The sequence below is a fragment of the Podarcis raffonei genome, chromosome 1 (genome assembly GCF_027172205.1).
Source record: "Podarcis raffonei isolate rPodRaf1 chromosome 1, rPodRaf1.pri, whole genome shotgun sequence".
NCBI lineage: Eukaryota > Metazoa > Chordata > Lepidosauria > Squamata > Lacertidae > Podarcis > Podarcis raffonei.
Window position 1 is genome coordinate 4,038,909 of NC_070602.1, and position 54,084 is coordinate 4,092,992.

The 54,084-nt window shown below is 45.4% G+C and overlaps 1 protein-coding gene across 6 annotated transcripts; it reads left to right on the forward strand.

Annotated features, from left to right (window-relative positions):
• The first annotated feature begins 4,761 nt into the window (after window positions 1–4,761).
• Window positions 4,762–43,591, forward strand: DDHD1 (DDHD domain containing 1). Of its 6 annotated transcripts, none has more exons than XR_008327557.1 (13): window positions 4,764–5,817; window positions 11,752–11,925; window positions 21,684–21,785; window positions 24,137–24,265; window positions 27,745–27,892; window positions 29,689–29,795; window positions 30,331–30,437; window positions 33,976–34,238; window positions 35,247–35,322; window positions 37,736–37,885; window positions 39,612–39,851; window positions 41,731–41,925; window positions 42,571–42,680. XR_008327557.1 is itself a non-coding variant. In XM_053365455.1 (13 exons), exons 1-13 carry the CDS (start codon window positions 4,812–4,814, stop codon window positions 42,765–42,767), a joined length of 2,907 nt encoding a protein of 968 aa, XP_053221430.1. In that variant the 5' UTR covers window positions 4,766–4,811; the 3' UTR covers window positions 42,768–43,591. The 6 variants fall into 6 exon arrangements, 4 of the variants coding, with proteins under 4 accessions (XP_053221466.1, XP_053221449.1, XP_053221430.1 ...); XM_053365455.1 differs by having other exon boundaries at window positions 4,766–5,817; window positions 39,612–39,864; window positions 42,571–43,591; XR_008327558.1 differs by lacking the exon at window positions 39,612–39,851 and having other exon boundaries at window positions 4,763–5,817.
• The last annotated feature ends 10,493 nt before the right edge of the window (window positions 43,592–54,084 follow it).

Here is a 54,084-nt window from a genome sequence, read left to right on the forward strand (position 1 = left end):
GGAAGACAGGAGGGCCTGGCGTGCTCTGGTCCAGGGGGTCACGAAGAGTCGGACACGACTAAACGACTAAACAACAACAAATGTTCAATGCCAAGCGGCCAGATTACGACTCCTTCATCCGCTACTACCTCTGATATCCTGGAGATGGCAGTCAAGGATCAGGGGCTCCTGTTTTTGTCAGAGGAAAGAATTCTCTTGGAAATGTATGCGAAGTATGTATATTACCCTCATTACTAATTTGAAGCATCCAAATTTGAAGCATCCTTGTTATTAATTTGAAGCAGTTGCATACATTCGGGATGCCCTGTGGAACAAATCTGCAACAGAAACCGAAATTAGTATAGGAAAAATCCTCCCAGCTCAGGGAAATGATCCCAGCGAGCGAAGGGAAGCAGCTATGGTCACATCTGCACAATATATTCACAGCAGTGCCAAATCACTTTAAACAGTCAGAATCCGATTCCATTATCATCATCGTACTATTTATACCCCACCCATCTTACTGGGCTTCCCTAGCCACTCTGGGTAGCTTCCAATATACCTCGGTTTAAGAACAGTCCGGTTTAAGAACAATTTAGTTTACAAACTCCGCAAAACCGGAAATAGTGTCCCGGTTTGAGAACTTAACCTCGGTCTAAGAACGGAATCCGAATGGTGGAAGGAAGGCCTCATGAGGGAAAGCGCGCCTTGGTTTAAGAACGGTTTTGGTTTAAGAACGGACTTCCGGAACGGATTAAGTTTGTAAACCGAGGTACCGCTGTATATAAAAACAGAACAAAACATTAAACATTAAAAAAACTGTGCAAGACTGCCTTCAGATGGCTCAAGGGCCAGATTACTCCGTACCCCCAATATTTCTCCGGTGAAAATAGTGACGTCCTAAGGAAAAGCGGGACATTCCGGGATCAAAACGGAAACCAGGGTGGCTTCTGTAAATCTGCCATTTTCCCAGGAAAATAGGGACACTGGGAGGGTCTGTTGAGGCTTCCCAAGCTGTTGCCATTGACTACGGACTGCCTGTGATGTCACAAAAGCACTTGGCAGCAGAGCGGTTATAAACAAGGGCAGGGATGCCAACCTGAATAAAATATGGGGAGGGGGAGAGAGAGCAGGTAAGCCCTGCCCCACATAATTGATCACAAGATGCAGTGCATGCACCATCAACTGGGGGCGGGGCTCAATTATTTCATTGGGGAGCTGAAGACCCCTTAGGCCAAAGCAGAACATAGCTGGCAACAGCTGTGACCTTCAGCATTGCCTGGGGTTTTCTTCCACTTGGAGGCGGAGAACTGGCGAATGCAAGGCGGCGATCGTCAGGTGGTGGGATGCTATGGAGTGATACTATGCCAAGTTTGCGACCTTGAAGCCTGCTGATATATCCCAGCTGGCTGGTGTTTAGCGATGGACCTAGCGGAAGCTGGCAGATGTTGGTGGTGGAAGCCGGTGGAGTTCACATTCGGAAATCTCAGGGCTGAAGCAGGCTGATGTTTGTGGATAGAAGCTGGTTGAAATTTAGCTTCGTAAGCTGGTCCAAAGAAGCCGGGGGCTATTTGTGGATTGAAGCACAAAGGAATGGAGAGGGAGTGATAAGCAAATGTGCCTATTGTATTCATATTCATAGATGATGGCCGGTGTACATTTGCGTGAGCGACTGGCATGTTTCGACACGATCCAGGTATGAATGTGCTCAGATGTAACATTTGAAAGGAAACTGATCCATGAAAGGTGAATTGGTTTATGAATGTGATGTTGGATATTCATAAATAGATTAAACCTGTGGGAACTGGCTGGATGAAGTCAGCGGATGAAGTCACCAGGCTGAAGTGTCTGGGTGATGTTGCCAGATACAGTGGTGCCTCGCAAGACGAAATTAATTTGTTCCGCGAGTTTTTTCGTCTTGCGATTTTTTCGTCTTGCGAAGCACGGTTTCAGAAAAGTTTTGGAAAAGCTTCAAAAATCACAAAAGTCTTCAAAAACCTCAAAAAAGGCTACCACACCACGTGCTATGAGTTGCTCCTCGAAGTCAAGTCGCAACTGTATTAACGGTTTTAAGAAAAAGGAAACAAACTTGCAAGACGTTTCGTCTTGCGAAGCAAGCCCATAGGGAAAATCGTCTTGCGAAGCAACTCAAAAAACCAAAAACCCTTTCGTCTTGCGAGTTTTCCGTCTTGCGAGGCATTCGTCTTGCGAGGTACCACTGTAGATGCCATTCCACTCACGACCCCTGCATTTTGCTTCCAGGGATGTTCAAAGCTGCTGCGATTCTCTCAAGACGGCAGAGGCACCAGTGGCAGCTGCAGGCGCAGGTGGTAGAGGCTCAGGTGGCAGCGGCAGCAGCGGCACAGGCGCAGGTGGTAGAGGCTAAGACAGCAGAGGCAGCAGTGGCAGCGGCAGATGTGCAGGTAGTAGAGGCTCAGACAGCAGAAGAGGCAGCGGCAGAGGCGCAGGTGTTAGATGCTCAGATGGCAGAGGCGGCAGCGGCAGAGGTGCAGGTGGTAGAGGCTAAGACAGCAGAGGCAGCAATGGCAGCAGCAGATGCGCAGGTAGTAGAGGCTCAGACAGCAGAAGAGGCAGCGGCAGAGGCGCAGGTGTTAGATGCTCAGATGGCAGAGGCGGCAGCGGCAGAGGCGCAGGTGGTAGAGGCTAAGACAGCAGAGGCAGCAATGGCAGCAGCAGATGCGCAGGTAGTAGAGGCTCAGACAGCAGAAGAGGCAGCGGCAGAGGCGCAGGTGTTAGATGCTCAGATGGCAGAGGCGGCAGCGGCAGAGGTGCAGGTGGTAGAGGCTAAGACAGCAGAGGCAGCAATGGCAGCAGCAGATGCGCAGGTAGTAGAGGCTCAGACAGCAGAAGAGGCAGCGGCAGAGGCACAGGTGGTAGAGGCTCAGACAGCAGAAGAGGCAGCGGCAGAGGCGGAGGTGGTAGAGGCTCAGACGGCAGAGGTGGCAGCGGCAGAGGCACAGGTAGTAGAGGCTCAGACAGCAGAGGCAGCAGTGGCAGATGCGCAGGTAGACAGCAGAAGATGCGCAGGCTCAGACAGCAGAAGAGGCAGCGGCAGAGGTGCAGGTGGTAGAGGCTCAGACGGCAGTCCAACTCTGTGTTACAAAGATGTCTGCAAATGTGACATGAAGGCTGGATTTCAACCCTGCTGTGTGGAAATCCCATGCAGATGACCTCAGTGCCTAGAGAAGACAGCCAGTTCGTGCATCCGCAGCAGTGACCAGAGGAGGAATGACTGCTGGGAGAAGAAGAAGAAGAAGAAGAGTTTGGATTTGATATCCCGCCTTTCACTCCCTTTAAGAAGTCTCAAAGCGGCTAACATTCTCCTTTCCCTTCCTCCCCCACAACAAACACTCTGTGAGGTGAGTGGGGCTGAGAGACTTCAAAGAAGTGTGACTAGCCCAAGGTCACCCAGCAGCTGCATGTGGAAGAGCGGAGACGCGAACCCGGTTCCCCAGATTACAAGACTACCGCTCTTAACCACTACACCACACTGGCTCTCTCTCTCACACTGGGAGGAGCAGAGAGAGAAGAAATGCCATGATGCATCTGCAGCAGCCCAGCAGGACACCTTCCTCTGCTCCAGCTGCAACAAAACATGCCTCTCCCGTATCATTCTCCGCAGCCACAGCAGTTGCTGTAACCAGGCCCTCCCAGTGTCCCTATTTTCCAGGGACAGTCCCAGATTTACAGGCGCCGTCCCGGTTTCTGGTTTTATCCCAGAATGTCCCACATTTCCTTAGGATGTCTATTTTCACAGGAGAAATATTGGAGGGTGTGGAGTTATGCCCAGCCCCACCCAAGCCAAGGAGATAAGTAACTACACCTTTAGAAGACATCCAAAGGCAGCCCTATATAGGTGAAGTTTTAAAAAAATGTTTCACGTTTTATTATGTTTTTATGTAAGTTGGAAGCTCAGGTGGGCACGGTATGAACAATAAAATATCACGGAATAAGCCGTCCCTGTTTTCATCGAAGAAACGTTGGAGGGTATGTGTAACTCTCCAGTGGTTTGACTTTGCCCCAAAAGCCGCTCCTCCACTGACAGATGCCCGCATGTACCTATGTGCGTTTTGTTATGTACTGAAGTTCTCACCCTGGGCCAGCGGTGGGATACTGTAGCTAGTTTTCACTCAGGTCCACATATGCAAATAAGGGATTGAAACTGACGTTCAGTGATTGGATAGTTACAGAAAGTGGTTACTGTTGCGTTGTAGTGGAGCTCTATATAAGCAGGCTGGCTGAACCCTTCAGTTCAGTTCTGTTCTGGTCTGTGAATAAACAAGAGCTGTCTGAAGAATCGCTGCGTAGTCTGATATGTTCACCCACAACTTAATACGTTTCATGAATACACGTGTCCACCTCACGGGCAGGCTGGAGCCACGTTCAGCTGAGACGCCTGCGTTTCCAAGGGCTTGAACTGGACGACCCTTGGTGGGGTGTGTGTTTTGCGTGTGTCTGTAACACTTATTCTGGCGTGGGCGCCCTCATCCCCTCACAGCCTTTCCCGTCCCCTCAGCCCCGCCAAGCCGCCCTTCTTCGCGCGCAGGCCCAACCCCAACCCCCTCGACGCAGCGACGGTTGCCGCCGACTCCGGGAGCCGATTGGGCGGCCTGCCGGCTCCTCCAGCCCTGATTGGCGCGCGCCTCTTTCCATCCTAACCCTCCTCGGCCCGCCTCCTCCCCTTTGCGGGCGGGCGGGCGCGCGCGCTCGGCCGGCGCTGCTGCTTGTGCTGCTGCTCCTTCTTTCCGGGCGGCCTTTCGCCTGGTGTGGCGCGCGGGGAGCCCCGAGGCGCCGTCCCGCCTCCTCCCGGCATGGAGGAGAATTCCGCCTCGAGCCCCCGCGCGGGAAGCCGGCCGGGCGGCTCCCACAAGCGCTCGGCGGCGGCGGCGCGGGCTGCGTCGGACGAGGAGCCGCTGCTCGACTCTGAGGCGGCGGCCGAGGACGAAGACGGGCCGCCGCCTCTGCCTCAGCCGCCGCCTCTCCCTCGTCCGCGGGAATCCCCTCAGCCGCCGCCCGCCGAGCCGCTGTCGTCGTCGTCTGAGGAGGCGGCGGCAGCGGCGGCGGCCGGAGCGGCTCCCGAGGGGCCTCCTCCGCGTCACCGGCGCCCGCCGCACCACCACCACTCGCCGGGACACAGGCGGCGGCGGCGGCGCGGCGGCGGCGGCAACCGCCTCCTGCTGCTGGGGCCCCTCATGGACGGAGGCGGCGGCGGCGGCGCGGGCGGGCTGCTGTACCCGCCCCTGGGCCGCGACGACGAGGACGACGACGACGAGGAGGGCGACGACGAGGAGGACGACGAGGCTCTGGACGAGGAGGACGGGCCGGGCCGCGGCGGAGCGGGGCCGCTGGCCAGCAGCGAGAGCGCCGGCAGCAGCGGGCTGTCGTTGTCGGGCGGCGGCGGCGCCCCGGAGCCTCGCAAGCGAGCGCGGGGCTCGGGCGGTCCGGCCAGCCGCGCCGCCTCCGCCACGTCTTCGGTGGGCGGCGGCTCCTGCCGGGGCTACGAGGTGGTCCGCGAGCTGGGCCCCGAGGAGGTGCGCTGGTTCTACCGCGAGGAGCGCAAGAGCTGGAAGCCCTTCATCGGCTACGACTCGCTGCGCATCGAGCTGGCCTACCGGGCCTGGGGGCTCCTCGAGAGGAAGGCCGCGCCCGCCGACCAAGCCGAGGGGGTCGCCGCCGCCGCCGCCGCCGGCAGCAGCAGCCCCGAGGCCTTCGAGCCCGGCTCGCCCGGCATCCCTCCGTCCGAGCCCGTGTGCGTCCGCGGAGGCCTCTACGAGGTGGATGTGGCCAACTCCGAGTCCTACCCGGTCTATTGGAACCGTAAGTCGCCGCCGATGCCTTCCCCCCTCCCCATAGCAGCCAAATCCCGGGGGCGAGACCCATTCGGCCCCCGCAATGAAATCTCTTAGGGGGCCGGCCCCCACCCCCACATCGTGGGCATTGCCATTCAAATGGGCTGTGCGTGTGCCGTGTCATGAGATGGATTAGGTGGGGTGGGGCTTGCCTTGTTTCATTAGCCAGGGGATGCCCGAGGAACTGAAGTCCCGTTAAACCCGGTGGGGTCTGGCTTCAGAGCCAACCTGCCCGGGAGGATCGGGCCGGAACCCTGGTGCTACCGGTTCCTCCCAGGCACGTTGACGTTGGCAGCAGGTTCCATCAGTTTCAGTGATGCTTGATTCTCAAGGCTCTTAATTTATTGTTTAAAGGAGGCTCACAATGTCCTGCCTGGAGGCTTGCAACAGAAAAAACTAGGCACGCCAAAGGGTGGATGCTCAGGGACTTCTGGATCCATGGCCAGCTGTCACCTTCCTTTTGCTCTGCTTTCATGACCATTTTATCCTGAAGTCTTGCTTAACCCTTCCACTTTTCTCCTTTTCCCTCCTAAGCAAGTAATGTTCTAAACCAGGTGTGGGGAACCTTTAGTCCTCCAGATGTTTCTGAAGTGCAGCTCTTGGAAGCATGGCAAATGACCTGGTTTGAAGAAGGTTCTAGTTCTGCAGCATTTGGAGGGCCAAAGGTCCTGCAGCAGTTTTAAGCATTTATTAGCACCCTTCCTTAATACTGCATTTTTATTTTTATTTTGTTCAGCGCCCTTGCCATAAGGTTGCATTGTGCTTCCCATCTCCATAATTTTCCTCCTTAAGCATTCCTTTATCTGCTTCTCACATGGCTTATGCATATACAGACACACACACACAAGTTATATGTGTGGCAGGGATGTCCTGTGCCTGCTCTTTTACAAATCAGCTACTTCCTTCTTACTCAGTTCGTACCTGTTCTCATGTGCCCAGATCACTTATTTAGACAGGAAGCTAAATCATAACATCTGTACTTAACCTCTTACTCCCTTTTCCAAACTACACTCCTGCTGCTCTGTAGAACTATGATTTCTATTCCTGTACACAAATTTCCACTATCATGTGGCACCTCCCTCATCTCTGCCCATTTCAATCCTAAAGAGATGGCTTGCATTTCCTTCAAGCTCCAGCCCTTTTGCACTCCTTCCTGTGAACCAGCGGTTCTCAACCTGTGGGTCCCCAGATGTTGTTGGACTACAACTCCCATCATCCCTGAGCTCTGGCCTTGCTAGCTAGGGGTGATGGGAGTTGTAGTTCAACCCACAGGTTGAGAAAGGCTGCCTGAGTGTGAACAAAAGACAGGTATGGCAGTTTGACTGGCTGTCATTCACTGATCCCAAAGCCTGCATGTACTCTGTCCCTAAAAATGTTGTTAGAATGCTGTGCCAACGTAAGATAAACTCTGCAGTAAGAAACTGATTTGTATTTGCATTCTTTTTACTCTGCACAGTCTTGTTTGCAATGTGTATTCTTTTGCATAATTGTCTCTCTTCCTGGTGCCACAAGTAGTGGCATGAAATTTTAGAGCAAAGTCTCTCTTAACTTGTGAGATTACACTGGGGAGGCATTGCCCATACACTTTGCAGCTATAAGGGCAAAGGGTTGCCCTTTGCTTTTATGGGAAAACAGATGTGTGATCTGTATTGCATTCTGAGACTTCTGTGGAAACACAGTCTGGATTACTCCCTTTGTCTGTTCTGCTCTACTTTCAACTGCAGCTTCTTTTCTTTCTCTCCTTTCTCTGGAAGTATATATTATTTTAGGCAGATTTAATTAAGAGTGTGGTTTTCAGAACAACAAACAAATGAAAATTACAAGTTCTTAAGAAACAATACATTAAAGATGAAGCATTACATCATTGCTTAATAACAATATAAGTGGAAAAGTAAAGGGAAGGGAAAGGAACGCCTTTATCACACCCTAGTCTAGCACCATCTTGCTGTCCAGAACCTCCTGCAGGGCAGCATCAGTTTTCTTACCACTTTATGGACCAGGAGTTACCAGAACTTCTTGTTTATGTTGAAAGGTTAATTGTGTGTTTGCATGTCTCTTGTCCTTCATTAAGCTGCTAGTGCTTTGTGAGCCAAACCCAGTAATATAGGCCCTTGTACATCTTTAGTAGGAATTAATTAAGAAATTTGCTTTATCCTGCGGACATGAATGCACACTCTTGAGTTAGGGTTAAAGGCAGCTGAGACTGAATCACTTAGTTTTGTCTCTGCCTGATGGTGGAGCAGGCATGCACAATCCTGTTAGCCTGCAGTATCCTTAAGGTCTATGAATGTCAGTACCATCAATCATTATGTCAAGAGGAGAGGTGGATGATGGCTCATGCAGACTTCACTGGGCAGGGAATGAATGAGACAGCACCTTTCTTTGCTTGTCTTTGCACAATCCAGGCAGAGTGGAGAGGGATCTCTTTATTTTCCCCACTTTGCAGACTGAATATATTCTTGTGTTCTTACCAAAGTCATCTATACTGGATTTTCTCCTTAGGCAAATGCTTTGTTTTGCCTGAAATTATCCATAGGCAGCCATGTTTGTTTGTTCATGTATCTGCCCCATTTGTGTATAAAGTGGGTGTGGGTGTTTGATGTTTACATCATAATGGATATGTCGGTGAGGGCAGCTGAATTCTCTTCTGTCTTAGCTCCCCACAGTGCATTGCGTTAGCCTCTTTTCTCCCAACCCACCATGACTTTGCTGAGAGAAAAGTGCCTTGAGTTAAATGCTGTAAGGTGGTAAGGCAATGGGGGGATTTAGGTGTTCTCGCCCCCCCCCCCAATCTTTTGAAATAAAAATCAAGCCTCTGTCCCACTTTGAGAATGGGGCAGATGTGACATACTTAGTTTGCTGCTGAGATTTCTGTTTGCAACGGTAATGCTACCCCAAAGATCACACAAGTTGTGTCTTGGCTAGCCCAGACATTATTAAACTAGGCTAGCATGTGTTTTCATTCTCATTTTTAATAATTTAATTCTTTGATTACTGGGTTAAAAAAAAGTTGTTTTAGGGTTCTTAAGTTTTGCTTGTGAGTTCTAAATACACTCTTTGTTTCTTGGCCTAAACCTTGCTAGTCTTGCACTGCTAAGTGTCTATAGAATTTAACTGATAATTTTAAAAGCTTGGTCTCTGCATCCAAGGGACAAAAAGAGACCCAGAAACCTTAACTGAAAGTAACTCCATGATTTCCAGTTGCCTCTTGGATTCTTCCACTGAAAACCAGAGCTTGGTGGTTTATAACACTCGTTTGTACATCTTGTTGGATTGAACCGTTTATTCACAAACAATTATCTAGATCTTCATCTACTGTCTTTATCCTAAATTGCCTTCCGGTAGAAGACCAGAACCGTTGTGTGCAACTGTGGTCACCACATAGTTCCACCACCAGCTTGGTTATTACACTGTAGATTGGTCTTCCTTACTTGACACTTTTTTTTTATCTCTTCCTTTGTGGTCAGCAATAATACATAAGAAATATATATATTGTGCATAATTTTGCACTGGGGTCAGATGATTTCTAACCCTGATTTCAGAACCTGTCATCAGAGACCGCCCACATCACAGAAGCCAGATCAGGATCCCTCTGAGCTTCCACTGGTCAGAGACTGGGATTTTATTTACTACTCAATTCTGTATTTGCATCCTTGTTGTTAATGTCACATATGGAAAAAGGGCCCTTATGCACTATCTCCATATGCTCCCGTGTCCTTGTTTAAAATCCCCTTTCGTAAACAGAATAAATGAAGACATAAAGGAGCAGTTGTATGAACATTTGCACAGATTCTGGATGCAGAATGTGGTTTCCCTGGTGCTGAGTGTTTGAGGCAGAGCACATTCAGCCCTGACAGTGCTCTTGCTTTTGCAGCCATTTATCTGCTGGAATGAGAGTGGAGAAAATGGACCTTATTGAGTAATTTGCCAGTGGGTAGTTGACTTTCTTGGCATGGATACAGGAAGATCAATTGCTTTAATTTTTCCTGCTGTAAAGTGTAGGAACAGCAAGAAAACAAAAGCTTGGGAAAGGCAGAGAAACAGTAAACATAAACAAAGTAGAGAGTGAAAATGGTGGCCTGCTGTGTTGCTTTTCATTTTGGAAGTAATTTCTCCTTCTCATTAAATCTGGGTGGCAGATGTTTAAAAAAATAGCATATGCCGTTCACAGAGGGATTTCCAGGCTTTGGGGAGAGAGGTTCCTGGGTGCCGGCATCAAAAGCAGCATTGTGCTCAGAGCGGAAGTAAGCATTTGATCTTGAGAAGATTAAGGGTGTTGACAGAAAGCATCCCAGTAATTTAAAGTAGTAGTGACCTCCTTACCTTGCGTAGCTCTTTGTGTTTACTGAACTAAAATGACAGCTGGTGTAGTAATAAGTGAGGTCTTTTTCCTCTGTAGGAGTCTCTGTAGTTAGTCCCTAGTATCACAGCATAATTGTACTTCGGTGAACCCTGCCCTGCCCTGCCCTGTTGCGGAATCTTCCTTCCTTCATGGGTCTTTCCTCTCAGATAAGCAACTTGAGACTGCTTTTAGCAGGTGACTGCTCAGTGTTACTCATCTGCCGCTTGTCTTACCTGTTCTGCTTCCCAATGACTCTACCTTAGGGTGCCCTTCACCATTGCTGCAAGCTTCAACAAAGCTCCAAGCGCTGGTCTTTACAGTGTGTGAGTCTGAGGATTAGCATTAAGAAAATCCCCCATGCAAGCTCCATTGAAATGAAAGGAGGATGTGCTACAGTGGCATTTTGTGACAGAGGACATAGGACTTCATATAACAATTCACTGTCTGCAGTGATTAGGCCCAGCTATGACCCAGTGCTACCAAGTGATAGCAGTGGGGCCAGCTCAGGATCAAGTTGATCCCAGGCAAGTTGGGCCCCTCCCTGCCCCCCCAATGTCCTGGTTTGGAGCATTCCGTTGGCTACTACTGGTGTAAATCCCACCAGTACTACTTGCACCTGGCTGAGCGTTCAGGGGGCAGAACAGGGAGTTCTGCACTGGCAGGGCAACGCTGATACGGGTCCATGGACAGAGGCCAGGATGGCAAAGGTACAGCTCCACCTGATCAAACCCCTAGCGAAATGCAAAGGAGGGGGGTGGATTCCATCCCAAGTCTTTAAGCCAGGCATAGGCAAACTCCAGCCCTCCAGATGTTTGGGACTACAATTCCCATCATCCCTAGCTAACAAGACCAGTGGTCTGGGATGATGGTTGTCCCAAACATCTGGAGGGCTGGAGTTTGCCTCTGTCTGCTTTAAGCAACATCCATATAAAACTGAAACACAAAATACTGAAAAATTCAGTGCTAATTTTTTTTAATAGTGAACTATACAGATTGTACCAATGGCAGAAAGGGAACGTGGCCTCATCATAACAGCAAGTTGCCAAAAGTTACGTTTCTGTTGTAAAGCTAATGCAAAGTTACAATTTTTAAAGACAGACATTTCCTTTTACATGTGTTTTGTGGGTGGGTAAAGCTGCTGTGTCTGGTGTCTTTAACAGATTTGTGCACAGAAGACACATGTGTAAGATATGTTTGTGTATAACACAAAATGGTTGAAGAAGGTTTACTTAGGGTTTTCAAAGACATTCAGAAAGTGTAGTTGACAATTTAAAGTACTTTAAAATACTGAAACCTAGACTATTTGAAACCTACTTTGCCACTTAGCTGTGTATTTACTTTCTCAAGGCAACAGGGCCCATAATGTTATCGATTCAAGTGGAGCAAATACCTTGGAACTGCAGGGCTGCCAGTCACTGTAAGAATGGGATCATTTAGCCCCCTGCAAGGCAACTGCAGTCACATTCTGACAGATGTGATAGATTTTGCCCAAACATCTTTTTCTCTTGCATTAACTGCTCTGCTATATCTTAAAATATACTGTGTTTGTCACCTTTACAGAATCTGAGAAGATCCCTGTGATGCGTGGGCAGTGGTTTGTTGATGGCACATGGCAGCCACTAGAAGAAGAAGAAAGCAATTTGATAGAACAAGAACATCTCAGCTGTTTCAAGGGGCAGCAGTTGCAAGAAAACTTTGACATGGAAGTATCAAAACCTTTAGACGGAAAAGAGGGTAAGGGATGGCTGGATCCATGGTCCTGCCTCATGTTTCTTTTTATGATAGTCATAACCTTTTGTGTACATGTTTGATGGTGCGTTTTGCATGATTAGCCATTACTTGCTTCAGTCTCTTATTATTGTTAGGAGCATAGGAAACTGCCTTATTCCATCTAGTTCAGTATTACCTACACTGACAAGCAGCAGCAGTCCTGAATTTCAGATTTTCCTGCCCTACCTGACGAAGTCTGGGATTGCACCTGAGTGATGTTTCTTCCCCAAAGCACTTCTCAAAAACAGCATGTTTTATTATGCATTATTTTGTGTTACCATAAATACACCCACCCACCAATAGAGAACTTCCTCGTTTTCAAACCATTTTCTTGCTTCAAGTTGGAAGTCCTCCCAGACGCTTGGGGGTTTTTTTGCCGCTGGAAACTTTTTAACCATTTGAATATTACTATTTTTAAATCCAGCCTATCAACCAGGAGAGACCAAAAGATACATATTTCTTAATTTTGGGTCAGTCCAGGCTTGGTAGAATCATTTCCACTTGTATTCTTTCAGTTGTTTTGTGGTCAAACAAAATACTGTTTAAAATGGCCAGACTGATAAGTCTTGACATCCCTTCCATTAGGTTCTGAATAATCACTTCACAGGAGTAGAGTGATTAGTAGAATCAGCAGGCCATACCAGTCAGTTTACTGGTCAAAAATCAGTTTGACCACAAGTATTCCATGAAGCCAAGAATGCTACTGTCCAGGTGACAGCTTACTTTCTATTGGTTAGCAAGGACGGGTGTGAGAGCCCCTTGCCTCTAGCCCCATTGCAGCCCAGGGCCAAATCAAGTCACACAGCAAAACTGCTTTTAATGACCACCTGCTGTAACAGCAGGTATCACCCAACAATTCTTTTTGTGGGTAATTTGCTATAATTTTCTTAGAGTTAGTATCATTGTTTCACAAAACAGTTAACTAATTTGTTTTTCAAATTGGTATAAGTACCAACAATGCGTTTTTCTAGAAAAATAGGTGCACCACTGTACAGTGGTACCTCGAGTTGCAAACGCTTCAGGTTACAAAGTCCGCTAACTTGGAAGAGTTACCTTGGGTTGAGAACTTTGCCCCAGGATGAGAACTGAAATTGTGTGCCGGCGGCGCAGCAACAGCAAGAGGCCCCATTAGCAAAAGCATGCCTTTAGTTAAGAACAGTTTCATATTAAGAACGAGCCTCTGGAACGAATTAAGTTCGTAACTAGAGGTACCACTGTACTCACCATGAACTTGTAAGTGCCTCACTTTTTAACAACAACAACAAAAAGGTGCAGGTACTGCATACCCTTGGGTACTCCCTGGAAAAACCCACTGAGTATCAAACTTGTTGACAGTTAATGTTTCCTTTTTGTTCTAATAAAGTCATTGCTTTAAAAATACTTGACTTTTTTTTGATAATATTTGACTGGTCAGTTTGACATTGCTGCAATTGAGTTGTTTATCTTGTGCAATAAGACCCAATTGCTTTGGGCAAGACAAACAGCAGAGCTCTCCCCAAGTTTGAGTGCCCTGGACAGTAGTACAGGTTTGGCTGTATGCATTGCCTCACCCTGCTTATTTTAAAAGCCTTTTGAATTATCAGCACAACTATTTATCATTATTTAAGGTCTAAGTCTGTTGCTTTGCCAAGTTGTGGCCTTAGTGATGGGCTGCCGCTAGAAGAAAAGCGGGTGCTGACTATTTGGTTCCTCCTCTAGGGCTGATGCCCAGCAGCAAAGTAAATGGTTTGTTTGTACTTGCCATTTAATTTCCAGTAAACAAAATATTTTGCAGATTTAAGTCTTGGTAAAATAGTTTGACCCCGACTTTTCAAGATTTGCACTAGAAAACAAAGAGTTAAAAGTGGGAGTTTGGGCAGATAGTACAGAATAGAATATTATTTTTATAGTTTTTATGTGTTTTTTCTCCATCTGTTAAGTAATTTCATTTTTTGGGTTGCGGCTTGAGCCCAGCTTCATTGTAGTTACTGAACTCTGTTTGGGGTAGTAGGTTTACACTGATATGTCATCCAGATGGAAAATTTGAACATGCCTCGCTGTTAAGACTGATGTTGGATAAGCATTAACTCTGGTACATCTAGAGTGGGGTGGTATTATGACAGAAAGTTACAAAAATATAAAAATGCAATATTGAGATCAGTTAAACCCATTTTCAGTAGAAGAATAGGGTGGGTCCTAAAAAACGCATCTCAGAGGTACGTCTTCAGACTGCTGTGGAAGCTGTACAGTGATGGTGCTAGACACCTCTCTGAAAAGGATCTGCCTCCAAGCTAATTTCTCTGCATTGGTTGTAATGTTTACTTGGCGTCTCTGTGCAAGATTATATTCAGTATATGGGTGTCAGTTATGTCTGGTGGCTGGGGATGATTACTCCCACCTCTACAGTTAGAACTGAGTTAGACTATTGTCAGGTGGCTATATCTGAAGCAACAGTAGTGGCTGTCAGGACTACATGGGTGGGGCCACATTGCTCCCCAGACTTCTGAGCACATGTGTCGCTGCCACTTACTGATAGTGGGAGCTCAGTGTGGATGCCATGGCAGAAGCCAGCCCAATGTTCCGACTGCTGAGTCTGCACTGTGCTTGCACCATCTCCCAGTTCCTTTTTCTTCTGAATGCTACTAGAAGCCAATGTTTGTGCCCTCCATAACTCTTTAATAGTTGGAAGAAAGTCTCATTAAGCATTTACTGGTAGCTTATACTGGCAGCTCAACCATAAATGAGATGAAAGGAAATTTATACATTCTAATAATAATTTTTGAGACTAGGAGGAATGCAAGTTTTAAATATTTTTCAATTCTGTTGTGTTTGATTTTTAAATAATTTGTTTGGCTTACGTTCTTCTGGAGTATGTAGGTTATAATAAACTTTTTGAGAAGTAAGTATTCTTAGGATACTTAAAAGTCTTAAAAGTGAACTTAAGGCAGAGATTTTAGCAACTTCAGAAGAAGAATATTAGAGCCAAGAAGAATATTAGTTTTGCAGTGTCACAGTGTTCCACATTCCAAGGTACTCTTGGCCTTGGAAGTTGCAAAATTCTAACACTTTCCCAAGAATTCAGCCTTTCCTTTAGAAATCTGATAGTTGCAACAAATTAGGAGTGATCCTCTATGGGGCTGTGCACAGAGCAGCTGGGTCATGCCAAATGGAGCCCTTTTAGAATAGATAAAATCCTGGCAATCAATAGTTTGCTGAGGAAATGGAAGCAGGGAGGATCTAACTTCAATTCCCAAAGAGGTAATTTATGCAGTTTTGGAAATGATCCCTCTGCATAGCACCACTTCTTGTTGTTGTTGTTCATCATTCATCATTTTATTTGTATGCCGCCTTTCCATAGTTAAAACAGTGCTCAAGGCGGCTTGCGACACGACAAGGTTTACATAATTACCAACATAACAAAAGTTATAAACAACAAATAAAACACATCAAAAAGTACACAACCAAATGGAAAGCAATTTCCACATAAATCATAAAATCTAAAACTAAGAATACAGCATTAATACCAATCACAATTACAAATGACATAGAGCCCAAAATAAGTGTGTATTATATATATGATTCTTGTAACAGCTATGTTATATGCAACTTATGTAATCTAGACTGTATATATGTATAATTAATGGAAAACCAATAAAAATTTATATGGGGGGGGGGACCAAATGACATAGATAAAAAATAAAAGGAATTTGAAAACAAAACCGGAGCCCTCTCTGCCCAGCAGCAGCAGCAGCAGCACTCCTTTATGGAGCCTGTCCAGGCCCCGCTCCAAGCCAGGTGGAGAGAAGGAGGGCAGGACCCTTCAGGCTCCCAGCAGGTCAGTCCTGTTGTTGTTGTAAGTTGAATTTATATACCGCCATATACCCGGAGGTCTCGGGGTGGTTCACAGAATAAAATCAAAATATAAAACTACAAAATACATAATCAAAATAAAAAACAACCCAATAACCCCCCCCAAAAAAACCCCCACATTTTAAAAGGGTATAGGAAGTCAGTCAAATCAAGCAAAGGCCTGTTTAAAAAGGAACGTTTTTGCCTGGCACCTAAAGGTGTATAATGATGCCAGGCGAACTTCCCTGGGGAGAGCATTCCACAGAAGGGGAGCCACTGCAGAGAAGGCCCGTTCTTGTGTCGCCACCCTCTGGACCTCTAGAGGAGGAGGCACACAAACAAAGGCCTGGGAAGATGATCTTAGGGTCCGGGTAGGTTCAAATGGAAAGAGGCGGTCCTTGAGGTATTGGGGTCCTATAGGTCAAAACCAGCACTTTGAATTGTACCTGGAAACTAACTGGTAGCCAGTGGAGTCGGACCAGGATCAGTGTAATATGCTCAAACCGTCTTGCTCCGGTGAGCAAACTGGCCGCTGAATTCTGCACCAGCTGAAGTTTCCGAACTGACTTCAGAGGCAGCCCTACATGGAACGCACTGCAGCAATCTAACTTTGAGGTTACCAGAGCATAGACAACAGTATTTAGGCTATCCCTATACAAATAGGGGCGTAGCTGGGCCACCAGCCAAAGCTGATGGAAGGTGCTCCAGGCCACTGAAGCCACCTGAGCCTCAAGCAACAGGAAGGGATCCAGGAGTACCCCCAGGTTGCGAACCTCCTTCGATGAAGTGTAACACCACCAAGAGCAGGCCCACCCATCTGGTACCTCAGTCTTATCTGGATTGAGTTTCAGTTTGTTGGCTCTCATCCAGTCCATTACCAAGGCAAGACACTGGTCCAGCACTTCCATTTCCTCACCTGCAGATATCAAGGAGAAATAGAGCATACTTGTTGGATTGGAGAGAAGGACTGCAAATGGAAGACCTGTTAGCATGCCCATTTCCCACCCTGCTGAGGACCACACATGAAATAGCGCTTCCTCTCAACCCGTGTAAATACTGAATGTAGAGACTTGCACTTATTACCCAAAACCCAGGAAAATGCCATTATTTTGTTAGTTGTCTATACTGGAATCATTTATAGTTTATATTGTTATTTGAACATATTAAATGATAGTCAAGAGGCTGACCAAATTGCCTTGCCATTTATCACAAATGTCTAAGGATACGCCATAGACAGTTGCAATTTTTGTTTGACCTTCATTTAAATAAAGCACAAACAGTAATTCTAAATGGCAATAGCTGGTTGTTAAATAAAGTTACAGGGCTCTAAATGAAGTATGTGAAGCAGGGTCGTGAAGTAAGGAGTCCTTGTGGTGTTGCAGTTGGACTAAGGCAGGAGAGACCCAGGTTCATAGTCCCTCCTCACCATTACGCATAATGGCTGGCCCTGCACCCGTGACAGTCTCTCAGCCTAGCCTACTTCATAGCTGCTTGTGGGACTGGGCTGTGTATGCAGCCCTGCACTCCTTGATTAGAGTGGGATGAAAATGTACGAACTAGATAAACAGAAACTAAAATAAGGAGATAGCACTCGTGCCTTTCCTGTCAGATGATCCTGTTCTACAGTTCAAGGAAACCCATCACTGGGAGAAGGTCATTCGTAGTTCCATGGAACATTTTGCAATATTTGCCCAAGGTCAGTTGACTGCTGTCCTAACCTTAAGTGTTACGCACTTTGAGCTATTTCTGGAGTTATTTCGTTCATTACAAAGAAACAGGGACACACATGACACTCGGCTTTTGCTGAAGTGTTTGAATGACACTCCCCACCCCACCCCACCCCCGCAGCTTTAAGTAGCTTTTCTATATGTAAATAAGGGTGATGGTGTCTCTGGCTAAGTGCTGTTACCTGTGTACACAAGTGGCTTTTATGTCTCTGGCAACTAGTATAATGGTCTTTGGGTCTAAAGCAGTGGTTCCTAAGTGATTTTTTTCCCAATGGACCACTTGAAAATGGCTGCAGGATTTTTAATTGTATTTTTTACAGAAACTGGACCGCCTGAATGACACTTGCAGACCACTAGTGGTTTGCAGACCACAGTTTGGGAACCCCTGATCTCAAGTATGCTTAGATAGAATTCTGTTGTAAATCAAAGAAGGATATTGCTCAGTTAATGTGGTCAGCTCACTTCTGTGGTAGATATTACAGGAATTGTGCTTTGTTCCTCCTAGATGCTCACGGGCAGGTGAATTGTGATTGGAGCGCAGGTGCCTAGTGGGAAACATGATAGCTAGGTCCTCAGACTTGGCCTCAAAGCAGAAACCAGCTCTGTTTACGTCAGTGTTTGCAGCAGGGGAAGCGTGGAATGACTTTTCATTCATGAGCTTCCATTTCTCGACTCTGCTGTGACCAGGAGCAGCACAACATGCTTTGAAATAATTTGCACATTATGCACATTAATAATAAATTATTAAGCACACAAAATCAGCATTCCTCAAGTGCAAGTTATCTATGTGCAATTTTTTATCATAGGTAAATAATGAAATATTTATGAAATTATGAAATAAACATCTCTTTCTGATTTCCTCCCCAGTCTGGGGACTGTCTCATACTGTAGAACAGAGTTTAAGAGTAATTAAGAACAAACTGGGTGGCTGCCTCTATTTTAAAATTGTGAATAAAGGCAGATAAATACATTCATGTTAATCTACAGATTGTTTTGAAATGGCAATATCAGAAGGCACTGGTCTTCTCGCCTAATTATTTGTAGTGGCATTTGTAATACAGCTCTGTCCGCTGTGCAATGGTTTTACGACTGTGTCATGAAAAGGCGTTGATTCCCCATCCAGCTCAAAGCCTGTTATATGGGCAGCATTGTTAACAGAAGAGTCCTCTCAATAGATCTTGGGGCAGGTCAGGAAAGTAGGTGGTCTATATTGTGTCTACAGTCCATGTTGTTGAGCCTCAAATCTTTGAATTATGCCTAGAAAGCCAGTGAAAAAACCTTGAGTTCTGATGTAATGTGTTCCCATGAACCTAGTCTCCTTTAGGTAGGGTTGCCATACACCTGGAATTTCTCACACCCGTCCGGGATTTCAAGTGTAAGATCACTTCCCGGGCGGATTTTTTTAATTAAAAAAAAAAGTTCAGTTTTTTGTTTTTGGCGAGCTGAGGTTACTGGCCGAGCAGCGGTGCTGTCAGAGAAGGAAGGGGCAGCCATGACATTGTTACTTCTGGTGCCGTGTGTATATCTGTCCTCCTCCTCCTCCTCCTCCTCCTCTCGGTGGCCTCCAGGCCCAGGCCAGAGCCCCTGTAGGCCTTGGAGCCACAGAGCCACCAATACTCCTGGCCTGCGCCGCTTCTCCGGAGGCTGGCCGTGGCCTGGGGAAGGCCAGCCTGGCCTTCCAGGAGGAGCACCTGGCCTGTGCCATGAAAAGAGAGCAAGAGGCCGAAGACAACAAAAGGTAAGAGGGATTGGGAGGAGGGGGTGAGGAAGGGGTCAGCGGCAGGCAGGGGTGAATGACAGAGATGCGGGGTGGTGGGGGATGCCCTAAATATGGGGGGCTTCCGGGTTTTTGGTCTTCGGAATATGGCAACCCTACTTTAGGAGTGGGCCCCCCAGAGATCCCTGAGCAGCATAATCATCCCCAAGAAAGAGATTGGGCAGCAGCAGCTTACCTGTTGTGTGATGTGTACTAAAAATTACTTCATTGTATTTGCAGCAGGGCTTAATGGCCTTCAGGGGTTCCATTGGGAGTAACCTAATAATAGTACGGTGGTACCTCGGGTTACATACGCTTCAGGTTACAGACTCCGCTAAGCCAGAAATATTACCTCAGGTTAAGAACTTTGCTTCAGGTTGAGAACAGAAATCGTGCTCCGGCGGCGCGGCGACAGCAGGAGGCCCCATTAGCTAAAGTGGTCTTCAGGTTAAGCACAGTTTCAGGTTAAGAACGGACCTCCGGAACGAATTAAATACTTAACCCGAGGTACCACTGTACAGGTTTGGGCAACATGCTCGGGTTCAGCAGAACACATACCTTGAGCTGGCAAGTTATAACTGCTTCCTAAAGTTCCTAAAGGCTTCCTAAAGTTCTGGTAGTCTAGGACCAAATTGATATGAGGGATACTCTTCTGTAGCCCCAGAAATGCTCTGTGAATCAGAATCAAGTTTGGCTGGCGGAGATTGTTCTTGGGGTAGGGTGGAGGAAGTGGATTCCTCACTTTCTCCTGCTGATTTTTCTTTGCAACTAAACATAACCTCCTCCCATGTGCTTATTAACTCCTTAAATGCATTTTGAGGATTATGCACATTCGGTACTGAAGTGCAGGCTTTTGCTGAGTTAACATTGAAGACACTTTTGCTCATAAGCCCGATAAAGTTAGAGTTTGCCGAAGGAAAAATTATCTCCCCCCCCCCCCCCGGAGGATCCCACTGCTGTGTTACTGTATCAGTTGCTAATCTAGGCATGCCTTCTTGTTGGAAGAAAAGAAGGCCAGAACATAAATTCATGCAGAGACTCATTGAATAGCCTTTTCTGAGCTTTGGGAGTTGTGGTACATCTCCAGAAATAACTTCTCCTTCCCCAACCCCCCATCAAACCTGGTTAGAAGAGGCAGCTGGCTTCACATCAGCCTTTCTGTATATTGCTTAAAGCACACTGGCAATTCTTGTGGCACACAGTTTTGGCATTAGGGAGCTATTGAGTCAGATTGAACAGTATGTCATGAGGGGGTCATCCTGCTGTATACAGAAGAAGTTGTGCCTTCCTCTTGAGGCTTTCTTCGCTGGACTGGTTCTGTCAGTTAGTTGCAGCCGGCATCTGCCTTACTCGTCCTCATCCTCAAAGGCAGCAGAACCAAGAAGCAGAGACAAGTCCTTCTGAGTACCACTATGTCTGGTCTCTCCCCACAAAAAAAAAGACTTGAAAATCTGGTCTTGTGTTAAGTTTAAACAGAGACTTCCAAAGAATGGCTTCATTTTAAAAATGTACGGTGGTGTTCTGTGTTTCAACTCTGGTTCAGTTTGACTCCCTGTTTGAACCCCGACTGACCTTCATGGTGCTTATTGTTCTCCTGTTTCTTAGGTGGGGCACAACAGCTTCCTCTTGATCCCTAACTTCCCACTTGTGAGATACCACAGCATTCATTCACCTTGTGATGTCCCTTCCCACACTGAACAGCACTGGCATCTACCTGTGAGGGTAAGGTAAGTCCATCAAATCACAGCACAGTAATTTCAAGGGGTATCACTTCTTTCAATATCCTCATTGAATAGCCTGGAAGCTATAAAATGAGTATTGAAAACATCACAGTGGACTTGCAGTTACCCCCACAAGGAAACTCCAGTGCTGTTCAGGAATGGAAGGCTTGTTTATAGACAGTGCATGCTGGGATGCATCTCTCTCTCTTTCGTAAAGTCTGAGCAGTAGGCAGCTTCTGCTAATCTAGCCACCAGGGGCCTTTCCGCCTGTTCTAGAGGGGGCACTTGGTGATCACTCCTAGGCTAGCTCACATTTTGAGTCCATTCTTTTGAGTTGTACAGTATTACGGTCCCCCAAAATATTGTGTGCACATGTATCTGCTAACTCAAAAGGTGCTGGATGGGTCTGTCTATCTATCTTGCTGTTGCATGCCTGTCATTCTTCTATGCTTTGAATTGAGTTTTATTTGCACCAGTAAGCATTTCATTAAAAAGTTGAGAAGATAAAACAATGAATAACTAAATTCCCCAGAAAGCAGTATTCTTTTTGCTAAAATTTGTTGCAGTGTTTTTCCTATACATATTGTCTATGTTTGTTGCGTTTATTTAGCTAGTGATGTGCAAAATCCAATGATGCCCCTTTTTTAAATTTCACTTTGAAGCTCGGTGTTTCGGTGTTTTTGCTTTTAGTTATCTACCACCTCCCTCCCTTCTCCCTCCATTCTCTGTTCAAATGGAGAGGATATAAGGAGAATACAGAGGCTGCAGGGCTTAAACGCAAGTGGTCTGAAGGTACAGTAATTGCAGATTTGTATTCTTGTCCTCTCCTTGCCTAGGAAGCTTTCTGTTGTAGTTCATGTCTTTCAGTGTAGTGTTTTAGATAACCACTTGCTTCCCCCTCTGCATGAAGTTGCTACCCTCTTCCAAAAGGAGGAAGAAATTGTGGATCTTAGTGAGTGAATCAGTGCTTTGTTTGTTACAGAGAAAATTAGATGCTGACAACGCTGTCTCTAACAATGTGTACTAACAATTCATTAGGAATTTTAAATCACTTTTAAAGCATTGTTTGCTTCAAAAAAAAAAAAGGATCCCTGCCCCAAAGCATGCACTTCAACTTTCAGAAGCTTGTTAAAATTATCCACAGATCCTGTCCAGTTGTCTGACCACCTATTGATTTCAGCCCCGACTTCAAATCGCTGTTCACCTCAAGCTCATTTAGTGGGCTTTGACAATTCTCTGAATCTCAACCTAATTTCAAGCACTCATCTATATGCACAGTGTTAGAGAAATTTATTTAATATGTTTACATCCTGCCTTGCTGCCTGACAGCAGGTGCCTCCTAGATGGCTGGCAACAAGAAAAAAAATGAAAGCACTTTAAACATAAGTCATTTCTTTTCAAAAGGTGGTTGTGACTGAGAGGGACTCCAGGGGGAGGGGACAGAGTGCTGCCTTGTGCATTTTTTCTTTGACAGTAAGCTATAGAAGTCAATTCATTGTTCTTCTTTGCTCACTTGCATTTTTGCCTGTATTGCCATGAGTCAAAACAATGCTCCCATTCTCCCTGCAATAGAAACTTGATGGAAGGAATAGAATAGCCAAGAGTGATTATTCTCCAACTCTAAGGGGGAAAACGCCTCCTAGCAGCTGTATTTTTCTGCCTTGTTGGTACCCGTAACAGATCCAATAAAATAACTTTTGGGGAATCATCATTACTGCTTGTACTTGTTTTAATAATGTGCAATCTTGCATTTGGCAACTACTGCTTAGCATCCTATCCTGTGAACCTTTTCACTTAAAAAAAAGTCATGACCAGAAAGAACTGTTTTCACATTCACTTTTCTAAGAGGGTTCTTCTGCCTCACTGATGGATTATGCAGAAGCATAATGACCCTCATTATAGTTCTTTTGCCCTCAGGAAAAGACACAGTTTTGTGCTTTTCTGATCAAAGTGCAATCACAAGTGTTCATAGTGTTCTCAGCATTGCGACAGACAAGTAAAGGCCAAATCTTTCTTACGGTACATAAACATTTGGAAACGGCAAGTAACTTAGGGGCAGGTGGGATTTGAAATGGAGAAGCAATGGGTAGGGAACAGGTTAAGCACACCCTGCCATTTCAGGTCACCTCCTCCCAAATATTGGTTGTTGTTCAGAAGAAAAAAGTCATCTAAGGTTGTTAGACACATTTGTGCATAATATCTAGTTCATCATTGTAGTTCATCTTTTTATCAAGCATTATCTGGTTGTTTAACATTTACTAGCATGTGTCCAAGACTTGCTAGGGCATGCTTACCCTTTTACTCTGCTTTTCCTTTAGTTTGGTTCCATGTAAGTCTTTTGTATCTGCAGTGCATATGAGTCATCCTGTTTCTTTCTGCTCCACCAAGGGAAAATGCACTAGGCATCAATATTTCAAACTCCTAGGTAATGCCAGCAGATTTTTAGAAATGCAGACACCTCTCTGTGATTTCTCCAATTCTGCACAAAGGAGCCCCCAAACCGTTAGCTTCCTTTCCTTTCCTTTCCCTACTCTCCAAGTATCTGAATAGCCACTTGCCTATTCTGAATTAGTCAATCTGTGCAATGGAAGGGGTTAAGTAGCCTCATGTAAACTGCATAAAGCTAGTATTCAGTTGCACCCAGGTTGTGTGTTCTCTGCAAGCTCTCCCCATTCCCCCGGCTATGAACAAATTGTACAGCAAGCAAATGTGCAGTGTGGATTCAGAATAAATTCTGAACATTAAAATTAGTATACATTTTAATGTGCGATACTTAATGGTGGTGCTGAATGGTGGAAGGAAGCCTGGGCAACAAAGCAAAAAGGAAATGTACTAGGGATCTACTACCACAGCATGTTTTGCCCACGAGTCTGGTTTCTGAATGCTTAACAAAGACAGATCAGTGTTATCAGACTTGTGTGTTGCTGGAACTTCATTGACTACAATTCTGGATCCTTAAATTTGTTTAAAATGTTCTCAGCATTCCAGATTGATGTGCTTGGGGACAGCACACAGGTGCATGGAATACACACAGTCCTGTGCTTGCTTTTGTGTGTCCATTTCCTTCTTTTTGCTCTGCCTGGCTTTGCAAGAGGTTCTGACTCTCCTTACGTGAGCTAAAGGCAGTTCTTTCTTTGCTCCAGCTGTTCATAGTTTGAAGCTTAGTCGCACCCATGTGGACTGGCACAGTGTGGATGAAGTGTATCTTTACAGTGATGCAACAACGTCAAAAATCGCAAGAACTGTCACACAGAAGCTGGGTTTTTCCAAAGGTAAGGTTATTTGTTTATAGTATGCACTGACTGAATAAATTGTTTCACCTCATATTCTGTGAAGAGACCTTCAGTTCTTGCTGATTTTGAAGACTGAAATCTTCAGTCTTGTGTAAGGTAAAGGTAAAGGTACCCCTGCCCATACGGGCCAGTCTTGACAGACTCTAGGGTTGTGCACTCATCTCACTCTAGAGGCCGGGAGCCAGCGCTGTCCGCAGACACTTCCGGGTCATGTGGCCAGCGTGATGAAGCTGCTCTGGCGAACCGGCACCAGAGCAGCACATGGAAACGCCGTTTACCTTCCCGCTATAAAGCAGTACCTATTTATCTACTTGCACTTAAGGGTGCTTTCGAACTGCTAGGTGGGCAGGAGCTGGGACCGAACGACGGGAGTTCACCCCGCCGCGGGGATTCGAACTGCCGACCATGTGATTGGCAAGTCCTAGGCGCTGAGGTTTTACCCACAGCACCACCCACGTCAGTCTTGTGTAGGTCTGTGCTATAAATCAATGTATTGTCTGATACTGGGTTTTAGATCAGATCGTGATAACTGTTTTTTTACAAAATGATGTTCCAATTTATTGTGTGTCACGTGTGTGGTATTAAAAAAATCACAATATTGGAAAAACAGGAAGCCGGTGCTTCTTCCTGTGTGTGCAGCCCTAGCTAACTCCACCTCAGTCAGTTCTTCCCTGCCTCCTGCAGCAAAAAGAAATAGCTACAAATTAGTACAGCAGGCTGACTCAAATATTGCCCAGCTGATACTGCCAAACAGAGCTTTGAGACTGTTAGCTTTCCGTCGCCCTGGCTATCTAGCCAGCAAGCAAGGACTTCTTCCCTCAAGGCTCTTGCTTAAAGGTACCAGGCTGGTAGCTGGCTTAGGGAAAGCCTGCAGGTTCAGACTTCTGGATCCCTTTCCCCCCATAAAAACATAAACTGGGGTTAGTAAAAAACAGACAGACACCTTCCTTTGCCATTTGGCCCTCTTCTGTCATTCCCTCCTCCATCTCCGTGTGTGTACTGCTTATGGGTGTGCGAGTGTGTACGAGTGTGTCTCTCTCTCCCCCCCCCCCTTCTGTTGGTGGGGTGGGGTGCATTTGTTTTTGTGAAGCAGCAGCTAGCAGGCAAAAAGCATTGGGGTTTTTTATTAACACTTCACACTTCAATTTCTGTAAGCAGCAGCTGACCCCTTGTTAAAGCTATACTGCTGGGGGAGGTGATTGTGTCTCCCTGACTCCCTCCTCCCTGTGTTAGTGTGCCCAGTTGATGCTTCATTTGGAGCTATGGCATCATGGCAAGAGAGGCTTCTTTAGCCTCATGTTTCTTCAGCTCAGTCTGCCTTGCGCAGCTTCGCTTGCACACGCTGTCTCTCCTCTTTCCCTTCCCCTTTCCCTTCCAAGTTGCTTCATTCCTTGCTGGTGATTCTCCTTTCCTGCTTCTGTGTGTGTGTGTGTGTCTGTGTGTTTTTGTGACTTGCAAGTTGCTTCAGAATAAAAGGTGAGGAACACCCAGTGTTTGTTGTGTGTGCCTTTCTTTCTGAGCAGAAGCAACTCACGGGACACTGCCAGCCCCATGTTAACTCTGCAAGTCTTCTGATCTCCCCTTGCCAGTCATAACAGGAGGGAAATACACTCATGAGATGCTTGTTGGCTTGCATGTTGCTTCAGAGGAAAAAAAAACAAAACCCCACCCTGCTGTGCCCTTTGAGCCTCTTCTGCGTTTCTCCCCACCTCCTTATGCTGCCCATTTTCTCTTAGATGGCTATGCCAAGAGTGGACATTGACAAATCCCCTCGGATGTGGTGGAAGGTACATGAGGCATCCTTCCCAATGTTGAAGTTTTTGGTTATCCCAGGAACAAGTGTGGCATTTGAAAGTGTGTTCAGCAAAGCCAGCAATATTCTTCAAATACAGAGGGCATCTCTATTGCCAGAGAACACCAAAATGCAATTTTTTCCTTGCAAAAAATATAAATTTCATTTAATAATTTTTGTTCTGTAAAATTTTATCCATTCTTTCTGGTTTGGCCTGGTTTATACAAGATATTCGAAGTAATTTCGTTGTCCCTGAGAGGGGGCAATGACAATAAAGATATTATTATTATTATTATTATTATTATTATTATTATTATTATTATTATATAAATTGCATTTTCGTGGCAATAAAGATGTAAATTTTGTTTATATTTTGTTCTGTTAACATTAATCCATTCCATTCTTTTCTATTTTGGCCTGGTTTAGAAAAGAAAATTAGCAATCAATCAAGACTCAATCGTGAATTATATTTGAATATCTAAAAGTGTGACACTGAATTTGCTTTTTTCTTGTCTAGTAATGTAATTAAATTTTAGGGAACCTTTGATATTTGAAAAAACAGGGGAAAAGTTTTGTCTTTGGGCAAGCCTATTGAGACATGTAATTATTTTATGAAAATCACTTAAAGGGTGTTTTTAAAAAAATAATAATTAAGCACTATATAAATCTTGTTAAATAAATAATCCAGAGAATGTTCACTAACAGTTCCTTGGCATCCTGGGAGGAAAAGTTACACGTGGGGTGCTACAGGATTCTGTCCTGGGCCTGTTGTTCAACATCTTTATAAATGAGATGGAGTAAGGCAGGGCTCAGCAATCTAAGGCCCATGGGCTGGAAGCGGCCTGCGGAGGTCGTTTGACTGGCCCCTGAGCCGCCCCCGAACTGAGCTGTCTGCTCATGCACTGCGCTAAACCGGCTCAGCGTGGGGACTCACTTCTGCAGCGCCTGAAATCAGGTGCACGCGCGTGATCCGGCCCACGGAGGAATCTCCGTGGGACCAATCCGGCCCAGGCAAGATAAACCTTGCCAACCCCTGGATTAAGGTATTGAGGGAATGCTCAGATCTGCAGGTGACATTAAACTGGGAGAAGTTGCTACAGCTGCAGAAAACAGAATCGGAATTCAAGATGACCTTAACAGATTGGAGAACTGGGCCCAGAAATTAAATTATATATGTATTAATGTGCTCTAAACAGTGGGTGGCTAAAAAAGCACACACTGACTCACTTTGAGGTGCATCGTGAACTCCCAATAAGCAGTTTATGAAGCTGCTGTCTAGAAGATGCATGACTGCCATTTGCAGCTGAGACTTGGTGGCTGCAGACAGATGATGAAATTGGAAAATGAGTCTGAAGAAGAGTTGGCTCACTAGTAATAGGAGGTCGTTCTAGTTGGCCTTGCACTATATACAAATAGCTGTTTTTCAAGTCCATGCAAAGGACTCATATTTCAAATAATTCTGGACAATTTACCTGGCTGTTTTCCTACATGTGTAATACATGTCATTTGCTTTGTGTCAGTCTATAAGTGGGCCGGGGAAGAGAAAACGCCGGTTAATGCAAGGTCTTTGCTTGATCACTTGGAGAGTACTTTTACTTGACACAGGCAACCAGGTGAAAGGAACTTTATGAGCCTGAGTTAAATGTTGTTACTTGCTCTTTTGCAGCTTCAAGCAGTGGGACCAGGCTGCATAGAGGTTATGTTGAAGAGGCTACGTTAGAAGACAAGCCATCACCAACAACTCATATTGTATTTGTTGTACATGGCATTGGTCAGAAAATGGACCAAGGAAGGATTATTAAAAACACAGCCATGTGAGTACTTCATTTCACTCTGTTGAAAGTGGACAACATTGGATTTGCGGGCGTTGTGGTTTTCCCCTTTTCACAAAGGGTGCTGTTTTTAATTGTGCATGTTCCTGGTGTCATCTTACTTCCTAATCATTAGGCTGTGAATCTTTTTGGCAAACATTTCCAAATGTTACTTTGCTGTACTGCATTTAGCAGGGAAATAATTCTGATCAAAGGAGAGACCAAGGAGCTCCGAATGCAATAAATATTGACATGGAATCTTAGAGTTGGAAGGGACCCAAGGGTCATCTAGTCCAACCCCCTACAATGCAGGAATCTCAGCTACAGCATGTGTTTTCTATATTGCGTGCACACACAGAGAGACCAGTATTTCATCCCCAGAAAACCCTCACAAACCAGACTTGCCAATGTCTCAAATAGAACAACAAACTCCTGTGTTGCAAACTTAACACAACAAACAAACAATACAAGCAACACGCAGACCAGTATACTAGATAGCACTGTAATTCCTATTGCATAATATACATGATTTAGTAACAAAAACAAAATGTGTGCACTTGTAAATTCTCTAGTATAGTTGAAATCAATTGAACACACGTCTGTCAATCTTTGAAAGTCCGCAGAAGTATAGTAAGTCTATGGTTGAAACAAAGTAATAGATGCTCTCCTGTGGGCTAAGCGGTAAAACTTTTTTTAGGCGTTCGTGGTGCCGAAGTAGTAGGTGAATAACAACGAACAGTGACCCCGAATAATCTGACTGTTTCGCTGGAATCTTCTTCAGCACAACTACAGAAGAATTCAAATATGAAACAAATTCACACATTACAATCCATATGCTACAGTTGCAGCATATGGATTGTAATGTGTGAAGTTTATATATTTTCATGTCTATTATGCAATAAGAATTACAGTGCTATCTAGTATACTGGTCTGCATGTTGCTTGTATTGTTTGTTTAATGTCTCCTCAAAGCCACAGTAGTTGATAGGTTTTGTTTTTGTTTTGATTGAGAATGCAGTAGCATTTCAACTCCAGGTATTTTTGGATGAAGCAGGTTACCTAAGCCTATTTCAGGCCACTTTGGGAGAGTGTCCAAAAGCACGTGGACAGAGGTGGTCCTCTTTACATTGTGTACTTAGGCTTTCAGAAAGCTTTGATTAAAAGTCCCTCACCAAAGACTCCTGAGTAAGCTTAGCAGCTTAGCATAAAAGAGGAGTCCCTTTTATGGACCAGCAGCTGCTTAAGGAACAAGGAACTGAGTACAGGCAACTCCCCATTTACTCGGGGGTTACGTTCTGAAGCAGTAAGCGTTTAAGTGAAATGGCATATATTGGGAACACCATTGGCAAAGCCTGCACGATCGCTCTTTCCAAACCTCCATGCTCAGACTCCGAACTCTCCAAAGACCAGAGTTTGGTGCAAGGGCTCCTGGGATTGCACTTGCAAAGGCTCACGGGACTCCTAGAAGGCTGTTTTTGCACTATTTTTGCCCTTTTCATTCTCTTTTAGGGCCGTTTTTGCCCCTTTTTGTGCCACTTCCAGGGCTGCAGCAATGCATGTTTAGTTGAACGTGCATAAATGGGGAGTTGCCTATAGCAATAAATGGACAGTTCTCCCAGTGATGAGAAGTGGGTGACCCAAGGACCTGTATTAAAATCTGCACTCTTTCACTCACTTGAAGGAACTAGAGTTAGGGATGAGCAGTGAAGCATTCAAGTTTGCTGGTGACAACAAATTGCTCAGAGTGGGGATTATTCCTCCCCCCCTCAATGTTATATGTGCTTTCCATCTAATTTTTAGGATGCGGGACACTGCAAGGAAAATAGAAGACAAATATTTTAGCAACCTTGCAACACATGTTGAGTTCCTGCCAGTTGAATGGAGATCTAAGCTTGCACTTGACGGAGGTACTTTTTACTTTGGACTGCCAGAAGTACTATTGGTGACATTTGGAAAGTAACACTTTTTAGTTTTTTTTCTAGCAATGGTTTGTAAACTCTCTACACTCAGGGTACCCTTTCAGTGTGTTCTGCTAAGGATAATTCTTTCCCGACATTTTCTAGTTGTTCATGGAAGGTATTTCCTAGAGCTATTAGCTGTTATCAGTCTCCCCAAACACCTTGCCACTCCCTGTAGGTAATTATTGGAAAGGGAAATTGGGCAGCTGTCTCCAAGGGAAATTGGTCCATCCTTACTGAACTTCCCACAGAGGAACTCTCCTGATAATCCCTTGGGCTTCCCTGGAAGCACAATTTGAAAACCCACTATTCTGTAATAGACCATGTGCTTAATTTCCTTGATTTTGTAATCTCAACACTTGAAGTAGAGATTTGAATGTTCCTAGGAATTTGTACTCATATGGTGCTGCATTGTTGACTTTAAACCCACTCCAAGCTTTATTATGCCTCAGTCAGACACTTGGGTCTCTTTTCTTTATTTTAGACACTGTTGACTCTATTACTCCTGATAAAGTCCGTGGCTTGAGGGACATGCTTAACAGCAGTGCAATGGACATAATGTACTACACAAGTCCCCTCTACCGAGATGAGGTATGTGTGTGATTTTTAAGTGTTTGGTTTCAGGTATGGACAAATAATGGGTATGGCAAAGCTGGGTTTCCTAATTTAAGTGTACCTCTATTTCCCAACATCTTGAAGATAGACTTTGTCATTGTGGGCATTCTTTGCATAGAAACCAAATAGAGTAGTTTGTGTCTTCAGTGTACCACTGCGCTGTATTCTAGCTGAGCGGAGATCTGAACGCTGGTGCAATATCTCATAGGCTACAGGGCCTTTACAAAAAAGCAGTAATAATTGCAGCCTGAGGATGAAACATGCACTGTTCATGCATAGTATGCTGTGTGTTTGTCGTACTTCTTTAGCTCTCCCTCCCTTCTTCAGGAAGCCGAGTGGCTTCTGTGGGGCTCTTACCCAGTTCCCCTCCAGGCCCAGACCAGACTGAAACCTGTATACCTTTCGCAGTGCAACAGCATCATGTCTCCAGACTATTCTAATGAAACCCCAGTTGCATTTTTTCAAAGCTCAGAGCACTTTCAGAACAGGCACAACAGCTTTCCTGCTGACGCTTAGGTATTTTAAAATGCTGCTTAATCTAGCAAGCGGGGGAGGAAGTGGGCCAAGACACAATTTGCAGCTTGTGAGGTCGTAGTTTATTCAGCTAAGAAGCAATTGTTTTCTGCAAGGAGATACATTGCAGAAAGGGGGCTCTTGTTGTGAGAGGCTGCCGCTGCCGCCATCAGCTTGCCCTCTGCAGCTGCTGTAAATATCCTTGGTGAGGAGATAAGCTGCTCCCTGCCCATTTCTGCACTCTGCTTCCTCCTTGAGGTACAAACTGAGTGGTAGAGAGGTGCTTGTTCCAGCTGGAGAGTTTACAAGCAGGATTTAAAACCGCCCAGTGTCTTCATAGCAGGAGGAAAGGAATTTGGTTGGAAGAGCCACATAGCAAAGTTCTCAGTGGGCTGAAACAAAGGCTAATTCAGCCAGATGCTGCTGCTGCTGCTGCCAAACCATCAGACTTCCTGAAATTCTGCTTAACAGACTTTGTCTTTCACACATGTGCACAGCATGGATACCCTGCCACCTCAAGAACTTTTATGCTTTCCTTCTTGTATGGAACTTGGTGTGTGCTGTGCACAAAGGTATCCAAATGCATATTATGTAAGAATTGCCATAAAGTTGGGGTGAGACACAAGTGGCGCTGTGGTCTAGACCACTGAGCCTCTTGAGCATGCCGATCAGAAGGTCAGCGCTTCGAATCCCTGTGGCACGGTGAGCTCCCATTGCTCTGTCCCTGCTCCTGCCAACCTAGCAGTTCGAAAGCACGCCAAAAATTGCAAGTAGATAAATAGGTACCGCTATGGCTGGAAGGTAAACAGTGTTTCCATGCACTGCTCTGGTGGCGGTGTTCTGTTGCACCAGAAGCAGCTTAGTAATGCTGGCCACATGACCCGGAAAAACTCTGTGGCCTGTAAAGCGAGATGAGCACCACAATCCCAGAATTGTCTGCGACTGGACTTAACTGTCAGGTGCCCTATACCTTTACCTTGTAGGGGTGGAGAACCTTCTGGCCATGGGATGAATGGGCCCTTGCAGCCATTTTTTTACAGGCCATGCATACCTGTCCCTCAGGTAAAGGTGTGGGACAAGCAAAGCTTCACCCACTTAAAGAACAGCTTGGTTGTTCATTGGTGGTGGGATTTGCATTTGGCACTGTTTAAATTTGGTGCTGAATGTAAGTGCCACTGCTTTTGGCAAGGATCAGAACTACCTGATGCTGGGTGATTGACAGCTAGGTGGATGAAGGTCAAAATCTGGCTCATCAGAGAAAAATGGTTGACCACTCTGCCATAAAGAATCAGACTAGAGCTCCATGTAGCCCAGTATTCAATATTAATGGATTTTCAAAAAATTCTCATCAGATAATGACTTCCTGCCTTTACTCAAAAAATATTCAGAATTTAAAAGCTTCAGCAGTGGTGCTTCATAGTCGACAATTCAGAAATGTCACCTGTGGAGGACTAAAAATGGCATGAAGTTCATGACATGAGTAATCCTTGAGTGGGATTGAGACTGGGTGGAGGGCTTTAGACCTTTGTCCCCACCGCAATCACAATTGGAATTAGGGGACTTCATGTCTGTTTGCAGTAGGAAGCAGCCAATAGCAAGTACCGGGCTAGCTATTTTTTATTTATTTTTTTGTGTGATAAAATTTTGCGTTCCCAGGGTTAACTTTTGTGACACATCACATTTACTTTACAAATTGTACTATTCAAGGGCCAGCCTACATGGATCACCAAATCTTAGCCAAGGCTTGAAAACATTTTTCTTTTCTTTTTTTTTTTACTGTACTGAATACAGTACATCTAGATTTTCATATATAATCTTGTAGTGAACTCTGGCTCACATTTATCATTAGAAGCTTTGTTAGCTACAAGGTATTGGGCAAGCTTGTGATATTTTAGTAAAGATGATTGATGAAACATTGGCAAATGATCTCTCCAACTAGGTCAGGTGCCTTCTCCTTTAGGCTTTAGAAACAATCCCTGACAGCTCATCAGCTTGAATTACAGCTTTATAATCTGGTCTCAGGGGCTTCTCTCCTGCTTGAGAAATTGAAATAAACAAATGTTGGTGCAGCATGTTAGGAGCTTTTATTTTACCGGAGAAGCAGACTTGCTGATGTAAGGTGGTTCTGCTCCATTAGTTCAAAAATATGCATGTGTTTCACCAGTGTACTTTGGTTTTTCACATTGCATATTTCTTTTGCCAACCAAAGTTGAATCCGTACAGAAGGAAAGGATTTGGAATGAGAAAAAGATATGTAAACTCGGGCACTAGATCTTGGTTACAAAGTCTTTTATATCAACCAACTGGAATGAAAGTAGAAGGCAAGGAGAAGCTAGGTGTTAATGGTCTCTCCGCTGAGCCAGTGAAGTGGCCTGATGGCCTCAGCATGTGGGACCTCTCTTAGCAGATGTGATGAAGCACATGGCATTTAACCAGGCCCTGGAATGATTGTCATCCAGTGCCCTTTTAAAATGTGTTGGGGTTATCAGGTTGTTTTTGTTTTTATTTTGATTATGTCTTTAGTGTTTTTATATTGTAATTTTATCCTGTGAACCGCCCTGAGACCTGTGGGTATAGGGTGGTATAATTTTTTAAATAATAATAATAATTTTGGGAGTGTTCTTAAAATTATTTTATTGAATTTGTGTGTTATTCAAGAACAGAAATAATAAATAAGAGCATCCTAGCTGTGTGCTTAATGCTGTTAAGGAGTTTGCACTTAAAGCAGACCTTGCAAGCGTTTGATCAGTTTTCTTGGTTTGATTTTTAAGTGCTGAACTGTTATCCACCCTTCACCCAAACAGCAATATCCAAAAAGGCTATTTCTGGTCTTGAGGTCTCAGCTGGCTGCTGTCAGTGAGTCATTTCATGCAAACTGATAAAGCCATTGCCTAAAGAAATGCAAGTAAGAGTAAGCAGAAATCCAGATGCTAAATACATAGCAACATGCGGAATATAAGAAATGTGCCTTCTCTCCCCATTCCCTAACTCTTTATAACAGCTGGTAAAAGGCCTTCAACAGGAGCTGAATCGTTTGTACACGCTTTTCTGTACGCGGAATCCAGAGTTCATAGAAAAGGGCGGCAAAGTATCAATTGTGTCACATTCCTTAGGATGCGTAATCACATACGACATCATGACAGGATGGAATCCGGTTATACTCTACGAACAGTTGCTTGAAAAGGAGTATGATGACCTCGAGGACACCTGGATGAGCTACGAGGAGCAGCATCTGCTAGAAGAGTTTTATTTGACCAAGCGGCGGTAAAAGAGTTTCCTTTCTAGTATTGAGCAGGTCTTGGTGTATTGAAACTGACTGAGTGAGCCCAGGGTCACTTTTAACAAGTGAATTGCTTTGCGCCGCCACCCAGCTCCTCCCTCAGCTGTGCCACCACAATGCAACTAGACGTTGACTGGCTCTGTAAGACATTCCCATCCTTATTTTTCAGCCCTTGGGCCTCGTTGAGAAATACCTGCATACACAAAGGGCACTGTGACCAGCCAGTCATGCATGTGGTACTTGAAAGGGGTCTTGAGTCAAAGAAAGGGCCAAACATGGTGCTGGAGACTTTTAAGCAGCAAGGCTGCCATTGGGATAGTCAGGTGGTAGGGCTTAAACCAGGGGTCAGCAACCTTTTTCAGCTGTGGGCCGGTCCACTGTCCCTCAGACCATGTGGTGGGTCGGACTATATTGGGGTGTGTGTGAACGAATTCCTATGCCCCACAAACAACCCAGAGATGCGTTTTAAATAAAAGCACACATTCTACTCACGTAAAAACATGCTGATTCCCGGACCGTCCGCGGGACGGATTGAGAAGGCGATTGGGCCGGATCTGGCCCCCGGGCCTTAAGTTGCCTACCCCTGGCTTAAATTCTTTCTTTCCCCGATGCTGAGAGAGTGCAATTATGTCTTAGGGCAGGATTCACCTTAGGAGCTCTGTCCACAGAAGTCCTGAGAAATGAGGCTTGCTTCCGCCGCCCCCCATCTCCCCACACATACCCTGAAATGGTCCTGGGGCGTTTGGGAAGGGACTGTCAAGCTGATGTGCTTGCATGGATGGAACATTTGTGGTAGTATGACATTAAAACTCACGTTTTTAGTCTTACAAAATTTGTCTCCAGAATATTTGTTTTGGTGAATTACACTAATTGACATGGTACTTATTATTATTATTATTATTTGACTTTATATACCGCCCTATTCCCGCAGGTCTAGGGCCAATTAACCGTTTCTAATCAAAAGAACTCAAAATGTCTGTATTTTTTCCTAGATTGAGGGAGATAGAAGAGAGGTTGCATGGACTGAAAAAATCCACCATATCTAAGACACCTGCCTTAAAATTCAAGGTACAAATAAGTAAGAAATGTGCTGTTCTGCTAATGGCTCACATTTAGCAAGAAATGTTTTTCAGGTTCCACCTTTATTTATTGCTATTTATTTAATAGATTTCTAAGCTGTCACTCAAAATATAAATATGTAGTGATAAATATTTTTTTAGAAACTTCAGAACTGCAGTTAAAATAGTACAACAGTCAAAACATTTCAAAGCAGAGAGTAAAAAACCCTAACTCAGGCACTGAAAGCACATGAAGCAAAAAAAGGTTAACCAACACTAAAGGCAAACTGGAATAAAGTGAGCAGGTCATATCTCTTGAGGGAGGGAGTTCCAAGGACTCCATGACCTCACCAGCAAAAAAGCCCTTCCTCTTGTGTGGTCCACTATCCTAATGCCTACTTGTGGGCATACTGCCAGGGCCTCCATAGCTGATCTAAATGCTCACGCAGCTTCATAAGTAGTATAGGTAGTCCTTGAAGTAATTGGTCCCATATTTTTTAGAGCTTCAAAGGTCAATACCAGCACTGTGAATTGGATCTTTAAGCTTCCAAACTTAAGACTGATAAGACCCACTCCTAGGCACTGTCACTTCCACAGATACTGCCAAAACAAAAAAAAAAGTAGCACCTTAAAGACCAACTAAGTTAGTTCTTGGTATGAGCTTTCGTGTGCATGCACCCGAAAGCATGCACACGAAAGCTCATACCAAGAACTAACTTAGTTGGTCTTTAAGGTGCTACTGGAAGGAAAAAAATTTTTTGTTTTGACTATGGCAGACCAACACGGCTACCTTTCTGTAAACAGATACTGCCAAGTCCAACAGGACCCTCAAACTACAAACTTGGCCTTTTAGAGAGAGTGCAACACTACCCAGAACCACTTGGAACATCTCCACCCAGAGCAGTCTGCTTCTTTACTACAGTACTTCAATCTTCTCTGGATTATGTTTCAGTTTGCTGGCTCTCATCACTCCTCGGGGCTTCTGTTCAGGCGTTCCACAACCTCTGTGGGATTAAGAGGTGGAAACAAAGATGCAGAACTGTGTGTTATCAGCATATTAATGACACTTTTCCCCTAGTGGCTTAATGTAGATGTTAGAAAGCATGAGGGAGAGTACAGGACTTTGCAGTAGTCAGGAAGGTAGAGCAAAAGCCCTCCAGCGCCACCAGCTGATTGCATCTCACCAGAAAGGACTGGATTCTACACCCCACTGTGACTTCCAAGCCCATTCTGGGAAGGCGTCCAGAAGGAGGATACCAACATCCAGCAAGAATTGATTCACATTCAGTTTCTTAATGTTTCTCTCCCTTGAAATGCAGCCCAGCCTATAATGCTCATACGTTTTTCTTTATCTAAAATAACTACAAATCCAGTGAAATCAGCATCAAAACCAACAGCAACAGCACAAAGATAACGGGAAGTCTGTATCTGCAAAGCATTGATCAGTTAATGCATGTACAAGCTCAGCTTCATTAGATTGTCTTGAACACAAGCCACATCTCTGATATTGAGCGGAGTTTGTATTTTAGTGAATCTAGTTCGATTTTTCTGTAAGGTCAAGTAATAATGTGTAATGCATAAGTTTGCTTGGGACCAAGGTTGTCAAATATGAAGGGTTTGACTATTGAGGAGTTTGGGGGCCTCTGCTGTTAAGATGTCTGGAGGGTCTGTGACTCAGTGGCACATAAGAGCTTTCAGATTCAACCCCTGACATCCCCAGCAAGGTAGGTCTCTGATACGAGGGCTGGGAAAGGCTCATGCGTTGAGTTAAACATAGTTAAGCACGGCCTGATTTCGTATAAGGTATGTAGTAAGTTGATACGCAGCATGTACACATGTTGGATATTTTTATGGAACTATCTTTTCTGCTTGCTTGATGCTCTTGTGTGATTTTTTTAAAAAGAAACTTAATCATGCAGAGCATTATTTTAAAAGATAGTTAAGTAGTAGTTAAAAGCTTCTTCCTATTTCTCACCTGTTTGTCACCAACTGCATTTCTGCTATGGAAATGCACCAAAACCTTCTGCCTGCAGCCTCTTCCTCGGTGTAGCAGTTAGGTTTGGGGGAAGCATCTTGTTATAGAAAAGACTTCCCCATCTGTGCTCTAAAGGGTCATCTTTGTCTCCCAGCCTCCCCTGCACCTCCCATGGGATACCTCTTTCATTGGAATTTGCTTAGACAGGCGGTTTTGAGGTATTTTTGCAAGTAGCCCATGTGGCCTTCCTATAGCTATCAAAAGATGTAAAAAGACTAGTAATTATTACACACTGTGATTTCCCCCAATTTGTAACGTACTATGAAGCGATGAGATAGCTCTACACCCCCAACCCTTGCAAAACAGAAAAACAACCCAACCCAACCCAGTATATGCTAGAAAGCTGCCTTTTTCTCTGCCTGTTAATATCAAATAAATGTCTCCTTAGGTTGAGAATTTCTTCTGTATGGGATCTCCATTAGCAGTGTTTTTGGCCTTGCGTGGCATCCGACCAGGAAACAGTGGAAGTCAAGATCACATTCTGCCCAGAACTATTTGTAACCGGTTGCTAAACATTTTTCATCCAACAGATCCAGTGGTGAGTGTTAGTGCAGTAACAAGCTTTCACCTCAAGAGCAGAGGCGGCCCTACCATGAGGCAAGGTGAGGCGGCCCCCTCAGGTTGTGGATTTTGGAGTGGAAAAGTCAGGTGGGAGCCACAGAGCACAATCCCGGCAGGGATGGGTTTGAAAAAGAAGGGGGTTTTGTTGCTGTAGAGCTACCCTTCATTTTGATGGGGATTGCACAGGAGGACTTGACAGTGGGTTGTGTGCGCCCCAGATTTTTGTCAATGGAAGTGACGAGCACACACCATTTGGGTTTTCCGCCTCAAGCAGCAAAATGTCTTGGGCCGGCCCTGCTCAAGAGTATTTCTAAATAGCATCTACTGAAGACCTGTCAAAGGCATTGGCTCACCCAAAATGTCCCCGTTGACGCAAGTAGGTTTGGCATGTAGCACAGCCTGGCAGAACAAGCCATCTTCCATTAGGGTGAAGACAAGATGCAATACAAGGAGAGTTCAAAGCCCAATCCTTAGCCCCCTCCTGCAATTGACAGCAAATCGGATGCTGGGTCAGCAATCTATGCCTTCTTTATTTTTAAAAGGGCTGTGTGAGCATCATGCCTTTTTGGGGGGGGGGTCTGTTTCTTTATTTTTATTTTTTTTAAATTAAACTGCAGAACTTTTCTTGTGATTTGGAGCACGTGCATTGCTTGGCAATATCCCAGTGCACCCAGCAATTGGTATATTATTTCTCATTTGGTTTATATCCTGCCTTTCTTCCGAAAGGAGCGAAGGTCAACATGGGCAGCTTCTGCTGGAAACTTACAGAACCGGCTACACAAACACACACACACAATGCACACTGCAAAAGGGCATGTACAATTTTAACAGAATGCAGCAAGGGCACTTCTAGAGCAGCCTGAGACGCTATGTTTAGTGTACTTCTAGCATCTTACTTTATTTATTTTTTCTCAGTTGTGTTGAAATCAGAGGGAAGTTGTGGTGAAATGTTCAATATCCGTGAAATTTTCTTTTAAACAAAGTTCAGAGACATTGGGAGTAGTTCGTGTAATGAACCCTGTCAGCAGTGACTTTTGTTTCTGCAAAAGGGCTTCCCTTCCCCTGCTTTGTGCCCCCCCCCATCTGCTCTGTGGGGATTGGGAGAGCCCCAGAACATGTGGGGGGAAAGGAGAGGGAAGATCATTCCATCAGGCAAGTTGAAAACCTTGTACAGATAGAACCCCTTAGCAGTGTGAACCAGCTGCACATACCATTAACAAACCCTGAAGCAGCAGCTATTTGGGGTTTCACAGATGCAGGGTAGCTGTTCTTGAAATTTGAAAAAAAAATATGCATCTGTCCAGAAACCTTCCCTTCAGTCAATTTCTTCATCTTTAATGCTTCATTAAAGATGAAGACTTTAGCAAGTGACTAAAGCGACTTCAGCAAGACTTCTGGGAGCAAGGAGCATGCGATCTCCAATGTTCCTTGGCCTGGAATGATTCTATGCTGCTTGTTACTTAGTCACTCATTAGATGGGGGAGTTTAGAATGCCCAGTTTTAATACAAAGAAAAATAATAGTAACAAGTCTCTCCCATAAAGCATTCATTGTTTAGAATAGGTCCATGGGTCCATGTCATAAGTAAAGGGCCCTGAGACAGCTGTGATTGTCCTTTCTGAGTATTCAGATTGCAAATGGAAGGAATAAGAGAAGTAAATTGTTGCCTTCTACTCAAGCCCTCCCATCTCTTCTTATTTACAGGCCTATAGACTAGAACCCTTAATTCTGAAGCACTATAGCAACATTTCTCCAGTCCAGATCCACTGGTATAACACCACGAACCCTCTACCTTACGAGCACATGAAGCCAAGTTTCCTCAACCCGGCAAAAGAATCTACCTCAGTCTCTGAGAGCGACTCTCTCCCAACATTGCCCAGCCCAACAACGTCACCTGTCCTGGCTCGACGGCACTATGGGGAGTCCATAACCAATATAGGCAAAGCAAGTATAATGGGTAACTATTCTTGAAGCCTTGGAAAACCTTGTGCCCCTGTGTGCATATCATACCCTCCAAGGAATAAAATTATCTCAGGTGGGCAGTTCGAATGCCCGTGACGGGGTGAGCTCCCGTTGCTCGGTCCCTGCTCCTTCCAACCTAGCAGTTCGAAAGCATGTCAAAGTGCTAGTAGATAAATAGGTACTGCTCTGGCGGGAAGGTAAACGGCGTTTCCGTGCGCTACTCTGGTTTGCCAGAAGCGGCTTAGTCATGCTGGCCACATGACCCGGAAACTGTACGCCGGCTCCCTGAGCCAATAAAGCGAGATGAGCGCCGCAACCCCAGAGTCGGCCACGACTGGACCTAATGGTCAGGGGTCCCTTTATGAAGCTCACACAGTGACCTGATGGGGGGCACAGCCCCCAAGACGCCCTGGGCACCAAAGATGGGGGTAGCTAATATCTATCTTGGAGAGATTTGCCCAAGGTCACCCAGGAGATTTTGATGGCTGGACAGGTATTCCCACCACCACCACCAAACCTGGGTTATTTTCACCCTAACATCAGGGCCGGGGGACATGTGGCCCCTCCTGGTGTTGCTTAGACTCCAGCTCCCATAAGCCTCAGCCACCACAGCTGGTGATCATGGGAGATGTAGTCAAGCAACCACTGGAAAGCCACAGAGTCCCCATCCTTGCCCTCAGTAATAATCTTCTGAAGTTTGCAAAATAGCGTTGGGGGACGGTGTCACTTTTCACCGTTAGTATTTTGACAGCTTAAAGGTAAAGGGACCCCTGACCATTAGGTCCAGTCGTGACCGACTCTGGGGTTCCGGCGCTCATCTCGTTTTATTGGCCGAGGGAGCCGGCGTACAGCTTCCGGGTCATGTGGCCAGCATGACTAAGCCGCTTCTGGCGAACCAGAGCTGCGCACGGAAACGCCGTTTACCTTCCCGCCGGAGCGGTACCTATTTATCTACTTGCACTTTGAGATGCTTTTGAACCGCTAGGTTGGCAGGAGCAGGGACCGAGCAATGGGAGCTCACCCCATTGCGGGGATTCGAACCACCGACCTTCTGATCGGCAAGTCCTAGGCTCTGTGGTTTAACCCACAGTGCCACCTGCATCCCTTTTTTGATAGTTTATATACTGCTTAATTGCAAAAGTCTCTAAGTGGTGCCTAGCTTTTGTGCCATGAGATTCCACATGGTGCTCATGATTGCAGTGGAGGCGCTAATTGGAGGGAGGTGGTATTTTCTGTATGTCAGGAGGAAGTGGGTTGAGCACAGTGCGAAATGTGGTGTCCCCACAATGTCTGGACTCCCTGCAACAAGAAAACAGCAGCTCCTCTTTGATCATATTATAGAGTGTATCTAAATGTTAACATTTTTACTGCCATCACACACTACATTTTCTTAAAAAAATAAAAGCATCATTTTATTAATCTAGATTTCCAAGATTGCTTACAAAAGAGAACTGTAAAACAAATATAAAACAGATCAGAAACAAAAGCAGCTATCGTAGCAATAGTAAAAATACAAAAAGCAGTAGATATAAAACCAGTTAACTTTTTAGACATTATTTTTAAAAAAAAGATTGCCCAGGATTTTAGCACATTTTTAAGGTCTTCACCTAAAGTTGTAATTAGTGAACCCTTTGAATAGTGGTACCGGGTGTCTTTTCAAGATTAGCATCTGCAGTATTGTAGCTTCTACTCTACCCACAAGGTGGCAGCAGAGTCAGATGGAAAGGCCAACATGATCGTGTGGGGAAGACGTGGCTTCTGGTTTGGGGCAGAGGGGATGTGTTTATCATGACACGTTTTTTGTCCCGGAGTGCTGTGTGACTGCCAAGTTGAAACTCCCCTTGTGTTGTGCTGAATACAGGAGCTGCTAGCATCGGGAAAGGCCTTGGGGGGATGCTCTTCTCGAGATTTGGACGTGCCAGTGCTCCCGCTTCCCAGGCACTTGAGGCAGGAAAAGAAGGGCCAGAACTGGAGGAGAAGAAGCCATCCTTGAGCCAGGCGTCCATCGGAACTCAGACCTTCCCACACAGCAGCTCCGGCTTCTTAGATCCGACAAGTGAGCAAAAGCAGCAGAAATCCTAGCCTCGGCTTCCCCTTTTTCTTCAAAAGGGAAACTTTTTCCACTAGAGTCACTCAGGGTGTACATTGAAAACAAATAGGCCACGTGGGCTCTTGCAATGGAGTCCCTGTGCATCTGTAGCAGTCTTAAAGATGGTGTATTCCATTCCTACAAATCTGGGGTTCCTGAAACTGCCTCACGCCTAGGCTCCCTAAATCAAGCATGGTAGAAATTCCAGCCTCCCCAGGCTCACCTGTTTTTCTTGTTCTTGGGACGAACAGTTTGTGTAGTCCTTGCTTTTTTTCCGATTTCCCCTCTTTCTCCAAAGACCCATGGCCAGAAGGGTACCATGGTTTACACAGAAGGGTACAACTTTGAAACATCACATCTACCCTTGGCTGTTCCCTGCATCACACTTAGTAGGATCTGGCCGATGGGCTGCTTAGTTCCAACGGTGCTACTGTCACAGCCCCCCCCCCCCCCGTATTTTGGGATCCATATCAAATCAGGAGCTGATGGAATAGCGTAGTATGTTGTTGCCAGAGGCCCCACCCCAATACGCACAAGCAAAGAACAGAACTGGGAGCGCTGTGTTGTTCTGGCAATAATCCTTTGTGATTTTTGTTCTTGTTTCCTTCCTAGTGGACCTGGAGCACAGGATCGACTTTGAGCTCAGGGAAGGCCTGGTGGAGAGCAGGTACTGGTCTGCCGTCACATCACACACGGCTTACTGGTCATCCATGGACATTGCTCTCTTTCTTCTCACCTTCATGTACAAGCAGGACCAAGAGGAGGAAGAGGAGGAGGATGGCATCAAGTCACACTTAGAGCCTGTTTGATTGTAGCCTCGGGGGTGGGTGGGGGGGTAGGGGGGTAGGGAGGGAGAGGATGAAACTTGACAAGTGGCACAAAGCAGCCTAAGTTCAACTTCTGTTTCTAAGGCATGGAGGTTTCAGGTTTAAATGCATGTCCGGATTCCTTCCTTCCAAGATTATTTCTCCTTTGCGGCACATTTCCACTTCTGTGCTAATTGAGGCTTTCCCAGAAGGCTGCTCTCAGTTCCCCCTCTTACAGCCTGTAGCGGCACCGTCAGCATCCATCTCCCCAGGTTAGCATAACTGCTGTTTAACAGAATGCGTTTTTTTTAAGTGCAAAGATTACTCTGGTTCCAGAGTTCATTTTCATTTCAGAAAAAAATGCCTGCAAACCTAAAACAGCCATGCTCTGTGTCCTTTGTATTGGTAAATAAGAAGCAAGTGGGTATCATAGTTCTAATCTGAAGTCTGTTGCTCCAGGTTCCATTGAAATTCCTTTGGGATGGCAGACAGAAAGGGGTGTGCTAACACAACTCATCCAGAAACTAAAACAGGCATGAGGCAAATATTTTGAAATACTGTAATTATAATTTATTATTACCTCTGACTAACCGTTTTGTTTCACTCCAGTGTGTAAAAAGCGTTACTTTTCTACTGTTTTTTCCCCGTTTTTTGTTTTTTGTTGGGGGGGGGGCATAATTTAAAGAACCACATTTATTTTCTACAGTGTTAAGACTTTATTCCTCAAATGACATATCTTTGTACTATTCAAAAGGAGCTATGGACACTGTGGCACACTTTTCAGTATTTTTTCATTAAAAATAAACATTTGTGGATCACACAAACAACACTTGCTAAACAGTTCTTCTCTGTGGGTAAGTAAAGTCTCTGTGGAGAGCAGGCTTCTCCCTGCGTGGCGTGCACTTTGGAGAACGTGCAGCACTTCAATTTCTTCTCAAATTCTAAAATGTTATTTAGGAATTTCAATGCAAGCAAGTGGTGGAAGCTGAGCCTTGAACTTCAACTTCCTCAGTCATCAAGGAGTGCATTAGCATGCGGCCCTGGACATTTGGACCAGCATTCCCTAAGCTTGTGCCTTCCAGGTATTTTGGATCACACATCCCATCAGCCCTAACCAGCACGGCTGAAGAACACCAGGTTAGGGAAGGGCGGATTGAACCATTTTTAAGAGACTTGGGAAAGTGATGCCAGCCAGGATCCAAAAAAGAGGCATCCGTAGTTTTGTCAGCTGTTTTTCTTAACATTTTGCGGTTCCAGTGAGACCCATCTGCTTTCAAAGGGGCCCCTTTTGTGGAAAGAACAGCAAAAATCAGCTTCCAGACAGGCTCCCTGTTCCCAAGACATCCCCCTTCTCAGTATTTCACGTAGCATTTTCGAAACGCACAAAGATGGCTGCTTATTTGCCTTAAATGTGGATCTGAGTCTCCTTTTGTCCTGGCTCTCCCCAGCTAAAGGAGACAGACGTCTGATAGCTTTTATTGATACAAGAAGCGCTCGCAACAACTCCCGTGGTGCTCCGGGTGCGCACACCTCTAGCCACTGAGCAACAGTCCCCCACAGATGTGCGCCCTGTGGGGCAGTTACTGCAGCAGTGATGCCCCACCCCTCTGCCAGCTTAAATAACCTCCCCTGACAGGTTGCACACCCGCAACCTGAGACTTCTGCTGCATGGAAGTAAGCAAACAGCAGGGCAGGGGGAGGTGGGGAGTCTACTGACCCATCTCTCACCTTAACGCCACATCCTGCCCACCTTCCTCTGTCTTTGACTGCCCTGACTCTCCCTCCTCCCCCTGCCCTGGCGCCAAACCCCATAAATTGCTGGTCCCCTCTCCTGGGTCACTCTCCTGATCCACTCACTCCAACATACACTCTTCAGAGGCCTTCCAGTCTTGATGACACCTTTCTACTTTGTATTCGACACAATCGACATAAATAAAAAACTGCTGATAAAACAGATTACAGCACAGAAAAACACACTAGCACATAGGAATTGCAAACAGCAATAAAGCAATTTAAAACCAGCCCACAAGCATATTTAAATCAAAGCTGAAAGTTGTTACTGAAAAGGGCAGTCCGTGGAAGAACAATCTTCTTACAATCTCCTGATTTCAGAAGTATAATAACCGCATGGAAATGTTATACAAACTGGCAGTCTGAGTGTTATGTTGCAAATTTGGTAGTTTGGTAGAAATGGCAGCATGCTTGAGGGTTTTTTGGAACAGGGTGGGTATCTTCAGTAGTTGACTGTTGTGTGTTGGAATGTCAAAGGTTGCTTCATTTTCTGTCACTTTGGAATGCAAGCGAGCTTCTACCATCTTAACAGTCATGAAACGGGCTTAAAAACAGACTCCGCTGAAATCCTTTCAAGATCTGTGATTATCTCAAATTTGTGAAGGCAGAGCTTAATGTCAGAGTGATTTGGAATGCTTATTTCTCTGAAGGAACAGAGAGTAAAAAAGAAAACATGGCATAGAACTGGAAAAACTCACATGCTGTCTGATCATGTCCACAACCCTGGATTCATTGGTGAGATAGAAGGGGGTGCTTAAAAATGGCATCCCCTATTACCAGTTTTATCCTGCCAACCTAGCAATTTGAAAGCACGTCAAAGTGCAAGTAGATAAATAGGTACCACTCTGGTGGGAAGGTAAACGGCGTTTCCGTGCACTGCTCTGGTTCGCCAGAAGCGGCTCAGTCATGCTGGCCACATGACCCGGAAGCTGTAGGCCGGCCCCCTTGGCTAATAAAGCGAGATGAGCGCTGCAAGCCCAGAGTCAGCCACGACTGGACCTAATGGTCAGGGGTCCCTTTACCTTATTACCAGCTTTAAATGTCAGGCAATTGCTCTTATAAAGTAACATTAAATGAAAGTGGCTTTTGGCAACTACAGAGTGCATTTAGCTTACCAATGACTAGTGGAATTAACAGATTTGAAAGGAAGGCCTTCTAAAGTTAGTAGTTCCTGGCAGACTCTGGCATCTCCTTTTCTAGAAATCAATCTGGATGTGGCAATCCCCGTTTCCATTCTTATGACTAACAAAGATTGTGACACCCATCCTCAGCAGTACTACTGCTCCTTTGAAAATGATAATATACATAAGGATATATTATTGGCTGTATTTAAGAAGGTGCCATTATCTGCATGTGGTGCCTGGGCAGCGCTGAGCAGAACCAGGAACTTTCAAGAGGAAAACCCAGCTTCTCCGTACTTCCCCCCCACTTAAAGATGAGGTCTGTACAACTTTATATACTTCAAGCTGTGCACCACCTGTGTAATTCTGGCTTCACAACCACTGCTGCTTTGTAGCTCCAAGCAGGCAGCAGTGCCAAGTTTTATGTTCATTGGACAGCCATACACTGAGGACAGTGACCCTGGGCATAATCTTGAGTTGTGCCCAGGGCCTGGTGCAAGATTTAAGTGTTGCTGAGCTAAATTAAAGCGCTATGGCAGTGCTTTAGTAGAGTGTAAGACTCGGGTTCATGGGTTTGAGCCCCACGTTGGGCAAAAAGATTCCTGCATTGCAGGACCCTTGGGATCTACATGACCCTTGGGATCCCTTCCAACACTACAATGATATGATTCTAAACATACATATAAATGGCCAATTGCTAAGAAAATCCAACACTTTATATCAGGCATAGGCAGACTCAGCCCTCCAGATGTCATGGGACTACAGCTCCTATCATCCCTAGCTAACAGGACCAGTGGTCAGGGATGATGGGAACTGTAGTCTCGAAACAACTGGAGGGCCGAGTTTGCCTATGCCTGCTTTATATGCTACCTAATGCTGAAAGCCTCATAAGTAGCTTACAAAAATAGTCAAGAAAACAAGCAATAGTGGGAAGCACCAAACCATTTTTTTATACTGGAATGCCACTCTAGAGGTCTGGCAGTATATAACCATGTCTCTTGATCCGTCTGCTAAGCAGAACATCATCCTCTGCAAGATAACCGGGCCTGGTCAAATGCTCTTCTCTGATCCACTTTTGTATTTATATGGCCAGGAAAGCTGCCTGTTTTATCTCTGGCCTTAAACAGTGTGCATGAGTCAGAATGAGTCCTCGCTGCAGCCCTGGTTTTGGCTGGAGGAACATTGCATTGTCCGTTACCTTCTGGTTTCTTCATTAACCAAAAGGGTGCATTTTTCTCTTCCTTCCCACCCTCCCCAACCTCCTCTTGTTGATTCATCCTCAAAATATGTTTTCTATCCAGAACATCTATTTTAATGGTTCTCCCTTGTTTTCAAAAGTTTTTTCTTCAGCAATGAACTCTCCCCTCACCCCTTTCCCTTACAAATTATTAGCCTTTCAAACCGGCACCTTCTGTAAATCATTTTCCTGTGTAGACACTCATCTATAATCCTTGATCTCCCATTGCACTGTGGCCTGTGGGTCCAGTTTGATCAGGTGAAGGATTCCAGGGAGGTCCCATAACCTCTCTTATCACGTGGTCCAGCCTCAGGACCCATGCAAGAGTTGCACCAGAATCCTAACACAGCCTCAAAAATAAAAACCACTGAATGCAGGGGGGTTGGCTTAAATATATATATTAAAAAGTGCATGGCATAGAAGCCAAAGACTAGCTTTCCCTCGCTGCTGGTGAATTGCAGCCAGGCCTAGATAGCTGAGGTTAGAAGAGAGGATCTCCAGGCACGTTTGCGTCGTGGTGCCCTCCATTGCCCATGGCCATGTTGGCAGGAGCGGATGGAATCTATCCCAATAGCTGGAAGGCACCAGGTTGGGGAAGCCTGCATTAAGGCAGAGATGGTGCTGGAAGCAATAGAATAAAATAGGTTTTATATTTTGATTTTATTCTATGAACTGCCCTGAGACCCCCAGGTATAGGGTGGTATATAAATTCAATAAATCATCATCATCTACTGAGGAACAGAGAAGAATAGGAGCTCAAAGCTGCATGGAAAAATCTTTACTGCCCAGCAGATTTCAAGTGCTACAACTATTCAGGGGCAGCAGTGATTCAGTCCTGTCTTCAGTGTTTCAGATGAGGGCTTCAGCTGACCCTTTCTGGTGATATTGGGACCTTCCTCCTTACTGTTATTCATTGGTATTGTTTTGTTTTGTTTTTATTTTCTATCCTGCCCTTCCTCTCAAATGAGCCCAGGATGTGGAAAAACAAACCAGCACAACTTTTCAAAGATTATGAAATCTGAAAACATTTTTAAAAGCAGTTGCAAATCCTTACAGCTAATAAGCCTAGGTTCCCAGTCATCAAATGCCTGGGTGCATGTGTTGTACCGTGGAGCAATGACCCCCCAAATAATTTGCTTTTTCTGCAGAAGGAAGAAACTGCAGTGCTGGTGGGAGGTTTCAGAAGGGCCTTTCTTGTCCCCCTCTGTGTTGGCCAATGTCCTCTTCTCCAAGGTGCCACTACCCACTCTGTGCCCGATCTGCACAATCGCTCTGCGGGGAGAGTGCAAGGCAGGTGAAGGGTTCTGCTGCATTGCCTCACATTTGTCAGCAACAGCAAGGAGAGGAAACATGGCCAGTACACTCCAGTGCAGGTCAGAATTCCTGGGTAACAGCTGTTGTCTGGGCAACTGCAGAGGACCTACTGCCCACTCACTGGAACAGGCATCCCCAACCTTCGGTCCTTCAGATGTTTTGGACTACAATTCCCATCATCCCTGACCACTGGTGCTGTTAGCTAGGGATCATTGGAGTTGTAGGCCAAAATATCTGGAGGGCCGCAGGTTGGAGATGCCTGTTCCAGTGAGTGGGCAGTAGGTCCTCTGCAGTTGCCCAGACAACAGCTGTTACCCGGGAAGTCTGACCCCTAATGACAGTCCTGGCTGTACAAAACTACCTCTAGGAGAAAAGGATGGATGTGTTGTTTGTTTAGTGGTTTAGTTGTGTCCGCCTCTTCGTAACCCCCTGGACCAGAGCATGCCAGGCACTCCTGTCTTCCACTGCTTCCCGCAGTTTGGTCAAACTCATGTTTGTAGCTTCGAGAACACCGTCCCACCATCTCGTCCTCTGTCGTCCCCTTCTCCTTGCGCCCTCCATCTTTCCCAGCATCAGGGTCTTTTCCAGGGAGTCTTCTCTTCTCATGAGGTGGCCAAAGTCTTGGAGCCTCAGCTTCAGGATCTGTCCTTCCAGTGAGCACTCAGGGCTGATTTCCTTCAGAATGGAGAGGTTTGATCTTCTTGCAGTCCATGGGACTCTCTCCAGAGTCTCCTCCAGCACCATAATTCAAAAGCATCCATTCTTCAGCGATCAGCCTTCTTTATGGTCCAGCTCTCACTTCCGTGCATCACTACTAGGATGGACATATGCAACCCAAATGATTCGGCAAAGAAATCCTAATGCTGCTATCCAATTTTTTTCCATCCAAGTGTTGGCAAAAGGCATAATATTTCTCTTCCAAGAAGGTGTCTTGCTGTCAAATCACATCTGAGGAGTAGTTCAGTGATTCCTTCCTCTTGGTGGGTTTTTTTTTATACATTTTTGTAGCTCTACCTCCTTTTTTAAAAAACAAAAGCCAGCCACAAAGTCTGCAATGGAAAAGCAAAGGATGACAGGAGGAGGAAAGGATAGATGGACGGCTCCCCTTCTTGCCATTTGTCTGGTAAAAAGCACCCTTTCCCCACAAGCTGCTTTTCTCCCCCTGCCCCCATATGAAGGAAAAAAGCTGGGCACACCGTATCTCTCCCATCATAACCAGGGATCCAAGGTAGCAGGGAGAAGTGGCTGACGCAGAAAGAAAACAGCTTGCATATTATTTGCAATGCATTGGATAAACAAATAATTTTCAAGGGGAACATTCTTACATTGAAGAAGAGAAGAAGAGTTTGGATTTGATATCCCGCCTTTCACTCCCTTTAAGGAGTCTCAAAGTGGCTAACATTCTCCTTTCCCTTCCTCCCCCACAACAAACACTCTGTGAGGTGAGTGGGGCTGAGAGACTTCAAAGAAGTATGACTAGCCCAAGGTCACCCAGCAGCTGCATGTGGAGGAGCGGAGCCGCGAACCCGGTTCCCCAGATTATGAGACTGCTGCTCTTAACCACTACACCACACTGGCTCACACATTGACTCTAGAATATCTGGAAACCAAGCCTTAGGAGGAACAGTTGAGGGAGTTGGGTATGTTTAGCCTGGAGAAGAGAAGACAGGTGATAGGAAAGCCATCCATCTGAAGGGCTGCCTGATGGAAGATGGCGCAAGTTTGTTTTCTGTAGCACCAGAGGGTAGGGCCATCTCAGTAATGCCTAAATTGACTGGCAGTAGCTCTCCAGTTTTTAAGGCAAGGAACACACCTAGTCACACCTGGAGATGCCATGGAATAGTAGTAGTAGTAGTAGTAGTAGTAGTAGTAGTAGTAGTAATTTATACCCCGCCTTCCCCAGCCAAGACCAGGCTTAGGGCGGCTAACACCAGGTATAAAAACAATTGATTAAAATACAACTTAAAAACAAGATTAAAATACAACATTAAAATGCAGCCTCAATTTCAGTAGAAACTCAAATCAAAAACTTTTTGGGGATGAAAACATCAAGTCTTCACCAAGGCCAGCTTTCCAGACTGGTCCTACATGGGCCAGAAAAAAGAACAGTTTCAGGTTAAGAACAGACCTCCAGAACGAATCAAGTTCTTAACCCGAGGAACAGAGTGATTTGGGGCAAAGCTGAGGGCTTTTGTAATTTCTATTAAAAAAGAACAAGGAATAAATGAGTAATTGCTACACAGTTTGTTGCATGGGATGCTATGCCCAGATATTTCTGCTCATGTGCAGGGACTAAACTATTTTCTACTTGGCATAAATGGATTCTTCTCAAAGACATCACAGCTGTTGCTAGCTGCAGTCACCCTGTGCAGAATCCAGCTTTTTGAGATTCTTGGCTTCCTCCCCCCCCCTTTTTTTTAAAGGTACAAATAAATGCTGGCTTGAATGTGTGTGGGCAGAAACGCTGCTGTAGATTCAAAAGTGGGGGGGATTTTATGAATAAGAGTTCCAGCAGGATTTTTGGAGTGTGTGTGGAGATCTTCAGTGCTCTGCATAGCAATTTGATCCATACCATTTGATCACAAACATAGACTATATAAGGGAAGTTAGTCAAAAATGGAATAAGTTCTCCAAACGCATATTGTCTCCAGCTTATGGAATTCAGATTTGAATTTTGTGGCAGCTTTTATTTTGCCCAGAATTCGGGTTTCCTGCTGGCAACGTTTAAATTTTATTTTTAAATCCAGAGTGCCCAGAACTACTGTATAACATATTCTGTTTGTGACGTGCACAGTAATGAGCAATGTAACTCTTCAGCACCTTCTGGCTTGTTTCCCCACAAATTGCACTTAGACATGGCCTGTAATACATGGGGTTTGAAGGCCACCTTTTTGCCAAGGCTGCCTGGGAAAGCACAACATCCCTCCCAGATTTCTGTGGCTCTTCCAGGGATGGAGTTTCCACATCAACGCTGAGCTGTCAATGGAACGGCTGTGTTGGCACTACAGAATCCATTCTTGCCCTGGGCACAGCTGTGAAGCCCAGCCAAACCAAAACAATGCTGGGAATGCTGGGGCAATGATGGTGGACTGTGTGGGCAGCCAGGGAGAGAAAAGCAATCCAATAAACAGCAGTGGTTTGGAGGGGAACGGCTGTGAGAAGGAGGGAGAAGGGGCAGAACAGGGCAGAGCAGGGGTGAAATGGGGGGGTTGCAGGCTTTTTCAACGGTGTTTCAAATATATGCAATTTCACTTAAATCTGTAGTGCCTTGGAACTTAACCCCCACATAAATTGGGAGTTGCCTGTACATTCCACTGGAAATAGCAGAGAGAGGGGTGCATGGCAGAAAGAGGAAGATAAGCATTTATTATCGGTGGAGCGGCCACCAAGATCACATAACACCGGTCTTGAAAGACCTACATTGGCTCCCAGTACGTTTCCGAGCACAATTCAAAGTGTTGGTGCTGACCTTGAAAGCCCTAAACGGCCTCGGTCCAGTATATCTGAAGGAGCGCTTCCACCTCCATCGTTCTGCCCGGACACTGAGGTCCAACGCTGAGGGCCTTCTGACGGTTCCCTCCCTGCGAGAAGCCAAGTTACAGGGAACCAGGCAGAGGGCCTTCTCGGTAGTGGCACCCGCCCTGTGGAACGCCCTCCCACCAGATGTCAAAGAGAACAACAACTACCAGACTTTTAGAAGACATCTGAAGGCAGCCCTGTTTAGGGAAGCTTTTAATGTTTGATGCATTACTGTATTTTAATATTTTGTTGGAAGCCAACCCAGAGTAGCTGGGGAAGCCCAGTCAGATGGGCGGGGTATAAATAATAATTTGTTGTTGTTGTTGTTAGAGAGGCAAAGAGGGTGGCAGAGAGATTAAAGGGGTGGAGCAATTTGGTGTTAACTCCAGCCACTTGCAGCTCTAGCTCTGCCCACCAATGGCTCTGGTCCCTGATTGACTTTTCACATGGGCGAATGACTGTGGGTTGATGGCTCTTCATAGCCTTCCCTTTTAATGTTTGGGTCTCTTCCCAAGATAGCAGGGACCACCAGCTATCTTTTCCTCCATTCAGATAGAGATGAACTAAGGTCCCTTTCTTGATGTTCCATCCATGTAAACCCAACAGAGGAAGTGCCTCCTCGCTCACTAGAACTTCCTGTCCCTGGACGTCCACCAAGGCCTGACATTGAATATCCTCTGAAAGTGCCCTCAGACTTTCCTGGTTCAGCTGAAACTCAGCAGCTAAGATCAAGCCTAAGAAGATTACCTATAAATAAAATCATTGAAAAATTGTTGTAAATGGATGTATTTTATTTATTATTCAAAAGCTGGTGGCTCTGTTTGACCATTTCCCCCCTATTCTCAAAGTGTTGCTCTCCACCCTGAGCCAACGGAAAGGTGCAGCAGAGGAATGAAACAAAATAAATGGATATTAGTGACAAGTGTGGCATTGATAACAAGAATGCCTCCCAAATGTGGGACAATGATAAGAAGAATGCCCCCCAAATGTGGATGGTGTTTGCTTCCCTACCCCCCCCCCAAGCTTTGGTATTTCATTCCATAATGGAAAATTCTTAAATAACAGTTACTCTTTCTGGGTGGAGTTGCAAAAAGTCTTCCAAAGATATGAGTCAGGCATCAAAACAATCTAGAAAGGAGAATTAAAATCTATATTTTCAAACAGTATATTGACATAGTTTTGTCCTCTGGGTTTTGAACATCTGAAGTGGCAAGAAATTCCAGCTTCAAGCTCTTGGGACAGAATGATTGCGATGCAAGTTTCCTGCTCAAAACAGCAACCCCACCTTGAGATGCTTCTCTCCTGGCAATGTGGTTTGAAGTAGTTTTGGAAACAAGCGAAGGGACATCATCATGTATATTGATGTGTGTTGCTTTGACTTAAGGTAAAGGGACCCCTGACCATTAGGTCCAGTTGTGGCCGACTCTGGGGTTGCGGCGCTCATCTCGCTTTATTGGCCGAGGTACAGCTTCCGGGTCATGTGGCCAGCATAACTAAGCCACTTCTGGCGAACCAGAGCAGCGCACGGAAACGCCATTTACCTTCCTGCCGGAGCAGTACCTATTTATCTACTCGCACTTTGAGGTGCTTTCGAACTGCTAGGTTGGCAGGAGCAGGGACTGAGCAATGGGAGCTCACCCCGTTGCAGGGATTCGAACCGCCGACCTTCTGATCGGCAAGCCCTAGTCTCAGTGGTTTAACCCACAGCGCTACCCGCGTCCCAGTTGCTTTGACTTACATTTCCTTAAAATAGCAACCAATTAACAGCTGCTCTGGTTCACCAGAAGCGGCTTAGTCATGCTGGCCACATGACCCGGAAGCTGTACGCCGGCTCCCTCAGCCAATAAATCGAGATGAGCGCTGCAACACCAGAGTTGGTCACGACTGGACCTTATGGTCAGGGGTCCCTTTACCCTTTACTTAACAACAACAACAACGTTCCTTTTCCCATTGACATTCTTGGCAGCCACTGGGGGGGCATAAGAAGTGCCAGAGCGGAACAGGTAGAAGTGGGGAAGAGCTCCCACAAACACTGCTGGCCCCCTGGGTAACCTGAAGGAACATTTCAGTGGTTCATTTTAGATGGAAACTAAACTGAGCCTTTGCATTTCACACGTACTTTTTAAAAAATGCAAATAGCAGCAGCTACTACTGGAGGGAGCCCTGTCCCCCACTAGAGCCCAGCGCTCGGATGCCATGGGAAATGAGACTTCCCCTCCAGATGCAAGCAGCAGCTTCACAGGAGCACCTTTCATCCAGATTGCAGCAGGGCTGGAAAGGGTTAAACTCCCTGTCCCACCCCTGCCTGTGGCAATTACAATTAGCAGCCCTGCCAGCC

Bases quoted from the DNA above. Each gene is read 5' to 3' on its own strand.
- DDHD1 (XM_053365455.1), top strand. From the start codon at position 4,812: ATGGAGGAGAATTCCGCCTCGAGCCCCCGCGCGGGAAGCCGGCCGGGC. The intron at 37,886-39,611 runs GTGAGTGTTAGT...TCTTATTTACAG, and splicing joins TTCATCCAACAGATCCAGTG to GCCTATAGACTAGAACCCTT. The intron at 39,865-41,730 runs GTAACTATTCTT...TGCTGAATACAG, and splicing joins AGGCAAAGCAAGTATAATGG to GAGCTGCTAGCATCGGGAAA.